The sequence below is a fragment of the Dromaius novaehollandiae genome, chromosome 10 (genome assembly GCF_036370855.1).
Source record: "Dromaius novaehollandiae isolate bDroNov1 chromosome 10, bDroNov1.hap1, whole genome shotgun sequence".
NCBI lineage: Eukaryota > Metazoa > Chordata > Aves > Casuariiformes > Dromaiidae > Dromaius > Dromaius novaehollandiae.
The window spans coordinates 7,219,544-7,280,491 of NC_088107.1; the positions used below are offsets into that span (position 1 = coordinate 7,219,544).

The following is a 60,948-nucleotide window of genomic DNA, read 5'->3' on the forward strand; positions in this document are numbered from 1 at the left end:
CTAAGTATCAACTTATTTTTAAATTGGCATTTGTGGAAAATTGACTCATTTAGCTGGTTTAATAGAGCAGGAAACCTACCGGACACAGGCAAGGGGATCCACAGAAAATTGCCATGTTAGCAAACCACCAACTCACATGCAATATGCTGCAGATGGTACCCTCTATTCTCCTCATACCACCAAAAAGTGGGACTAGGGGAAAACACACCATGAACCTGCCTTAGTTGTTACCAGGGTGTCTTTAGGTCTGTCAGAGGACAGTGTTATTGGATGCAAAAGGGCATTTTTCAGTATGTGTGCTCCCAGACAAGGACTAAGCAATGACTTTCCAAGAACTCGCACCATTTATTTTTCCACCTTTAAACTGAGCAACACACAGTTCTGTCCAACTCTGACACTGGGGCAGGCAGGCAGGAAAACCTAGTGACCTGATCTCAGGTCATTAGAGCAGACTTACCCACCTGGCAGACTCTCCTGCACAACATACACAAGCTCCCTCATGCTAACCAGAATCACTACCTTGTTTAATTTTTCAGACAAAATAGGACAGCAGATGGTCTCAGATGGAAAACGTTGCTTGCCCCTGGAATTACAGCTGTATCTCCCCTGACTGTTCTCCTCTCCCAATTAGAAGCAACTCTGCCTCCTGTCAGACAGGGGCTCATTTTGCCCACAGAGCCCACCCCATATTGGCTCCCATCTAAAAATAAAAGATTGCCTTTACTGAGCTGCTTATTGCTGCTTGCACTGGCAATAATTCTGTGGAAATTGGTTGTTGCCACTGTTGATGACCATTAGCATGCTGACCTGCTTTGACTTTGCCATCGTCTTTGAATATCAAATCAGTGATTAACGACTCCCAGTAATGACCCTGCCAGGAGAATCCCTATGATTCTCCAAGAAGGTACCTTCTGAACTGAATCATTACTGGAGCTTGTCATTTGTCAGCAGTTTAAAAGCTGACAAGTCAGCAGTGCACGCTTAGGGATGAGACTGTACTGGTTTCCTTGATGCTTCTCCCTTTTCTGTACTTTTTCTTTTCACTGGCAGATAAAATGTATGCACTTATGGCCAGGCTTGTTCAGTTAATAACATCTGGGAAAATAGAATGAAAAGAATTGTTCCTTACTTGCCCCCTTCTTACCATCTTTCCCAGATCATCTATTACTGGCTATCCTAGGCTGTTATTCAAAAGAACTCATTAAATCCAACATTTGTTGCTCCATTCTAGCTCAAAAAACAAAGCAATGCAGAGTGCCATTCCAATAAAAAAAACCCTCATTTTTACTGCTCGAAAAATATTGACAGATTAATTCTGACAGATTAGGCATCTATGTTGCACTTTATGTTGCATTAAATATCAACTGATTTCCTACAGCTGGCGTAAAGGTGCAGAATCACTGCAAGTTCTATATTGCATGGCAACATGCCAGCTGATCCAGATCAGATGTATTACTGACTGGTCCAACTTTCAAAGCCGGTACTAATGATATGAAACTACAGCTTCAGAAACTGGCAGGAGCCAGGCAAGACAGGCCTTTGATCTGCCTAGCTATCATCTTAACTGTTCATAGAGTAAGGTGGTAATGACCCAACAAAGCCTAGGCCACAGAACAGGATCAGAGGCAATACACCCACCCTAACAAAAATACCCAATCATAAGAGTCAGAAAGCAAATAATAGGAACCTGATATGTGAAAAAGAACTTGACAGTCTTCTTCAACCTTGTGTAAGTGGTTTGAATGCTATAACTTGCACTGAGCTGCCTACAAAAGAGATATAGGGGCAAGCAAAGGTGGCTTTATTCTCCCATCACTAGCAGCATGTAGTGAGTTCACCTTATGCCAGATCTAAGCAGAAATCACTGCTAAAGCAAAACAGCAGCTTTGCTCTCCTCCCGTAAGGGTGAACACAGCTTCAGCTGTACTGGTAACTGGGCACTAAAGTAAATCCTCAGTAGTGGTAAACCTTGATCTGGTCTGTTTTACAGGGACAGAAATGGCCCCAGTCTGAAGGGCTGGAGCGCACAGCCATGACATGGAAGATGATCTCGGGGTGCATCACACAAAGCAATGCTATTGTGTGTGAAGGAAGAACGTGAAAACCTCTGAAGCCTCGCTATAAATCTGTGCTTCTTGTCATTTAGAGCCATTTGTACCACATAGATTGACTTTCTGCTTTGCACTTCAGATACTTCCTGAGAGTGCTGGGATGAGAAAGCTGCCATGTTCAGAGCTATCAACATGGTCACAAAATCGATCTTTAAGAAAAATGTCATTTTTTCTCCTAATTTTCTTAAACTAAAATTTTGAACCGATACACTGATTTGCAAACCAGAGCTGCCAAGGAACAGCACGCATTTCTTCCTTGCTCACCCAAGTGATTTATTTCTATGCCACACATCTCCAAACAGCACAAGAACTTTTGGTCTAGTTTTAATATATACATTAAAATATCTATGTCTGCATTTCTACATGTATATAAAAGCAGGGGGACAGGGAAAGGGAAGTTTTTCAGAAGACCTAGCTACATAAGGCCAGCCAGAAGGCATTACTTCTCCCATATTTCTGAAAATAACTGGTGCACATTTGACTTCAAAGTAATAAACAGTACAGACATTTTCCAGCCATATTTATATCACTGTAGGGGGACTCAGTGAGAGACTGGGTTAATGAACTAGTTTTTCTCTTTGCTGCTTGTGCTCTGGATGAAACTGAAGCAGTACTACCAGAACAATCATCTGTTCCCAGGAGCAAATCACTGTCTTTCCACCTCCTCTTTTCTGCTGCTCTGGGAGGTTCAGGGAGGTTCATTCACATCAGCATTAGACTGCTGACATCTCACCATCTCACAGCTGTGATCCAGCTTGCTAGAGAGGGAGGAACTGGAGATGCACTGGTGGCTGGGCTTTCTGGCTCTGTGTGGTACATGGATACAGTCTGTCTCAAGTGTTTGAAGTAACTTCCTCCCAAATTTAGAGGTGCTTGGGTTGATGATACTAATTCATGCCCAGTTTATCGTGCTCTTAGGGATTCTTGTTGGGAGAATTCTTGTTGTTCTGATCACTCTCCTGTTTAAGCCTGAATGTATTCTGTTCTGTTTTGAGATTAACAGCATTATGCCTAAAGCCTCTAATGACTCACATTACTGCCTTTATGCATAAACTCCTAATTGGCCATTTGTCCCGTGGTTCCAGGTGCCAGACATCACACTGACATGGGCATCGCCCTATGACGGATCAGTCATATGTGACCCACCCATATGCACGATGCCTTGGCCTTCCTGAGGATGCTCAGTGGAGGTGACGTGGATGTGTTCAGGGTGTCCCAGACCTCCCAAGCAGAAATAAAGTGACACAGTGAATCACTTAGTCAGAGAGCTCATTCACAGAGAACAGACTCTGATCTCAAGTAAGATTCCTTTCTGAGGAATTTTCCACCAAACCACAGATCAGAGAGCACTAATTCAAACAAGGAGAAATAGAGCACCTTGCACAACAGACCTGTGAGTTTGACTGTGCCTTGTACTTTTTCCATCCTATATAAAGAATAATAGTAACATCAGTAAAGATGAATAAAGATGTGGTCAAGGTGGCAAAACACTAGACTGGAAATAAGGATCTCCCGAGAGCTATAAACTTCCTCAGTACTTACTTCTTCAGCAATCTCAAAAAAGTCACGTCACCATCCTGCCTCTGGTTTCCCTCATATAATACAGTTCACTAACACATGAGCAATCATAGCAATTCAGGTCATCTTGCAGGTGACTGTGAGCAATGCACCCTACTTTGCTGTCTCCTGAGACTGCCTATGTCAACTTCTGGGCAGTCAGTTTGAGAGCAAGAATCCCACAATGTGGTACATCTGAGACTTAATGTGAATTTATGGCAAAGGAGCAGCATCTTCCTCTGTAGTGCCAAAGCGTCACCCAAGCTGTCAGGAAGAAAGCACAGATTTTTCATAAGGTTTCTTTCCATATGTGTTTGCATGAGAGAATAAGTTCTACCCTTCTTGAAAAGAAGGTAGAAAATTATTTATATCCTGATCATTAAAGTTTTTTAAGTATTTTATCTAAAAGGAATAATTTTATCTATTCCTGAAATGCAGCTATTTCTTGCTTAGAACTTGGCCAGAGAGTTGAATGAAAATGCATCACATAATTCCTGCGAAGGGCAGAAACAGGTGAAGGGTCCATCCATCACCACATCAAAGCAGAGCTCCCCTCTTTGTTGTGCCCATGAATCAGACTCATTTTGTCCTCCTAACAGGTGGGTCCTACGCTGAAGGTGGCTGCATCATTTCTCCAGTCCTACTTTTAATGGCTGCAGCAAAACCAATCAAATTGATGTCATCACTAGCTTTAGAGACATTGACTAAGGATCTCCGGAGTGCGAAGAGGACAATACAACCTGGAAAGCCCTTCTTCCTTTCAGCCTGCCCTGTGCTTCCTCTCTTGCCTTGTTCTCCTTCTCCTCTTTATTAAGCAGCTTTTGTGAGCTTTCACCCATTCTCTCCAATAGTGAAAAAGTCCAAGTGAGTGAATCTCCTCCTCCTTTTTTTTCTTTTCTATCATCCTTTTTCAAAGTAGTGTTTGCAAGGGATCACAGGGCTTTCAGTGCGTTGGGGTCCCTGCCATGCTGCTTTGTTGGCTGCCCCAGCATTGTGCTTCCCAAGGCAGTGCAGGTGCAGCAGGGTTTTGTCTGGGTGTTAAACGCAGGATAATTAGCGGGAGGGAGGGGAATGGGGATTGCAGTGGCAGCATTCATTATACAGAGGCATTCAGGTTCCACAGGAATCTGAATGTGCCTGGTTAGTGCAATCTGAGTTTATTTCTGCCCCTGCTCCAACACAAGAAAGCCTTCAGGAGGCAGACTCACACCCTGGGTGGGTTCACTCAGCTCCTTTACACTTGTATTTGCCACTATCAGGGAATCATCTCTGAGGGGGAGAATAAATTGCAATCAGTTTTCCACAGAGCACCCACACCCTGGGAATTGTGAAATTGTGTATCTGCTCATGAAGCCAGGGAAAAGGCAGACAAAAAGTCCAATAAAAGAAACCCAAATAATTTTGGTGTAAAATACAGCCCTGGCATTGAAGGTTACCAAGTGAGGACCTGCCCTGACCTAAGCGGCTTTTCTCCACAAGCTCTCATGAAAATAAGTTTATAATCCACCATATATGCCGTTTATGTGGCACTCTGTCTGAATATTTATTTTGAAAGAAAAAAGTCCTAGCTTGGTTTCATTTGTCATTAAAAAGGAAAAATAAAAGGATTAAAGTAAACAAAAACAGAAGTGCCTTTTCCCAAACCAAGAGCAATTCCACCAAACAGCAGCAATCTTACGAATCCAAGTTTTGTGCTGGCTGTCAGCATGTGCTAGCCCCGAGGTATTTGGCACCAATACCATTCAGAGCAGCACCAGAACACACAACAAGTCAAACCAATCTCACTGGCCATTCAAACATATCTATAGCCCATGCCCATTATCCAGGTTGCAAGTGTCCATAAGCGGATAGAAAGAAAATGAGAGGTTGTTGGAAGTTTGTGATTATACTGCCCCTTGGGTCCTCCAACCTTGCATTTCCAGGGTGAAACAGTTTTTCCTTATTCACATCACCCATTTTTGATTGCAGCCAGTCAGAGTAAATTCCATGTCAATTTAGCAGTACTTTACATTTACTTTGGACTCACTTTGTACTGATGTGAATAACTGCATAAGTATCAGGGAATCAGAGGAGCAGAGGTGTGCAAGTAAAGCAAAATAAACCTTACAAAATCTGCAAAGGAACAGTTCCAAAAAGTCAAAAAAAAAAAAAAAAAGAAAGATCTACAGAAATTATCCATTTGCATTAAATCTGGGACTGGGTAAAAGTTGCTAAATAACTCTGCTGCAGTTAAGGTCAAAATTAAAAATCTCGTATTGTGTTTCCCCAGTCAAATGAAGGGTAATTTTGCAGCAACTGTGTCTGTGGGAGTTTTCCACAAAAGGTTTGAGGCAACATAAAATGTTCCTGGCAAAATTTTCAGCTGTGTGTCCCACAGACACTTAACTCTGTACTTAATTCAGGTTTAATAGGCTGCGATTATATTAAATAAATACCAGCTGAACTGATTATTTAATATATAGTTATAGCTGTTTAACAGCCATGCAATTGACTGTTACATCTCAATAAATGTATGTTTTCCACCAATCATCTAATATTCTATTTAACCATTTTTGTTTAACCCATAATTTTTCTTTGTAACTTTTGGACCTTTAAAGCACTGCTGGGGGTCACCCCATTCTGCTCTACTGGTCTTTCCAGTCCCCAATGCGATACGCTGAACAACTGTTGCGTTTCTCGCAATTTGTTGTAGACTTGTACCAGGTCAGGTCACACCATTCTGCTTCCCTCCATCTTTCCTTCCAGTTTCAGGTGGATAAAAAGTGCTACTTGTCAACCGCTCTCTGCCGGTGAAGCCACTGTGTTCTACCACCCTGGAGGTGACCTCCTCTCAGGAAGTTAGAGATCATTCTGCTCTCAACAGTCTGTAGGGAGCTTAAAGCTTCAAGAAGCTCTGGAAATGTGTAATCTGGATGTTATACATTAAAATCATAGTTCCTTGCCCATTGATTCTTTCTGTTCACCGACAGAGATTTCTGTTTTCGCCTTGCTATCAGTTTTCCTGCAGCTCCTTTGAAGACATTTACTCAGCTAGAAGGCATCTTTATCGCAGTGCTGTCAGACATCTGAAATGATCAGAAGATATATAAATAAAAAGTTGTTTCTAAAACCTGCATCTATTTGCAACTCAGTGAACTGAATAACAAGCTGTTATTAAAAGCACATTTGTTGAGATCTGACAACTGAATAACAGATACATAGAGTTTCTGCTGTATACTTGTTTAACCTAACTAATCACTTAACATTTCAAAAGACAGTATCAAAATAAAAATGATGCATACCAGTATTTAATTACTTTCTGGTGCTACTACAAACAAAACAGATTTTTAAGGAATAGATATCACAAAGGCTTTTGTCTGAGCATCTGCAGAAACTGTGAGCGGTGCCATTTCCTTGTATTTCCATGCTCCATCAGAAATTTCAGGGTGCACAGTAAATAACTGGTTATTTTTCTGATTTGTGTTCACCAGCATAAGGTTGGTGAGCCTGAAAATACAGAGGCCTTTTGAAAAGTGGCAGAAAAAAAGAAAAACGGGGTGTTTTTCATTATTTAGTGCTGTATACCTTTTCAGAATAAAAAAGATAAATCCCTCTACATTTCTAACTGATGTGAACTTCACTTTCCTACTCAGACCCCAGTCTACTGAAGCTGGTAGTTATAAATGCTCAGGAGGTGCTAAACACTTTCCAGGATTTAGCACTGCAGAACCCCATGGTAAGGAATAGCCAACTCTTTATCATATGTAGTCCCTTACTTAAAATGTCCTGGCATGATTTCTCAGGCAATACATCAGCTTGCTTTTGCCAATGCTCTAAAGCCCATCTATGTTCCATAAAAACATTTTTTCATATTCCATAGCCATGTGATGGCTTTATACACAAGTATGCATATGTGCATACAAAAAGAAAATGCAGATCTTGCATTTCTGAGAAATAGCTTTTTTTGCAAGTTACTAATCCAAAGAACAAGTAGAGAAGTCTTATCCTCATCCACCTAGCTTGTACTTTATTTGCTCTAAATTTTCCTGACACTGTCACAGCTCTGCACCATTCCATCATCTGGTAGAGGTATTAATTCACAATTTCCTGCATTATACAATCCCCTCTTCCTTTCCAGTTTTCTCACTCTAATGATGCTATAATAAAAAACAGAGGTAATAATGAAATTGGAAAATAGTGTAATTTCTAGCTGGCAAAGGGGGTTGCTGGAATAGTGTACAGCTCTGGAAACTACTTTGCTGTTAGCTTATTAGACAAATGTTTTGAACAGTCATTGCATGACTACCTGTGAACTGCCTCAAAAATTTGCCAGAGCAGTGTTGGTGGATCCCAAAAATAGCAGACATGGGACTGATTAGCTGATGGTCAAAGCCAGACAGGACGCTGAATCAACACAGGGAGTTACATTCAATATTGACAAAGAAATTCTCTCAAATAGATTTTTATGAAGTCAAGTTAAAACTGCTGTGTGCTCCAAAACAATAAAGATTTCAACATGAAGGGTTTGATTCTGCTCTCACCTGCTTAATCCTGCTGTAACTCCATTCACTGGTATTGCCTTATCACCTGGCACAGGCTCTGCTTCAGGGAAGTTAGTTCTGATTACACTGGAATAAACAGGATCTGAATCAGGACATTTAAATCAAGTTTTTAATGAGCACTTCTGATATAACACTTCTTTTCAGCACACCCACAGACACGCCTTCCCCCATATGCTCTTCCCCTTGGCTGATTTTCAACACTTCATTCATGCACCTGTGATGATTTATTATATAGATGCTTTTTCCCAAAAGAAGCTATTATGATACAGTTAAAGATACTGATCATCTGGTTAGCTTCAATTTCAAGAACTTCTAATACCCAAGGAAATGGCATTTCAAAAGCTAGCTGCTCTTGGGAAATGCAGTAATATTCCTCAAGCCTTACTTTTGGGCTGATTTTGTCTTTGAAATTATCGAGGCAATCTGAAATGCAGTGGATGTGTCTGAGCTCTGGGAAGAGGGCACCTCAAAGCTGCACAGATAATTATTACAGTATTTTCTGGATGTCCGTGAGAGCAGAGAAATTGGTGATTTAAAGAAAATCTGGGCATTTCGCACCCACTGCATCTGTCAGTATTCTCTGGCCATATGAAAGAGACAATACTTGATGCTTTTCTCAACTGAGCAGAAGAAATACCCTTTTACTCCTACCATACAGCCATAGAAACACATGTGAAGACAGAAATTCAGTCCCCAGGAATCAAGACATACTATGAAGATGGCTTCTTAGTGCATAAGCAGATAAAGAGGGAACAGGAATGCTTAGCGGGTGCTCATGCAGGGCAGACCGTGCTTATGTAGGAGGCTATCTCTGGCCTCAAGGAGCAGGGAGCAGTGTTTCAGTGCCTCCGCTTCATGCTCCTCACTCGACCCTCAAGCTGAACCCCTGAGCTCACTCATATTTTCCATTAGCCCTCCCCGTCCTCCCTCAGTTTCCTAGTTTTATGCCTGGCCATGGGAAGGCATCCAGCTTCAGGACTGGCCTGCCCCATCCTTCTGAGGGAATCCAGTGAAGACAGTGGGGGCTCCAGAGGAGTATTTAATTCTTCAGCTCTACACAGAACAGGACAGAAGTGTAGAAATGGGAGCATCTGTCTTATGGACCACAGCTAGGATCTCCATCACAGCAAAAGCTCCAGCTAGACCCACACCACTCCTAAGACAAGGGCAGGCAGAGAGGAACAGGGCATGAGAAAGCTCACATAAGCCTTGTGAGATCTCACACAAGCCTTGTGAGAGCTCACACTGAGCAGCCAGGCCTGTATCTTGTCCTGAAACAGAAAATCCATGTGTGGAAGAAAGTAAGAGAGAATAATTGTTGGACCCTTACAGTGTTCAGCTGTCTCTGCTGAAACAGGAGTCTGCAGCCAAGCTCTTCGGTCAGCATTACCTCGCTAAACTGCAATTAGAGAGTGCCTTTTGGGACAATAAACAGCACCAAGCCAATTGCGGTACAGCCCCTGGAGCAGTCTGATTTTAGTGTCTGGAGTATTTTAAAGTTCAGGAAGCACATACTTAACAGGGAGCAGCGTTGACACAGGTGATGCTGAACTCCAGCTGGGCAGGGAAGGAGGGGGATGGCCAGATGGATGGAGCAAGCCATGTTAGATGAACCCAAAGACACCGGATCCCTCATGGGTGAAAGAGCAATAAGAAATAAGAAGTGGCCAACTCTGATTTCCAGCTGGGGTAGGGGCTGAGCACATGGGGAGCAAGGGGATAATGTAGCTAATGTCAATGTAAGGAAAAGGAATGTTGTGCACTCCATTCCTTACAATAGAAAAAGGATATTGTATGAACCCTATTGTATGAATTTCCTTACCTGGCTGTTAGTGTTCTTTAAAGGTCTATGCACCTGCAGCACAGGCTGCAAGAGAGATTATTCCCTCTAACGGAAAGCAGATCCCAGACTACATGAGGTACTTGGTAGAGTGAAGAAAAGTGCAAGCCATTTGTCTTTGCTCTGAAGGGAATTTCATGCCATTGCTTCTGCTTTTTGATCCAATAGCTGTCAACTGAAATTGCCAGCGTTTCCAAGCATGACTGAGAAGGAAAAGGCAGTTGCTTGATACAGCACTATTCAAAACCTGCCCAAATGCATGATGGATACACTGTCTGAGTGTTTTGACCTTCAAGCACCACGCACACTCTGCTTTTCCATAATTTATACTCAGATATGATGGTTGTTTCATTTATTCAGGGTAGGTGGGAAGAGAGAAGTGTCTGTTGACTGATGGTATAGGTTGCATAATTTGCTTTTAATTTATATCTGTCCCCTCAGAAAGTGTTTAATGGGGAAATAAAATAGATCTAAAGATAAAACAATGGTTTTGGGGTGGGAGTGATGTACAGAACATACAGCAGCACACATGCATGAGCAGCACAAGTCAGCCTCTGCTAAATCCCTGTGCAGGTATTAGCAGTTCCTGTGGGCTTCATACTATCAGGTAATCTAAACAAGAATGCAGGTAGCCTAAGTGGTTAGAGTCAGACTAGAACTGGTTTTGGAGCAGATATCAGGAAACAGAAATCTAGGGTTGCACCAAGCCCCAAGCCTGGGCTACAGGCATACTCAGGAGTCATGCCAAGAGTCAAGGAACAAGAGGCAACAAAGGAATGCCAAACCAGGAGCAAGGTAAGAGCATGGTCAGGAGACAGGCTCAGTCACACCAGACCACAGTACAAGCTCCCTGGCTTCTTTGAGGGAATTTTGTACTATGAAGTAGTACGGTGTAGCTGGGCAGGTTGGCTGGCAGCAGAAACTAGGACAGGCACATCAGGAAGCAGAAGTCAGTCATTAGGATGAAGCCGTGAGGAGCAAGACCCAGGAGAACAGCTACAGCAAATGACACATTGCAAATAAGCAACAGCAACTGGTGGGATTGCCTAGTACCTCTGCAGTGAGGGGGATGGGCTAGTCCCAGTCCTTGAAGACTGGTCTGAAATTAGTTCTCTAGACAGTCTTTTCCAGACATTGATTAATAAAACAATCTCTGCTCTTCACAGGGTACTTTTCAGCTACGTAGCTTGTTGGGTTTCATTTACAGCTTCTTCTAGCCTATACTGCAAGAGTAGTTTGTTTTTACAGAGAGCGGCAGCCTGCATTAACCCTGAGATGTCGCAAGCTTTCTCTGCCTCTGCAGTCACACCTGACCTTTGCATCTGCAAAATGTTTCCCCTCTTTTAAAGTACTTACCAATAGATTTTGTCACAGACTTATTTAGCCATATGGTCTTTGCGTGCTTGGCCCTCTGGAAGCAGGCACATGTTATTTCCTTCCTCTGAACTTCTCGTTTCCATACACATCAGCAGCTAGCCTTCCTCTGCCCAGGTGAAGGGAATGCACACTGTACATGTGCCTTGTGTGGTCACCAGTTTGCATAGGCACATGAGTAATATTAAATTCAATCACAACGGTAAATGATCTCTGTGTCATTGTCCTTTCAGCATCCCTGTCTGCTCATCAGAGCACTGACTGCAAACAGGAAAAGTATCCAAATCTTCAGCCTGAGGTTCCTTTGTATTGCAGGAATGATCCGCTGGCTGTTTACTTTCTCTATAGCTGCTTTTTAACAGCAGTGACTAGCCTGTAAAGTTTGCTACATGGATTCAGAAGGGCCTTGTGTGCAAAACAACACTAGTGCATTTAACCCACCTTGATCCGCTCTTCTGCTATTTGAGCCTTCCCTTGACTCAAGATTCAGTTCACAAATAGTAGGAACTCTCTACCAGTTTGGCTGGCAGCAATGGTGGCACTTTTAGCAGATTATCATTCACACACTGGATTAGCTGGTCTTAATCCCAGTGAAGATGGAGGAGCCAATCTGGAGAAAGTCCCATGTAAACCAAACATTCATCCAGTTTGAGCCTGTGCTCCCATTATGACTCAGCTGGGATCTGAACTGGATCTGAACATTTATTTCTGGTGCAATAATAATCGGGGTAATCTTGATTTTCTCAAAGAGTCAGAGAGAAATACTCAAAACCAGTCCAGCAGAACTATCTTCCCTCCTCCTCACCTAACTCCATGTGTCTGAATCAGTGCTAACATGCAGCACCTTATCCCAAATAATTGCAGCAATATTGAGTGAAGAGGGAAAAGAAACAGGAAGCAAAACTGTGTGTACCGAGCTTATCACCTACGAGTATGAGAGACTTGTTCAAGACACCAGGAGAGACTTGCATCAAGACAAGAAAATGGCACAAGATCTATTAGAACAGGGAGCAACATCTCAGTCCCATACTGAAAGTACAAGGAACAGGGTAGAAAAAAAAAAAGAGAGGAACAAAGTAAATGAGGGTATAAAGAATGGGAAACACTGAGGCAGAAACTTTTGGATTGTGACCCAAAACTTACATGGTGAACCCAGAAAAATCTCAAATTGTGCTGCAAACTCTTCCACGTCTGCATATTGCGGGAGCCTTCTAGAAAAGCCCTAGAGAATTTAACAGGAAATTATCATTTCCTACAGGGTCTGTTGCTTTGGAGTTTGTCAGCAGGCAGGGGCTGACCATCCTATTGGGTCTGTAGTCAGATCATTCAGTATTCAGTTCATGGAGGTTCACAAAGCCTATAAAAACAGTCTTATTACCATTTTGATTCTTTTTTCTATGCTTTCTGCAGAAACTGCTCTCGTTCTGTCTCCTTTAAAATCTAGGGCTCCCTTTGGAAGCTGCAAGGAAGGTAAGTTTTCCAACCTAAATTCTTTGTGCTCAGCAGGCTTGGATATAATTCAGTTATGCATGCTGATCTAATAGAGTTTAGCAAAATGAAACCTCCAAAGCTTCCAAGAATCCCAGTTAGAAATACAAACTTTTAAACACCCCCACGTGTTCACCTGTGAGAAGAGTTCGACTTCTGCTGTCTGCAGGAAGGATTTTACAGGATTGCTGGTCACTCCTGGCTCCATCCCTCCATGGCAGGATGAGGAAGGAGCCCTGTTCCTTGCATATTCCCCCACTGCTTGTTGACGCTGTTCCATCAAGAAAACATGTCCAGCAAGGGAAAAAAAAAATCCATCCTGCTACTGGCATCTTTCTATACCTTTGATAACTAACTTTCTACCTTACTAGGAAGTACAGAGAGGTCATAGGCAGGGCTGAAGCTGAGCCTGAGAACAACAGAGAATTTGACCTCCAGAAAGTAAAAGCTATTTAGAAGTAAAACCAATGTGCAGATAATGCAGGTGACCTTTTCAGTACTAAGTACCTGGGCCTTGCCTTTAAGTAGAAGACTTACAGGTCTTAGGTTTTTCTCTTTATGTAAGTTTATTCTAAGAGTCTATAGATTTCAAATAGCAAAGGGCTCATACAAGAGACTTGAACCTCACAGAAATCGTTAGTTTTCTCTAGGAAACCCTTTTCCCAAGTACACATGGCCAGAAAGAGGTGGCATCCAGAATAGACATTTCTTCCACAAGCACCCCAGCCATCTGCATAAAGGTGCACCACAGCATCTATACCATCTGATAAAGAAACAGTAAAATCTAGGCCAGGATCAGCATCCATATGAATGCCGGTTAGTCCTGTGTGCCCATTCAGCAGGTGAACCAGCTCAGGACTGAAGTGCCCCATGGCTTTGGGATTGCTTGTGGAGTTGGGGAAACTACCTGCCAAAGCAGCTGAGCTCTCAAGTGCGAACCTTTACGTGCACACAGCTAGAGCAGCACACCCCAAGTGGGAAGCTTTCAGCAGAGCCTGCTAATGCTATCAAATGGAGGTGGGCTCTGAGAGAAAACAGGTGGCCCTAGGAGTCCAGGAGGATACTCGGACATTGATGACAAAACAAGTGATTTAAGTGGAGCTAACCAGGAGGTCAGACGAGATGATCTAATAACAGTTCCTCTTGGCCTTGTGCTCCATGGATCCTGACAGAGGGTCTCTAGATGTGAAAGACCACCACACTTTCAGGTTTGCTTCATATCTGAGTGGGCCTCAGAAGAGGTGTAAGCTGCACTCTGAGTAGGACAAGGTTGACATTCTGCACTTCCATTCAGTTATTCAAATCTAGCAAGTGTGGGGAAACCCTCAAACTTCTCCACCCTGGGAAAGCTCCTCTAGTTACCTAGAAACCCAGACTGAGTTTTATGAGCAGGAAATATGTTAGGAGGCATGTTTGCCTCATCTACTATAAAAGAAGTTATTTTCGCCTCTTCCCCACCTAGTAATTTCTTTAGTTTAGAACTATTTATGGCTTTAACCATTCTCTCTCTTCTTTGCAGCCTGGATTTCCAAGCCTCAGGAACATCCAAGCCCTTTCACATCCAGCTTTATGGTTTCACCTAAAGCAATCTGTACAAACTTCCACAGTATCTTCAGGGCTTTCTGTGAGTAAGTAACCCTTTATGTGGCTAATACCTCTGCATGCTGTCTTGAGCCCTCAGAGAAACCTACTTGGAGAGGGATTTTGCCTGCGGGCCAAGTGGCTGGGCAGGGGAAGAGCCCTACCAAACTTACTAGAATTAAATTTGGGACCATAATTGGACCTAATGAGTTTTTTGGTTCATTTACGATTGCCCTGTCCTTTTGTCCAGGATTTTGCTGAGCTTTCTTTGCAATGTACTTGCTGAATATTACAGAGGAAATAGCCAGCAGCCTTTGCATTATCCCTGTGCGCTAAGCAGGGCTTTCTCATTTTCTCTATCCTTTATGGTTTGCAGTAGTGATTTCCCAAAGTTAGTACACTGCCTTAACAAAGCAAAGGGGGCTCAGTAGCACACAGGGAGGCAAGTGTATTAGCCTTTTGCCTTTAGAGGCCGTGGTTCAAATGCTGGCTCAGCTTAGCAAAGATAATGAGTCTTATGGGCTCTAATCATCATCTTCGTGGTCAAGCACTGGCTGCCTCACAACACAACCAGGCCATCCCATATAAGGGAGCCTGGCTGTGCAGGATGAACATTTCCCACCATGCTCGCTCCCAGTGCACTGTTCTTGGCACCACACACCCCTGCATAGGGTGCCCACACCAAGTCACGGCTACCTGGAGCTCCAAGTCCAGCGACAGGACTGGTAGCTTCATGGCTACAGACTACTACATCCTTCGCAAGCATCGCAAATTTAAGTGGCATCTGAGGCGCAGTAGCATAAAGACGAAGGCAGGCTGGGCAACATTGTTTCCCCATTTATCCATATTCACTCAGGTTTGCTGATCTTTCTTTCTTCACTTCTCACTTTCTTTTCCAGTCTAACTGGACGAGCTTAACAATTTACTGATCCTTTTTCTCTCTCATTTTGTTTCCTTCTGGGATAGATGATGCAGTTAGAAGTACAGAAAAATGATAGTTAAGGTACAGTACAAAATGACTAGGATCATCACTTTTCTTTGGGGGAAGGCTCTGTTCTATGTGAAGCTGAGCTGGTAGGGGATTTATTTCTTCAATTATACTAGAAGGAACAAGAGGAAGAATTAAAAAACCCACAACCCAAAGTCATCTCAAGCTCTTTAGACTGATAGAGACAACACTAGTTTAGTGCTCAGAAATACATTTTTGCAGAGAGGAAAAGTTTTGATGGTTTATCCTTATATTTAACTGTGACCACCAGCTTTGAGTTTCTGCAATAGCCTTCCAGGAAAAGTATTGGGACAAAAATATGACTGTAGATGGAACTAGAGGAGGTTTTCTGTTTTTGTTTTTTAATTTTAGTATGTGACTTCCTTCAGGAGAGCTCAGGGGTTCTTTTTGGTTTGTTTCTCATTGTTTTAATCTAATATGTCATCTACTTAGGGATCTGGAGTAAATTGAAACTGTTCATATCTATAAGCCAGCAGTGTTCTGGTTTGGTTCAGACAGAACCAAAGCTGAGACGCTCTTCCCAAAGAGCTGATCTCTTGAAGAGGACATCTTGCAGGGACAGCAGATTCCCTGGCACTTCTGAGTTTTCCACTTCCAGACCTCAAGAAAAGTAGGTTCACATAGGTTTGATATATGGCAAGAGTAAAAGTTCAGATGTGAGTAGCTGCACCTAGGAAGGATGTGCAGGGAGGACAGCTGAGAGTGGGCTGCGTAAGTATGCTACCAGCTGGATTTGTTTCTTCACCCATTCTAGATATCAGATTCACCCACTGTCCACATGATCCATTCTCTCACTTGTGAGTTAGGCAGAGCCAATCATGCCATCTGAGGTGGAGCAAGCACCAGTAGGCCAACATGCCAAGTCCCAGCCCTCTAACACGTACCTCAGGAGGCATAGCAACTCCTAGAAGACCTTCACACCCCATGCTGAGCTCAGACCTTACTCAGGATGTTTACACTGTGGATGCTACTCAGCAGAACTGTGTATTGGATACAGACAACCCAGAGCCCACCAGTGTGAACAGAAAGACTTATGTTTTGAGGGTCCATGCGTTCAAACCCATTCAGTGTCTGTCCAAAAAGGCACCCTACCAGGGCTGGGCATGGGGAAGCAAGTTTTCACTGCCACTGCTCATGTCATGGCTGTTTTGCAGTGAGGCAGGGACCACCACAGCTGTCAAGCAGACACAATCCGTTAGTGCTATTTTCACTTTAGGTATTTCTTTTCCCTTCATGGAGGAAAAACAAATAGAAGGCCCTTTGCACCTGGTGAGGAACGGCTGTTTGTTTAGACAGCCAAATGAAGTCACTGCTGAGAAATGATGCCATCACACACCCTTTAATACTCACCTGCCAGAAACCATAATGAAGTGAAATGACCCATTGCCATCTGCAGCTGTCCGATATAATCAGGAATGCTTCTGCTACCACTTCCGTCTCTTATAACCATACAAAAGCCAGATTGTGTTTATCACTGTCATTTAGCAAGAAAATCTCCCTGGGACAAAAGGGTGGGGGGGGAGTATTGCCTATCTAATTTTCCTTGCAATTTGCACTGGCAACTTTGTAATGAATGCCACAGCACCTGATCCTACCCTGCTGTGGAGTCTGGCCAAGGACTTCACCAACCTCCAGTCCATACAGAAGGAGTTGCTTTAAAGAAGCTCCACGTTCTAATGCCACTCTGCTCCTCAGAAGACAAATGGGAAAATAAGCATTTTTTTTTTAATTTGCATTTTAAAACAAGGGCTTCTAATATCCAGACCATTAACTTAGCTATAAGGCTTTCACAGAGAAGCTTGTTACCCACTATGCATTTTGTTGTCATGAAGATATATTAAATACTATTAATTGCGATGCCTTGCTATTATGCTATTTGGAGACTCGCCACAAATCCACTTTCACTTTCAACCTGTATTATGCCGTGAACCTCGGAGGCATTTTAAACATCTCGTACAAAATTCATGAATGTGAAAATGAGCCTGTCTTTATTTCCATCATCTTGTAGGGCTGGAGAGCCTGCCTGAAACCCAACTCAGTTTCAGGGCAGATCCCTAGCAACTACTACATCTCAGTCCAAGCCACCAAGCCCCCACCTGAGCCCAGATGATTACCACACTTTATATGCACCTTCCTTCTAATGAATATAGACTTACGGACATCTCATGCATTATTTACCAAGGTGTGCTTATTATGACTGCAATGATTTAAGGCAGTTTGTTACAGGCACAGCACTGAGTGATTGCGATCAATAGAAGAAACAAGAACAAGCCAATTTGCATGGAACAACAATCATGGTCCTTAGAGGCTGTGCTTCCCCAATTAACCCTTCCCCCACCCTGCAACAAAAAAAGAAGTACACTTGTTAGTGACAGGGGCAAGTCGTTGGTGATCCTCATCTCCTGCACTCCCTACTGCAGTCTAGGATGAAGAGGCATTTGAAGGGGTTATGATACTTCTCCAGCTGTTTCTTGGGGTAGGATTCCTCATGCTGCCATAGCATCCCTCATTATAGCCATGTGCAAAGTACACATAAATATATGTCATGCATCCACCTCCAGGCCCCATATGCAGACACTCCATCTCTTCTCCCAGATATGGATCTAGAAACAGATGCATTTGCTACTAGCTGTGGAGATCCCAGGTTCAGTCCCTGGGAATGACCAAGGCAGCAGATACAAGACAATTACTGCAAACAAGTAGCTGGACACTGATCATTTCTGCAGGAAAGGCAGCAAGAGCTTTCTCAGTGGGAACCAGAAGGAGGAAGGGGAGATGTAGAGCAGCTTGCCACTTCCCAGGTTTAGAGGGCAGGAAGAAGCCCTGACTCTTTGCATTTGATACTTCCCGATATACGGAATTATGGCTCAGCATTTGCTGTGTGCCTGGGAACTGGACCAGATCTCTGAACCAGCCAGGGTGACATTGCTGTAATGTCCCAACAGAACAGTATGAGGTCTCAGATGCCAGAAACCTCACTCCTGTACTGTATGCAGCAGACAACTGTAACCCCTCATCCCGTCTGGGTAGGGTGGTCTAAACAGTGGTTTTAGGGGCAGCCCATGATGGACACTACTTTAGCTTTGTCCTGAAGCAAGTCTCGAGATGCCTTTGTCCATCAACAACACAACAGATCTCAGTTAGGTGCCTCACTTTTACACGGGAGCTTTGGATCGGACCCTGCACACAGGAAGCATATTCATTACTTCAAAGAGGAAGCAAACAGGATGTCTGGACAAAGCACCAAATAAAAGGCTAATGACACAAATGGATATTTAATACAATGACTTCCTCCGATTATCCTATAAGGAAACACTCCAAATGCTGTCCATTTTGTACATCCTGCATCACTGCTGGAGGGAATTTTCCACGCTGCACACCAGTAAGAGAGGGCCCTGCTCTTACCTGCCATCTACAGATGAGAAAGTGAGGTGTGCGCAGACTAAATGAACTGCCCGGGTCCCGCGACAGTCTGCCAAGTGGCAGGTGGGCCACCCAACCAGCAGAGCAGCCTTCCTCCCCCATTCAACATCCCCAGCATGTGGAGAAGGGCTACAGGATGCCACTGCAGTGGCTGTCCATGTTATAAAGCTATTCCTGGCGATATAGGGAGACTCGAGTTACATTTTCACCTCCTTCCTATCCTCCATCCACCACAGCCAGCGAAGTGCTAGGAGCTTTGGGCAATACAGGCATGGGGATGCTATTGCTTGCGGTCAAGTCCTCGGGCTGCGCCATAGATTGAGCCAGACTCAGGGCAGTTCTGTGCTGGGAGTCACTAAACAAACACATAGTTTCATAATCAAAATCTCTCTTTAAATTAAACCAAGACCAAGTTTCATTAGCACAGCACTTGTGCTGCGTGCTGCTGCTGATTTCTGTGGAGAGAAGACAACTGAACTCTTTTGCATTGTAGTAACAGGCAGGAAGAGACAAGGAGAGAGAGGAAAAGAAAAAAGTTTCCAGAGTTGTTGTGACCCTGACCTAATGACAGGGAACTGATGATTGCTTTGAGTTAAACTAAATCCAGCCCCACATAATTGGCCAAGAGGCCCCATTCATTTCTTACCGATGATCAGAAAACAGAAGGTATAGAGAGAATGAAGGGAAGGGAATTAAGATTCAGTTCTTTGTTGCTGGAAAGAGAAGCCTGAAAGACTTCTGTCCAGAAATGACTTTTGATTTCTCTTTGATTTTTAATGCTAAAAGTTCAGGTGAGAAATGTGTTATTAATGAATAGGAAGATAATGACATCATTAAAAACACAAAGCTGAATGATTAAGAAGTTTTTCAGCTTTAAACTCCTAGCTTTAAACTCCTAGGTTTTGTTAACAGTTATTTCATTCCAACACCTTGCAAGCACTTTGTTTATAAGAGGTCTTTGTTAATATTTTGATTAACTCAATAAACGTTATTAGGCAACCTGCTTCTCAACTGCCAAGGAAGACCTCCTAGCAAAATCAGAATAGAAAGCTTGGCAACGGTGAAGATTCCAAGATAGGGAAATAAGCAGAAGAAAATAAAGGAAATTCCCTCATAACCTGAGCAGTCTTTAACCATTTAAGTAAAATTAAATGCATAAATAAGAAGAAAACTAATCAAACAACAAATTTCATTACAGACTATTTCCAAGGCGCTGTCCTTCAAATAAGGGATAGCTATAGTCTGGGAGGGATAGAAATATTTTCCAATGCCTTTTCAAATCTTCTAGCAATTTACACACTACCATTTCTTGGAATAGTCCAAAATAAATAAACACCCAAACACAACCCATCTCCCTCCCTCACACACACACACACACACAACACAGCTTTATTTCCTAACAGCATCCCTGGGAGGAAACTTGTTTTCCTGATGCAATAAAGATAATTTTCACCAGTACAGCCACCACTTTACCACTAATCAAAACTCGGTATCTTTAGACATGGTGCTAGCTATTGTTACTGCTGTATCAGTGATGCAACAGCGATTTTCTACCCGTCTTGAGTTGTTCCAAGTGAAAGGGGCTCATTCAATTCCATCTTTGCTGCACAGCTGTTTTGGGGGGGAGCTAATTAGTGTTCCATTCTGGGCCAAGAAAAATAACTTTTAGGGATGAGATAAGACAGAACTTGATCCTACATTTACTGCTCCCACTGCAACAAAGGTCAGGCTATGGACCTTTGGGAGAACCTCACTGTCTCCCAGAACACAGGTGCCTCTGCAAAGACAACATGCCCCAGAGGGCTAATACTTCTCACTAATTCCTTTCCTGGAGTGGACCTAAGGAATTAATTAGGCTTATTCTTTGTTAGCTTGAAGTTCCCTACTGATTCCCACCAACTGCTGATACTAAGACATTACAGTTACTTGCAGTCAGCTTTCACAGTGGAACAAGACTCCCAGCAGCAATCTCAGCAGGCAGGGGTGAAGCCTATGGCCCCATTACCTCTCCAAGCAGACCAACACCAATAGAGAATTCAAGATACATGGTCAGAGACCAGCTTTGCTCAGAGTGGAGACCTTCTTCGCCCATGAGAATCCCAACCCCCACCACCTCTTCCAGCCTGAGTAAGAAATTCCTCTTCCTTGGTAAATGACCCATTTCAACAGGCAGCAGCTGATGTTCTTCCACTTATTAGCACCCACCTCCAGCTGCTGACTGCTCATGCAGCAGAGGAGGTTAAGTGTCACTGGAGTCTCCCAGCTTAGCAGCAAGATTGGACCTGCCCTTCTCCAGCTGCATCCGTTGTGCTTTTGGGGTTGGGCCAGGCTCAAGACAGAGGATCTGACAGGGTGGAAAAGGAAATTCTGCACATTCCTCATCCGTAGCCTACATGCCAAGTGAAATGCAACGTCGAGCAGCCAGACTGGAGCGCTTGTCTTGGGCTTCGGTCTAGCTGTAAAAATTGCAATGCATTTGAAGCAAAGTTGTTGAGCTGGGTCCAAATAAGCCAGGCTGCCCAGGGTTATGAAATCATTCGTCCTCCAGTACTAATGCAACAGGTGAAATGTTAGGAAGAGCATAAATCCAGGGATACACCCTTCAAAGACTGAATTCTGGCTCAAGAAAAACACCTGCCCTGAAATGTTGTGAGCATGTGATTTTAATTTTCTTTGACCTTTTTGTCTCTCCTTTGCCAGGCATAAAAATATCTCCCTCAGAAAAAATTCTGCTGGGAAATGATGGTCCTTTTTTCCCAAGTCCTTTTAAAAAGAAGAAAGTTGCTTGTCTTCCAAAAGTCTGCTGCTAAGAACAGGCAATAGCTAAACTGCCCATTTGGAAAAGTAGTCTGTTCTGCAGGGGGAATTCTGGTAATGCTCCTCCATTCTGATACTAGCTATATTCTAACAACACAGTTGTAACAAGACTGAAATGTAACAACAGGAGAATCCAAAATAAATTCAATGCAATCCTCATAACTAACAGTTAGACAATTCAGCTTTAGGTCCCCCCACCTCCTTCCTGATGCTGTATTATTAACTATAAAAATGGAAATCCCCCAAGAGCAGGGTCGTGGCTGCTAACCATGGTGTCCTAACAGACGCTGATGTGGATAGTTTCCCTGCCCCTTCATAGCCCTGTCTGCCTTCTGGGCTGTTTTGAGATTGTGCTCCTTCCCCACAACACCCACCAGCCTCTCATTTTAGCTCCTTTGTTTCATGGCCTAAAGCACTGTGGAGTTTGCTCACATGCCCCTGTTCCAGGTCACGTCCCCCCCAAACTGTCCTCCCAGGTGGGAATTTTAATCCCACAGCGTACCAGACCTTAAAAACTTTCAGGATGAGGGAGCTGGAGCCAACATCACTCAGGAAGGAAGATATAATATAACCTGTGCCTTCCCATCGTTCCCTGGCCCTGCAGCCAAGCAGTCGGTACCGCTGTGGCACATCCTGCTCAGGCACTCAAGAACCACATCCATTGCATTCCTCGTGCCGTCTGTGGTTGATAACTTGGGTGGGACATCATCTCTGGTCCAGGGCAGGCTGGAAAGAGCTTGTAGTCAGGTTTGAGTCCAGACAGTTCTGGCAAAGCTACCTCTGATTCAGCAACAACATTGGGTTTGAGAGACTGGCTTTTGAAAAATCGCCAGCTTAGCTAAAATCACTAAGGAAAAGAATACAGTTGGAGAGTGTGCCAAAAGCGAATGTGAAATAAACTGTTCAAAAGATTCCTGCAGGAAGCTGTCGGGCTGTATTGGCATTGTCCACACAATGTTTTCTTCACCACAAAAACAATGTTTCTGCCATTGCTACCGCTAGTTTCATTCTGCTGCTTGTAAAACAGCTCCTGTCTTTGTAAATCTGTTTCCTGAAAGGGGCTTATAACCATCCCATTTGCTTCATTCAGTGCAGGGCTCTCTTCAAATCATATGGCAGGTGAGCAACCCGAGTCCACTCTGTGGTCATCTCCTGTTGCTGCTAATGCAGATAAAGTGTTCACATCTGCTCTGAGGAAGGTGTAACGCTCTTTGGACACAAGCTGATCAACCCCAGCACTGCCACCATCGAGCAGCAGGGAGGAGGGTGGATTTGAGGGAGGAAAAGCCAAGAGGAGCAGTATCTGAGGCACCATCAGCAGGGGAGTCCCTACGAGCTGCCTCGTGCCCCTGCTGCGCCAGGCAGTCAGCACTCAGCTCAAGGTCACAGTCCCCCTGACCTCAGCCCCACAAGACCAACCTAAAATTCCTGGACACATATGACCAATAACATCTTTTGTTCTGCGGGTACAGTGGAAACCTCCCCAGTAAGGATAAAGCTTGCAGATGCAGGAGACTTGCTGAACTGATGCAGAGGTTGGACCTTCATTAATGCACATGGAATCACAAGACCAACAGCTTTTCTTCCACATTTCTTCCCAGGAAACATCTGTGGTTCAGAAATAGCCTTTCAGTAGAACTGCTGAGGGCAAACAACTGCACTCATTTTAAAACGGTTTGCAAATAAGACTACGATAACATGGACTGAACTGAATGTCCTAAGAAGGTTTTTCCAGTCCTATGTCCTATGCTCCTGTTCCTTTGACCTTGCTTTTCTAACATTAACACATACCACACATTTTTCAAAAAGCAAGCAGCAAAATGGGATATTTCACTGCATTTGATCTTCCCTGAGAGAGATGAGAACAGAAACTCCTAATGCATGTTTGTCCCATGACTATAGCACTGCTGAAAGATACCTGATACTTGGGATAAGAGCACTTGCAGGGGACAGAAAATCCTCTGTTCCAGTCAAAACTCCTCCATCCCACCCCAGCAATGGCTGCATATCCATAGCTGGTGAAGCAATTCCCAAATACAATCTATCTATCATAAACAGGTCCTTAGCAGGGCTCATTCATGATATCAAAACAAGCAGTGCTGTGATTCAAACGCCCTGAGCTGTGCAATGAGTGTCATGTTGGGCGTGGAAGTGGCCAGGTAGTTTGGGTGATGGCCAGCTAACACAGTGCTCTGTGTGCATGGGTCAAATCCCCTCCTCAGCAGAAACCCTTGTGCCTCTGTCTCAGAAAGAAGCTAGAAGGAGGCAACTCCTTGTATCTGTGTGAGCTTCCTAAGCCAGTTGTCTAGGAGAGCAGAAATCCTCTACAAAATAGAATGATTCATTATTTAGCCCAAATAAGCACAATCTAGATAAAGGGTGACACCTTAACCGGGAGGAGAAGAGTCGCGCAGCAGAAGTTCCCACCCTGGGGCTGGGGGCAGGTGGTGGCAGCAGCCGCCTGGGCTGTGCACAGGCTTGTCCTCCTTTCTGTCCTTTGACCTGCGCCTCCCCAGCAGCCATGTCAGGTTTGCTAGCATTTTGGCAGCCCATCTCCTGTTTCCATTAACCCCTGACAGAGGTGAGGATGAGCTGAGGACTGGACTGGCTGGGCTGCAGGGCTGGTGCTCAGCAAGGAAGGCAGCGAGCTGCGCTCAGGCAATGGCAAAAGGAGAAGTTGGGTCAACAGTTACTGACGGGGGAAGAATGGAGACAGAAACTTGATGTGTGCTTGCTGGTTTGCCTAGTTCTTAAGTGCTGCAGCTTTTGTCAGCCAAGGTGACACTGAAGAGTAAATACACTTGGGCTTTCCAGGGCACCCAATGCAAAGCAAAACAGAACAAGACGTGTTTGCCTCAGTGGTGAGATGAAAGTCATGGGGGCACTTGGGCCACGTCCCATGCAGCCGTGACCATCCCGAGTCAGAGAGACTCACGCCAACACTGTTGGTTACGGTGGTTACTGCTGGTTGCAGTTACAGTGCCCACAGGCCTGTCTTTTCCTCCAAAACAGCCCATATCCCCCCCCCCCCCCACTTCCCTCTCCAGCCACAAAAGCTGACACCATCAGCAGGGAACAGGTGGCTGCAAATGAGTCCTTTTCCTTTGATGTCCCCACCCCAAATTTCACTGAGCTCAGGGAGAGAGCTGCAGTGTTTATTACGACTCTGAAGTCTCTGGCTTTGCCCTCTGGGTGCGAATCGCCAAGTTCTGCCCCCTGCACATGTCCCTCTTGCAATCGTCCCAGCCCGGGTCCTACCGCGAGGCTCCTCCGGCCGGGCCCCCGCACAGCAGCTGTGCCCCTTTCGTCTGGGAGGCTGCTCAAACAACCCTGTTCCCATGGCTGGACAGACAGTGTCAAAGCTCGCCCTGCTCTGCCTTCGGGGGACGTGATCATTCAGTGTGGAGAAGAGACATTTTCAGAATTCCTCTACCAAGTCTAACCTTGGAAAAGAATAAAATACAAGGGACCTCTCCCGCCAGTGACACTGTGGAGAGTTCAGTGCTCCTAGACAACCCTGTCCTATGGCTGAAATGCAAGAGTTTAACACAAAAATAAAGGGAAAATGTCCTCTCACCATCTGAGATTTGAGATATGTGTACTTACAGAGTTTGAATTATCTCTTCTTTTTTCCTTTTTCTTTATGGAATTTATTGCTAGCACCGGAGAAGAAATTTCACCTTTGCAACACTGCCAACTGCAAAGCCTCAGGCCCTGGTTTGGGGAAAGCCTGTTCCCCATTTTTCAAGATAAACACTGACATTGAACCTAATGACAGGTTGCCATACGATTGTTCAGGGTGGACACACAGACAGACTAAATCTCACTCTGGCACATGCACGTTTCAGTCCAGCGGCAGTCAGTCAGCCTGCCTTGGCCATAGGTATGTTTGTCATTTGGGAACCTGAACAACAGAAAAGGGCACAGATTTACTGCTGTCCTTGCAAGCACATATTCAGCCTCCCCACCCTGTGGCTGTGAATTGCCAAATGCCACCAAGAGCAAATTGAAGATTAAAAAGACCCCACAATCCCTGCTATGTCCTGCTTTGCTGCGGGCGTTGAGGCTGAGAGCTCCCCGTCTCTTTGTCTCAGACCAGGACTTCAGCAGGTGGTGAGCCCCTCGTCGGAGCAGACATCAGCTTTCCCGGCTGCTCCGCAAGCATCGGGGTTGCTGATGAATATCCATCTAATTGGAATTAGGGATTCTCCAGACCAGCCCTCCAACTGGAGAAATTAGCTAGTTTATTCCAATAAAGATGCTAATATGGGGGGCTTTGCGAAAGGCGAGAAATTCCCATTGTCATTCAGAAGCAATTTGTAGTGGATTTGGAGCCTTTGAAAAGGTGATGTGCTGGTGGCTGGGTTTGGATAATACCCATCCCCGATATTCACAGCTGAGCATTCTTCTCCTCCATATGCCTCAGCGTTGCCCAATTTGTATTCTCATGGCGAGGAGGCGCTGGAGCGGAGCGGCGAGCGGCGGCGAGCCGAGAGGAGGGCGGCTGGCTCCCAGGGCCAGGGGCCCGTGACGCATCAGCCCCTGCTCCAGCCAGGGGTGACAGTGCTGCGGGGTGACACCGTGGCTGGCAGCGCTGAAAAAGTACTTTGGCGAAGAGGTTTTCTTAGCTGGCTTAAGCAAGCAGTATTAATCATTTTGTACTTCTTGAGGGTCTTTGGGTGATTTTGCTAGGCAGTCAGCCCTGCTCATCATGAAATCTCTCTGGTCACTGGGGGCATGCAGTGCTGGGAGGAAGAGATGGGTGAAGTATTTCATTCAGGCTGGCACACTGAATCAGCTGCGGTACCAGGTGTCTCATCTCCTATTTTGAGTCCTAACCATTGCTTTGCTTTGCTTTTCCAAGCTCCTGTTTGATCTGGTCAGTATGCAGTTTGGCAGCCCCATTACTCTTTCTTTCTAGATTTAAATCATCAGCTCTGAAAGTGATTGAGACTGAAGTTGGCACAATCTCTCCAGCTCAACACCAAAATCCCTACTTGAATTACATGTTTCCCTTGCCATTTCCCTTCAAATGTAGCTTTGGAAATGAAGACTACACAGGCATCAGACTGGTATCGCACACAAAGCACCCAACACAGACCAGATTATCTAGGGCTTAGGGTCTCCAAAAGGCTTGGCAGCTGATGCTTCACGAATCTTGTAGCCAGACTTGCCTCTAATGCATTGGTCTCTGCAGGAAACCTAATCAGCATGGTAGCAGTGAAGCACTTCCGCAAACTGCAACCTAAATTCACATAAAAACCAAATGCCTCCCCAAACTACTCTCTGCAGATTGCTCTAGGAGAGATAATGATATCAAAATCTTTCTCTAATCTAACAGCTGCCTGGAAATGGAGGCAGAGCTCTGAGCCACAGTGAGGGACCACTTTGGCTGAGGGGACATCCTCTTGTCACTGACCTTACATCCTTTGCTCTTTCCATCTTGTGATGTAAAGTTTAGCAGTGACAGCAGAAGCCTGGAGCAGAGCTGGCTGCTCCCCAGAAGACCAGATGTGTTTGACTCCTGTCCTGTCTCTGTAGCTTTATCTGTGTGCAACCTGGCACTGAATTTTATGTTTCCTGTGAATTGCAAAGCTTCATTGAATTGATGTAACTGACAGGGTTTGCTCTACTGTAAATGTTATGTTAAGGCTCCCTCAGCCAGGTATTTCAACATGTGCTTAATTTTAAACATGGGATAGCAGCACTGAACCCAAGGGACTGCTCCTAGGCTTACAGCAAATACTTGAGGTCAGATGGTTTAGAAACACTGGTGGGGGGAAGAATATTTCCATCTGCTCAGACTCCTCCTTTGCCTGTGGACCACTGCCCCATTCAGGAGAGGACACCCTGACCAGGTTGGAGCCCAGAAATGCTCGCTGTTCCGCCACGGAGATGAGCGCTGCCCTTGGCACTGATCGCCTCATTCCCAGAGGTGTGAAGGTCGATAGCCTTTTCCATGGCATTGCCACAGCTTTCATCATCAGTGAACTCTTTGCATGGCAGAATTATTATTCCTTGTTTAAGTTCTGTGTTGAACCTAAACATTTTCTCTAGCAACACCTGCAAGCATATTCTTGTTTCTCGGTTGCCATGCTGTGCATTTGCTTCTCAGGCTCCAGGTGAAACAGTATCATTTTTTGATGCTTAAAGCAGATGTAAGTTTAGAAGTTAGAGATAGAAGAATCTTAATAAGTGGCTGCAAAGGAAAAAGGGAGGCTTGGTCCTCAGCCAGGGCAGCTGATGCATCTGGGAGAGGTTGCTTGGACGTGTGGTTTGGCTTGCCATGGTCCCTCGTGTGACCAGAGCACAGGTGAGGATTGTCTGAGTAGGAGAGCAGTGTTGCCCGGCTCAACTTTACATACCGAAATAAGTTAAATTGAACTGTAAAAGCCCCTGAGTAGGGTTTACGGAATCTGTTTGTGATCACAAAGCACCACATAATTGTAACTGTATACTCCTTGCTTTCTTATCTTACTTGTAATGTTCATCTGAATTTTAATGAAAATGAGAAACAATGTTTCCCAGATATTTTGACCAGCTCTGAAGCAATGTTTTGAATTATATACCTGGAAAGAATAGCTCTATCAGCTGAATGCTTTTTTTTTAACCTGAAAGACAGAATTAAGATGCTGTTTTATTTTTTCTTTCCAGTTGGCTGCATTTCCTACGTGGGGCTCCGAACTGTGGAGCTCTTTCTTCTCCCTGGTCCTTGTATAATGTGGGGCCATGTTAGCTGCCTCCCAAATAAAACAGGGAAAGAACAGAAAGCAATCAATTTGACTGAAATGTCTCAAATAGGGAGGCCATGCCCAAGCCAAGGAAACTTGTAAAAGTCAGAACAGAGATGCAATAGCGTATGTTGAGTGCACCTCTGCACCACGGTGTCCACAAGGGGAAAGGAGAAAGGCTGCAACCTGAACAGAACCAGGACGTTCTCTCGGTGAAGTAACCCAGTACAGAAAAGTTTGCCCCACAAAAGACAGCCACCACCTGCTGTGGACATCAGCTCCCACTTCCTCACGAGGATATCATGGCACAGATGTAAGTAACTTTGTGGCACTTGGACTGTCTGTGAGGAAAAACACATCTCCGCTGCCCACCCTCCCAAGCCCTTCCTCCTCGTGATGATCACATCTCCCTGATGCATGCTTCAGATCTGCAGTTTAGGCTGTTGGGGACCACTTTCTGATGTAGTCCCTGATGCACCCGATGCAATGAAGGGGATGGAAGGAAGGATGGCTGCCAGGCAGACGGACCCCCAAAGGGATTCTGCAGCACCACTGTCAGCCACAGCAGCGCAGTTGGGTTGTCACCTCCTCTTTCCTGGTCCTTGTTCTGAATGGTGCCGTCATTCCTGCCTCCAGAATAAAACAGATGTGGGAGATGTTTCCACCAAAAGGAAAACCAGTTTCTACTGTTCTGTTTCTCTCTGCCTGTTGGAGAATCCTCCCTCCCTTTCAGGGCCCCTGTAGCTTTCCTTTGTGCCTGTTCTAGGATGAAAAGAGGTAGTCATTGATTGTATTAATAATTCAGAGCCTAATCTCATGGACGGGTGTTCACGGCCCATGAGGTGGCAATCTTTCATCTTGAGTTCAGGATCAGCCAGATCCTTTAGAGGTCAAGGAAGAGAGCTGCAGCATGGGACATGCCTCCAAAATAATAGGCTTAGGAGACTCGTGTGTGTGGATGGAAATGGCAGATGAACAGCCCTCATGCTCTGCACTCTCCATGGCCTGTGCAGCTTGAACCAGTAATGTCCACAGACCCCTGAAGGTGGCTTCCATTAACTTCCGCGAGTTCTGGAGTGATCCATGCTGCACTGCACAACCTGTCAGTTGCCCGGGTCGCCCGCACACCTTCTGCTCCTCAGGACAGCCACCTGCCTGCTGATGACGATCTTGCACTATCATCCCTCTTCTCCTGTGGCCAAGCTCCTCCTTTAACTGCCTACTCATTTGTGTAAGCTTAATCTCTTCTGGAAGGACAAAGTGTACAGGCACTATTTGCTTTGTTTGTTTCGTGGCCAAGCAGATCCTTGTGCGGGGAGAAGACCAAATTCATCTTTAACACAAATAGATGAAACTGGTCACGGGCACTAAATTGGGGATTCCCAGGGTAAGTAAAGAAAAGAGAAAACAAAACAATGTCTTTACTTTCCTCCTGGCTGTACTTTACACTGCAGGGCAAATTTATGCCATTGCTCTCAAAGCCAGTGCGAAAGGCCAGCAGTGCATTCTCCATCAAGTCCTTTTCTTCCACAGGTCTGCTTCCATCTGCTGCATCTAATGTAACGAAACGGCAGTTGTGTTTTGTTCGCACCCCCCGGGGCCAAGTGCACGCAGAGGGGAGCCCTCCGAGGTGTGCCTTTACACCTACTTTACACCTTGCTGGCTGTTTATGGCAGAGAAGGCAAGGTCAAAGACATGCACCTTGCACTTGGAACTGAAGGTGCCAACTCCTCGTGCGATGCCGAAGATTAACGGCGTGCTGATAAGGGCTAGGGGAAGTGGCCAGCGGAGACTTCTAAGCGTTCCCTTGGCAGGAGCTGTGCCTCGCTGTGGGGACTCGCTGCTCCAGCCAGCGCTCACTTTTCCCAGCAGGGAGTGAGCTCAGCACCAATTTGCTGCTGACATGATGCTCTGCCGCTGTTGTTACCAAGGCATTTTTAGTGCCCTGTGCATTAGCATTTTTTCTGTCTTGTGCTTTGTCTTCTCAGGGAAACAGTTCCACGGGATAACCAGGGAATATGTATTTGTGGCGGCAATTCCCCTCCCCTCGGCCCCGCCATGGTAACACAGGCCCCAAGTGTTCGGATTAGTAACGCTCCAGCATACAGTATTTTACAGCGTGGGACTCGAGCCCGTCCCACTGTGCACACCTGCAGAAAGGCCTGTGCTCGCGACCGCGTCCCCCCTTCCTCTTTGTCTGTTATATTCACTTGGGTCTTCTCTAACCCGTTGGTTTACCTTCTCTAAGCAGGGTTTCCATTTGATTTCCTGTCTGTACAGCATCCCAGGCCAGACAGAGGCAGCTCTGTCTATACTATCGTATCCAGACACTATAGTATTCAGAGCTGTAAACTGATTTGCAAATAATTATTACAGACAGATACTATTCTTTATATACCAGAAAACTTATCTGGTATACATCAAACTTCTCCCCGTCTTTTCTCTGCTCTTTCTTTACCGATTCATCCACAAATACATTGTTCCTTTGTCAGTACTATATAAGCACAGTATCCACATTTAAGAAAAAGACCCCTTTGATGTCAAGTTTTCTGTAGCAAGGCTGTTTAGATTTGTTATGATTAAATCACATCCATTTTCTAATTTGTACCTAACACACACACACACAGATCCCTCTTTAAGCCTTAAGCCCGAGCCGTAGAGGTGCATTTTGTCTTTGCTGCCAGCTTACTCAAGCTGCGGAGAGCCGCTGTGTGCTCTCTGCAAGTGTTGCCCCCTGCACCGCAAAGAAAGAAGAGAAAGAAGCACTTTGCAAAGGGCTGCTATCATGCGTGCGCTAAGGCGTACTGAGTGCGTTTGTGGCTCTGGGACTGCAGTAATTAATTGTGCGCCTGACACTCCAGCTCGCACGGCCTTGCACCCAGCGCCTTCCCACCGCAGCAGCAGAAGCGCAGGCACCCAAGCACCCACGCACGGGTGCCTCCCGCCGATGCCGGTCCGATGGGAGCTGGGTGCTCAGCTCCGGCTCACGCCGGGGGCTCAGGGCGGCTGCAGGGGGACCCCGGGCCGCCCCGCCCCGCAGCGGCTCCTCTCCCCTCGCCCCGCCGTGCCCGCGGAGGGGGGGCAGCCCCCGGCCCCCCCTGCCCTCCGTGCCCCCCGCTGCAGGTGGAGCATCCCCGCTCCCTGCGCGCCGAGGGGGCGGCGGGTGCCCGGCCGGTGCTGCGCCGCCCTCCCCCGCCGCAGCCGGCTCCCCGCGTCCCCGCCGGGGCGGAGGGAGGGATGCGGGGAGGGAGGGAGGGGACCTCCCTATCTGGCGCTATCGCCTCCGCCTGCCTCTCACATGCTCCGGGCGGGCGATGCGGCTCCCCGCGTCCCGCTGAGCGAGGCCGCGCTGCACCCCGCCGGCGCTGCCCTGCGCAGGGCAGGGGGGGCCGCCTGCGCGCCGGCCCTGGGCTCTTCCCCCCACCAACCATCCCTTTTTCTCTCCTTTTTCCTTCTTTTTTTTTTTTCCCCTCCCCTCCTGGAAAAGCAGCCGCCGCTCCCTGCGCTACCCCCCGCGGCGGGCTGGCGAGGCCGATGCGGCCGCTAAGGTAAGCGGGGCGCGGGGCTGCTGCGCGGCGCGGCGCGGCCGGGCCCGGGGGCGGCTCCGCGCGCCGCCGCGGGACCTGTTGAGGCTGCGGCTGCCATCTGCCTCCTCCCTTCCGGGGCGCCTCGGCGAGAAGCCCCGGCTCCCCCCGGCTGCTCTGCCCGCTGCCTCTGCGGCCGCCTTCGCGCTAGCCCCGCGTGCGTGCGTGGCTTTATCTACCCTCCCTTTGATGCTTCCGCTAAAAGCGCAACCTCCTGGGCTAAATCCGCTGAATTGCTTCCTTGCAAGGCCACGCATCCAAACTGAACCCCCCCCCTCCCCCCGCACCCCCAGCATTTTGCCCTTCCCCGTTGGAGAGCTCGTACCGGCGCCGAGCGCTATGACACGGCGCGGCCCGCTTGCGGGGATGCCCAGCTCTCCCCCCAGATCCCGTGGGCTCAGAGCCGGGGGGCTCCGCCGGCCCCAGGTGTGACAGCTGCGCGGCCGCGGGAGCCGCGGGGAGCCGCGCGGGCCGGCGCGTCGCTCGCGGCGGAGCAAGGCTCGGCTTTGCTGCCTTCCTCCCCAACGACCGGCTCCGTAAACAGCCCACTAACCTCAGCTAGGAGAAAAAAGGAGGAAGCGGTGCAAAGCGGCAGAATATCGCCCCGAGTCAGGACATTTCAGAGGCACCAGCCAGAATAACCCCTGTCGAGGCTTGCTTCCACTCAGGGACCCAAATATTATATATATTTAAGGAAACCGGGTTGTGTTTGCAAGACAGGTGCTTTTTGTTGTGGTGGTGGTTGTGAGGCAGGAGATGAAAGTTTGGTGTTGTTTTGATGTGATTCTTGATTGCTGCCTGTTGGAGTAATTGCATCGCAATTGCTCAGAGGTAGAATCAATTTCCCCAAATTGAGATTTTAATGAGAGCTTGCAAGCTGCTGTTATGTCATGTGGTTTAAGGCAGCGTTGGATTGCATTTATTTTATAAATTGGATACTTTTGCAAATGGTTTAGGGATAACAGCACCACCCAGCGGGAACGAGAGCCCCGAGCGGTACTTAATCCGCGGAGGAAGCACATGTGCCCGTCTGAAAGCTGCTCCCTGCTCAGAAACAGCTACCGCAGCAATCCAGTGTCATTTGCTGAAATACCTACGGAGGTGCTGGATGCGAGATTTGTGCTATTGCTTTTCCTCATAAGAAGGAATGTCTCTGTCCTAGGAGATATTCAGGAAAATGTTTAAAATCGGCTGATGATGCCGTCAGGGTCCTTAGCATTTTGTAACTCAATGTGCTCAAGACCTACATTTGCAAAAAATTGCTGGTTTTTTGGCAAGAGCCCTGTTACCTTGAAATGAGGAGACCTCGGAGATGTCCTCAGCTGACCTGTTCGGTTGGAGAGGGGGAGAATTAGGCAGCTATGTCTACACTTTTTCAAGACATGAGCAGTTTTTAAAAGCAGCAGAGAAAGATGAGGTTGTCCTACTGTCCTGCTACGCAAACTGGTTTCTGTCTCTGCTGACAAACACACAGGTCTCCGTGACTCTTCTGTGCTGTTTATTTTTTGGCAGTTCAGATTTATCTGTCCTTTCTGCTGAGCTGACATTTGGCCATTCGAACGTGCTCTTGGGCACTCCCGGCCCACGTGGTTTTTTAGATGGGAGGTGAGACATGAAGAAGATACACTAAAGAGATGTTGCTTAGTATTTACTCCTAAGAGGAAACTGGGCCAAGAAGACCAGCTCCTAGCAGAGAGCCAAATCCCCGGAGGAGGAGTCCCAGCCAGTCCTCCGCCCTGCAGGACAAGGGATGACTACAAGCTCCCTTGCGTGAGAGCCGAGCTCACGCCACAAGGCATTGCGAGCCAGCGAAAGGGGGGGGAAAGCAACGAATGCCACCAGTCAAAAAAGTTAACGTGATAAACTCTATTTGTCTGAAAATATCTCTGCTTGTCTCGCTTGCCGTCACAGGTGAGACTGGAGGTTTTCCACCACCCCGTCTTCCCTGCCCCTTGTTCAGCCTGGCCGGTTTTGAGCGTTTAGATGTGACTTTTGTGTCCGACTGTTTGGAGTGGGCACTGTAAAGAGATAACCCACAGCAGCTTCATTTAGGGAAGCTTTTAATCAGTCACCCTCTGCAGATGGAAAGTTGCAGGTCAAGAAAGCATTATTGTTTTTTTATTGTTGTTACAAAGCTGTATTTTATTATACCTTCGACCCAAGCGCCTCTCTTCAAGTAGCCAGACTGACGAGTCTAACGTTCACAGAGGCAGCTCTGGGCAGGTTCGTTACCTGAAACAGTGAACTGGCTTCTCTGCGCTTTGCTAGGCAGTAGTTGATCTGCCTTCAAAGCCCAGCTCCGTGCCATCACCTCCGCCTGCCCCATTAAGTTACTGCAAAAGTTATATGTACGGCACTAATGAGGCCCCTGACAGATGCTTTCTCTGCCCAGGCTGTGTTGTGGAGGAAGACAGGTTAGTAGGGAAGCTTTTTTCGACACTTTCTGAGCAGCTTCAAGGTGCACAACAACATACGGAAGCGTAAAGCTGGTATCTGACAGCTACGGGAGAGTTTCTGCTCATGCTGTCAGCAGGGAAAACTGTAAAGTGGTAAATAATAGAATGATGAGTAAAAGGAAGGTCTTAAAAATGAGCTGCAATGTTTTCCACTATCACAGATGTGAGGTGTGGCTCTCACTTGCAAAAAGATGAATGATTTTTTTTCTTCTTGTTTAGAATTTTTTTCTTTAATATGGAAATCTTTCAGAGCACAGGTGTTTGGTTTTTCTTCCATGAGCATTTTGGAATCACTTGTCAGACCTCCCTGGAGAATAATTTGGGGTTTTCTACTCCAAACAGCAAGTGTTTTTCCTTTCTTCCTTCTTTAAGGAGTGGTCTGCTTTTTGCTGCTTAAACCAAACACTAATATAAATCATTGCAGAACATTTTGGGATTATCTTCCTGCTCTGGCGATCATGGTTTATTCTGGCCGGGCCCTGACCAGAGTTCACCTAAACTCCGTCCTGAGGAACATCAAATACAGATGACCACTGTTAAAATCAGTTCTTCATTTTAGCAGCACCCCTTTGACAGGGCCTGCTTATGTTAGACTTTGCTTGAACATACAGTGAAAAAGGCGATCTCTTGCCAAATTTACAGCTGGACACAACAACTAAGCAAAACAGCAGAATAAGGAAGGTGCGGTGAGAGGGGAGCAATGTCAACAGCAAGGAACAAATATCTGCTAATCTGAGATCCAGTGTGCTACTTAGTATTTTCTAACCAGTTTTGAACTAGGCTCAGCAACCAGATAACTTTTTTCCCTGCAGTCTAGCATCCAGAATACTAAAAACGGACACCAACGTTATTCACTGATGGAAACTCCATAGCACAAAATGAATCAGAACAGGTGGTAGGCACGGCCTCTCTCATCTCAACTGGTTTGCCACCAACACCTAAGCACTGGGGTTCACAGGCATCTTTTGGTGTCTGTGGAGTGGTGATTATATTTTCAAGTTCCATCAGTAGCAATAGAAACGCCCAGGAATATTTAATATGGATAATTCATATGGATCTGATATAGGCTACAAGTTTGTATGGTCCTAGATGTTAAATGGCATTTTACGAGCCGATGCAGCCTTTGTGCATTGCTGTGAACATTCATGCCAGAGTTACTCCTCAAGGTTGATCCTCCATTCAGAAAAGTCAAGGAGTGTTTTGCCATGGACTTGCGTGGGAAGATAATTTTGCCCTCATAAACATTTCCTGAAGATCATACAGGGTTTTGCAAACATGTCTTAACTAAATTCCCCACCCCACTGCACAGTAGATAAGCGCTGCCTCATTTCTTACTGCGGGGACGCTGAGGCAGAGAAGGCAAAGTTGCTTTCTGAAGCTGTGTGAGATAGCTGCATGCAGAGTTGCCACGCAGAAAGTTCATGGGAGAGTCAGGAGTAGACCTAGGAGTCCTGACATCCATTCCTCTAACTACTAGTTACAGTCCTCAGAAATACCCATATTTACTATTTTAGCCGTATAATTATAGGTACTGAGTAATTCCATTAGGAAGGCTGTAAGGGGAGGTATCATCTATAAACCTTACTGTTCAAATTAGACATACTCACTAGCCTCACTGAAGCCCACAGCCATGCATGGTGTGACCCAGGGCGGAGAGGGTGCTGGGAAATATTCAGGAAAGTAAAGACAACCAGTCCCTGCTGAATTTCCCCCAGGATCTGTGCCCTTTCTGCACATCCTGCAAATACCTTGGAGAATTGTACCGGCTAACCCTGACCGATTTCTCCTTATTTGTCACCTAGAAACTCGGAGGCATGCCACCCCTCCGTAATGACATTAAACAAGAGGATCAATGTGTAAATGACAGAGGCTGATCCTTTGCCCCTTGAGCCAAGCGGCTGCACCCTGTAACCGCGCGCTCCCGCCGAGGTGTTTGCACGGAGCGGCGGGTGGTTTCCCACACATTGTTTGCAAAGAGCATCGGGCTCCTCCATGCTCAAAGGCGCTGCCTAAATGGAGGTGCCCGTCTGGGCTTTGAGAAGGGAAGAAGCAAGGGAAAAAGCAGCCAACGCTTCACTTTGTTCCACATTTAGCAGCCTAGACATCTCCCGTAGGCGAAGCAGAGATACTAATTTCACACCGCCTATGTTTTGGGGGGGTGATTTAAAGTCCAGGTCTTCGATTCAGCTAACCAGAAAGGTGAAGGTGATTTGTAAAACATGGGATGGGGAGCAGGATTTCAGAAACACACCTTATTGGGGGCCCTTCCCCGCTCTGCTGTTACGGTTTGGACACATCTGTTGTTTTCTCCAGTGAAATCCTCTGCTTTGATCAATGCCAAAAACAGCAGTCCCATTTGCAAGGCATGATGCAACTGAGCAAAATCGAGGAGAAATTTTTACAAACTGGAGCCAGTGTCATCAGATCATTGCTTTATGACAGCACAGTTTTGCCTAAACCAAAGGCAGAAGCTTCACAAGGGTCTTACTTAAAAAAAAAAAAGCTTTAACTGGATTCCAGTCTCACATTGCAATGTGCGAGTTTGCCGCCAAACAGCAATGCCAAAGTGGGGCTTTAGGTCAAACAAACCAGCCTCACAGCAGCTATTTAGCACCTGGATTTTAAAAGTTAGTAATTCAGCTGTTGTGTGAGTTAAAAAATAAATAGATCGTGCTATATGTCATCAGGCTGGGAAACAGCTGAAGTGAGATTTCTGAGACTGAAATGAAAGCAAAGCTTGCACTGCAGAAAGGCAAGGCGAGAGCAAGAGGAGGGTTTGGGGGTCTAAAACCGCTTTCCCTCATTCTCCCCCTGCCTGGACTCTTCCCAGCTCCTGGGTCCACTCCCTTCCCCCCAGGCTCCTTCCAGCTCCAGCTGCCTACACATCCCATCAGCGAGGATTTCTTCTTGGGTGGCAGCACAGCTGGCAGGGCTTGGACATATTTGCCCCTGTTTGATATCCCCCACAGAGAGGTGCTTGGGGTAGGCGTTTCTCCCATGCTGCCTTCGCTACAGGTCTGGATCCGGCCTGCCAGCTTTCATCTCTCACCCCGCTCGGCCCAGGCTGGCAGCTCTTCTGCAGCAAAACTGGCTTTACTGGACATCACCCGAGTCTAACGGTAGAGGGGTCAGGACCAAGACAGAGCTCCAATCAAGCAGAAAAGGCCGCAAGTTTTTTAGATCCCATATGGGTCCTGTATGGAAAAGTTTCATTTTAATTCCAGTTGCAGCCTGGACAAAACCCTGGTGTGCTGCCATTTGGAGGCAAAGGGGCTCAAACCCCACGAAGAGAACGAGATCAGTGATACCAGATCTGAGAATGTCTGCTCAGATATTCACGCCCCTCTCACCTTCCTCACCCCACCCTCCATGGGATGTTTGTTGTAGCTGAATCACAGAGTCAATCCACCGCAAGGAGGAGATCATAAAATCTTCTTGGAGACTTAAGCCATCATCTGTTCAAAAAGTATCCTTAAGGGTGTCTGTGAGGGGAAAGAGGAGAGAATTTCCGTGGACAACTAGAGGCAAAGTCAAGGAACATCTCCTAAGCTGTAGGAGGAAAGACCCTTTGTGAAGGAGTATTTACAGAGTTGGGAGAAAGGCCGGGTTAAAAAAGAAAAATCTTTTTTATTCTCTATATAAGATCCCCAAGAGAAAGGAGATGAAACTTTAGGATGGCAGGGGGACCCTCAATCAAAGGAGGGCTAATGATCTAAAACAGGGAAGTTAAAGCACATTAATTAAAGCATATTACACCCGTGGGCAGTCATTCAGAAATGAAGTTGTCTTAGTTCATCATGACTAAATCATCCTTCAAGGGAAATTTTAAAAGAGAGCTAAGCGCGCTGGTGTAGTGTTAAGGGGATGCTTTCCTTCTGGCTTGGCCTTTTCCTGAGTGGAGCAAACCTCTGGGACAGTGCGGCTGCAGCTCCAACCAGCCGTCCTTGTTTTTGCCGTGGCCTTGCTGGTGGCAGAAAATAGCAGTATTTTGAAGCCCAGCAGGCAAGTGCCAGTGTGCCCAGAGGTGCTGGTTCATTCACACCCCATGAGCAGGGAGGGGGTCCAGGGACGGCCATCTGGCCCAGAGGGTCCCTTGGGCTGCAGAAAGTGAGAGCCCCAGGACGCTGGTGCCAGTACAACCGGTGAGACCTCCCCATGGAGAGAGGGACAAACTGAATATCCAGAGCTACATGTGGGCTGGCGATGCCAACCAGGCTGTGACAGAGGTTTTGGCGAAGCCTTTACAATGCCTTCTTACACCAGGCTCGAGGAAGCACAGGTACCCGTTAGCCCTCCAGGCTGGTCCTTCAGCGGGCTAGCGGCTGGGTTCGGTGGTCCGGACAGCCGTTCCTGTCTCCAGGGACTGTCGGTCTAATGACTGCTACCTGTGAGACCTGCTGTTTGTGAGTCACCCGCGCTTACTTCGCGGCTGCCAGTGCGGGTGTGGGTGAACGACCTGGGACGCGTTGTGAAACGCTCCCACCTACGGCAGCGCGGGGCCGGCGCGGCGGAGCTGCTCGCGGGGGGCAGAGCGCGGGGCCGGCTGCCAGCAGCGCCCGCCCCGCAGCCCCGAGCGTGCTCGAGCCCCCCCGCCTCAGCTGCCCCCTCCGCGCTCCAGACCCGCGGCCCCTCTGCCCCTCAGGGACGCAAGTCCCCGGCGCTGGCAAGACCCAAAGCGCTCTGCCCATGTCCCACGCGCCGTTCGGGCCCCCACGGCCGCCGCCGTCGAGCCGCAGCGGCAGCACCGACCGCAGCCGGGGGCCGGGAGAGCCGCGGGGCCGCGTCCCCCCCCCGCCCCCGGGCCGGGCGCCGCAGGCTGCCGCCCCCCGGCCGCCCCCGCGCTGCGGCCCCGCGGCCCCGGGGGCGGCGAGAGCGGCGAGGGCGGCCTCGGAGGCGGGGAGGCGCCCGCGGAGGAGGAGGCGCCCGCGGAGGACGCCGGCATTGGAAGGCGGCCGGGATGATTGATGGTCGGGGCTGTTTTGTAATGGGAGGGGAAGGCGAGGAGGAGAAGGAGAAAAAGTCTGTGTAATCCTTCAGTGCAGAGGCCACCCGAGCCCGGGAGCTGGGGCCGCCTGTCCCTGCCCTGCACAGCGAGCGCGGCGCTCCGTGCAGCCATGTGGGGCTTTTGATTTTTTTTTTCCGTCTTCCTTTCAATTGATTTATTTTTTCCTTTTGTTTTTCTCTTCCTCTCTTCCCTTCTCCTTTTTTTTTTTCTTTTTAAACTCTTCTTCCAGGGAGAGGATAGTGGTTAAAGCTCGAGCTGGATGGATGGGTATGGGGAGAGGGGCAGGATCCACAGCCCTGGGACTTTTCCAAATCCTCCCTGTCTTTCTCTGCATCTTCCCTTCAGGTAAGACACGGCCTCTTGTTTTGAAGGTTTTTTTCCCCTCCCGTGTATTTCTCGCAGCCCTTGGATAGCAGCCTGTTACCCCTGTCTGTGGGCCTCTTTCTCTCTCCCTCTCTTTGCAGCAGCTTGCCACATGTCTAAAATAAGCAATAGGGGCTCCGTTTTGGTGTTCCCCCCCTTTCCCTCGCTTTTCTCCAAGCAGATGCGGCGGGGGGCGGAGGGGGGGTTGCCTTGACCTCATATTCTTTGTCTCCCCGGTGCGCACGAAAGGTGGAAATAAAAGCAAGCCCCGCATATAGGGCGGGCTGAGGATCGCTGCTGACAGCGGCCGTCAGGCAGGTCCCGTTGTCCTCCCTTTCCCGGGGGCGAAATGCCCGAGCGATGCCCCGGGGATGCCCGGGGGCCGCGTTGCCCCGCGGCGGTGTCGCGCGTGGGGGCCGCGGCCGCCGCACGCCTCCCCTCCGCCGGCGTCGCTGCCTTTGCTTTTCCCTTTTTTTCCTTTTTTTTCCCTTTTTTTCCCCCCCTTTTTTTTTTGCACCGCCTGCTTTGCACCATTGTTTAGCTGGAAAACTTGCACGAGCCGGGCTGGGAGCTGTTCTGCTGTCAGAGGGTATAAGCAAATGGCGAGATGGCAACCAAATGGTCCTGCGAGCATCTGCCGCCCCGGCCAAAACCCCTCGCCGCCCGCCCCCCTGCCCGCACACCCGCGCGGCCGCTCGCACCCATCGCTAATCTTGCTGCCCGATAACATTGCTGGGCCGGCCCCCCCGGCCGTCTCCCCCCGCCATCCTGTGCCCGGTTTGTTTGTATTGTGTCAGAAAAGGAGAGAATTTCAGAATTACAGCTGAAAACGCCATCTGTTTCCAATGAATCCCCCATAGTTTTTCACAATGTTTTTGGCAGATCTCTGCCTGCAAATTCCTTCAAGCCCTGAGTGCTTGTTTTTGTTGGGGGAGGGGAAACCAAGTCCACAGAGGCGGATTTGTTCCTTCCAAAACTCTCCAGTTTCTTTACCTCCTTTTTTTTTTCATTTGCAAGGGGGAAAAAAAAGAGGGAGAAAGTGTGTGTGTGTGTGTGGGGGGGGGGGGGGGGGGAAGAAAAGCCCTAACACTTAAATCTCCCGATTTATCTTTTTATTTTCACAAACCTTGCCTTTTTTTTTTCCCCTAAATTGCCTCCGCATTTCTTTTGCATAACTGTAGGTGAAGCAGTCTTGCACACACATGTAATAAATAAATAAATAAATGCCTTACGCCCTTCCTCCCCCTTCGCCCTCTTCGCCCAGACGTGGCGAGGGGAGCCTTTTCGGTGCCATTTGGGACCAAGGTGTCCCTCCGCTCTCCCTGCGCAGCGGTGGCTCCTCAGCACCCAGGCAGGCTGGATGCAGAGAAACCCATTTGTGGTTTTATTTGGGGTTTTTTTTCGTTGTTCTGGGGACTTTTGATCCGATCCAGTACATGCTGCTGAGCTCCCTTTATGGAGCGTTTTGAGTTGAAGTATTGAGGCTTTGAGATTTACGGTGCAAGAAAGAACTTGATACGGGCTCTGGTTGGCTGGTTCGTCCCACTCTGCCTTCAGCAGTCAAATAAGGTGCAGAGAACTGGCGAAACGAGGTGCTGCGGCACCGGCGGGCGCGGGGCACCGGCGGAGCACGGACTGCCCGGGCGGGCGGCTCGGCTCGTGGACCCGTGCCCCGGGCTGGGCCGCCTCCCACACCGCTGTGCCGCCCCGGGCCTTCGCCCGCTGCACGGACCCGGCTTTCGACGCCTTCGAGGCCGCGGCCGGCGGTGCCCCGCGGAGGCTGATAAAACACCACCTCCCAAACGTGTAAAGCAGCCGCCCGGGGTGCATTTCCAGCGCTGGGGGACACAGGGCACGGTGGTGGTGGGGGACCCGCTCCAGCGCCGGGTGTTGTCCGGGCAGGGATTAAAACGTAAACCTGGAAATATTTTGGCTGCCTTGTGTTGCTGCTTGCTGGAAGCCGGGCTCCGCTTGGAAGCGGGAGCGCTCTGCGACTGCCGGCAAGGCCACGCGGGGCTGAGAGGAAGCACCTTTTTTAATGCAGATGGGGTGGACACGCTTGTTTTCCTCCAAAATTGCCTTCTCCAGCTTCCAGACCCTTGGCTAGGAGGAAAGGGGGGATATTGAGAGCGACTGAGGGTTTACAGTGCCGGCGGCCCGAGGTTCCCGCCTCTGTGGCCTGCACAGCCAGCCGTGCACGTGAAAGCACTCGCGCAGCAGTGCTGCAGTGCCCTGACAGCTTCCTAACCTGGGCGCTCTGCTTGGTGTCTGCACCAACCTGCCGTCTCCGGAGACCCGGGCTGCAGCACCGGCTCCGGCCACAGCAACAATGAGTTTTGCGGTCTCTCTCTTCCGGGCATATTCCAGAAACCACCGCAGGCTTTGGCAGGGCCGCGCCAGGGGAAGGGGCTTTGGAGCAGCAGACGGGGATGCTGCGGTGATGGAGGGGCGCTCCGGCCTTTTTCTGTGCATCCCGGCAAATCTGGTCTCGATGCTGCAGGTTGTGCGGGCAGAGCCCTGCCTGGCTGCACACGGTACCAGGAGGGTGCTTCCAAGGGCAGCACTCCTGAAGGCCTTTAGAGAGCTTCATAACCTGCAATGGGCAACTGCCGGCATTAAAAGCAGAGCTCCATCACTGGGATATTTATTTCCTTGTCCCTGAGCTCTAAGAATAACCAGGCGTTCGATTGCAGCCCGCAGATTGCTCTGCACTCAAGTGCAGCCCGTCTCACTAAATCACTGCTCCGCCGGCTGAAATTCCTGCAGCGAGGGGCAGAATTGAATTATGTCCAACGGCAAAACCAGATGCCATCCCCTCGATGAAGTCATCGGGCCGCAGGAGCACGAGCCGGCTGCTGCGCACACGCAGCCCCGGCGCGCACCCACTGAGCAGCTCTGCCCCCGGGGGGGCATTTAACTGCAGGCAAGGAAAGCTCCCCCTGCGTAGAGAGGTCAGACAGAGCCCAGGCTTCCCTCGAGTCCCAGCATTTCCTTGTACCTCGCTCTCCTGTCCTTTCTGCACAGCTCTTGACTTTGGTCCCCAAAGCCCCCAATGATGCTTGACGGCGTTTCGGTTTCCTCGCCAGCTGCCTTTCTTCTGGCTGCGTGCCGCACTCCGGCCAGCCCTTTCTGAGGGCACAAGGGCCTGCGGTGGGACAGCCTTGAGGGCACAAAGCAGTGCGCATCTCCTCGCCGGGACGGACGAGGCCAGGAGACACGAGGCTTGAGCGGTCTTTCGGTTGTGTGACGTATTCTCTTAAAATTAAAACTTGAGCCCAGGGGTCCTAGCAATGAGATGTATTTAAAACTAAACGAACTTGTGGAAGTCTGTGGCTTTGACGGAGGGTCAGATATTGTCTCCTGCTTCCATGGGAGCTCCAGCCATGGGGAGCAAGGCTGGCATCTGCGGCAGAGTGCGAGGGTCTGTGTCGGGCGTGCACGAGGGTTGTTCTCCATAATTGACATTAGTGGTTCGGTCCCCGAATCCGGGACGGGAGGACTCCAGGTTGTCCTGCTCCCCACCCTGCGCTCAAATCAACGCCTCCAATTGAGCTGCCGCAATTTTTTTTGGCAGGCATTTTAATTGTATAAATTTGCCTCATCCAGATTTATGTGCTCCGGGCTTTTCTCCGTCTCCTTTTGTGTCTCATTTAGCTCGGCATTTGAAGGGCTGCGATTTCACAAGAGCACGGTCAGGATGATTATTCCTAGAGGGAATAACACACCTGTAAGCGTAAAGCACTTTTCCCTCCCCAGCCTCTGCCGCCTGCCTCGGCCGGGCGAGGAGGAGGAGGAGGAGGGCCCCGCCGCCGCACCTGGAGGGGCCCCAGGGCTGTGGGTGGCGGGTCCTGCCTTCAAATGCTTCGCCAAGGCAGCCTGGGAAAAAGGCTCCGGGGTGGAAAGTGTGATGCCTCCACTGGAAACCCAAAGTGCCAGGATCCGGGGCCGCCCGCCCCAAAGCCTTGCTGGGGGCCGCCCCGGACGGCGACCGCAGCATCCTCGTGCGTCGCCGGAGGCCGAGCGCGCTGCCTCGTGCGGGGCACGAGGAGGGAGGAGAGGCCACGCTGCTCCGCGGTTCTGCTCGCGGGTTAACGGCGTCGGCGCACCACTGGCTTCCCTCACTCCTCTTCCTCAGCTCTCGCACGCCTCCGCAGCACCGGCGGATCCCAGGAGTGAGTTTTAAGAGCAAAGCCGGGGTCAGTCAATGATTCCCGTCGCCACTTTGGCTGTACATGCCTTGTTCCTCCTTTCAGCCCGTCTCGCTTAACTTTCCAAACGTCCCCAGCGCTGGCTGCGCTTCTCGGAGCAGCATCGTCAGCGGTTCAGGGCTCCGGCTCGGCGCCGTGACGGGTGGTTGTCGCTCGCCCTGCGCGTCCCGGCCCCCTGGCAAGGGAACAGCAAGGTGGGCCCCGAGCGGCGATGCCGGCCCGCTGAGGCTGGCGGGGGGCTGCGGCGAGCCGTGGCCGCCTCTGCAAAGCATGCCGGGGCCGCGGTGAGCTGATGCGCAGGGCTGAAAGAGCTAAGTGACACGAGCAGTCGCGGGCTCTTCTGCAGCATCCACCGGTTCGCACTCTAGCCAGCCGAGACCCTGACGCTGCTTTTTTCCTGCCCGTGCTTACCCTGTGTCTCCGTGACACCAGGCAAGGAGAGATGGGGGGGGCCACGAGCCCCACGCCGAGGACACAGAGGAGTTGTCCATGGCAGGTCCTCCAGATGCTCTAGTGACTGATGCAGGTTGAAATGGGAAAACTCCCTCTGTGTCCCTCTTTTGACATAAAGAACTGGAGAAAGCCTTTCCCCGGCATCCTCTCGAGCAGGACAAGGACTGCGTTAAAAGAGAGAGGCTGCCCGGATTGACGCGTGCTCCCAGACGCACTGCCGTGCATCTAGAGTAACTCTATCAGCTGCCCTTCGCCCGGACTTAATGCATCTGCTGCTTTTGCCGGTGGAAGAGAGCACAAAATGCAGCCCAGGGGATGGCAGGTGGCCCCTCTGGGGTGAACCTCTCCACGCACACCCTTGCAAAATATGAGCTCCAGCGCTTTAAGAGAGTCAGGTTTATTTTTCCCCTTCGGTTCCCTCCTCCTGGTCCTCCTCCCCCCACTTCAGTGCAACTGAAACCTGATCTAATCCCTTTGCACATGGGTAATTTATTGGTCTATTGGGCTTTTCTTGATGGCAAATTGCATTGTCTTTCTTCCTGGGTTGAGGCTTTGGAGCAGTTTGCTGCATTCCTGCAGCTCTTTTCTCAGGGCTGATCTTTCACACCCCCTCTGAGCCCAGTCAAATCAGTTTTATTGGGCCTCTTTGTTATGCAAACAAGGCAATAATAATCAGGCTATTATTCTGCAAGATTGTGCTTGATTAACAGTTCAAAGGAGGTCGCTGGAGGAGCCCAGCGCTTGTCTTGGTGCACAAATCCTTTCACACTGCCTGGGTCAGATGGCCACTGGGCTCTTCCTCGCTGCATGGTTCCCTCGGCCTCCTCCTGCTGAAACGTAGCCGGCCCCCGCTCGGGAGACACCATCCATCAGCGCTGGTGGGGCTGCGGGGGCTGATTTCTCACTCCGCGCCGCAGAACCGGCAGTTACGGGCTTATTTCTCGCCGTGACGTGCCGAGATGCCAGTCGACCCATGCAAAACTTGCACCCGAAGTGTGCGTCTGCCGTAGCCCTGCTCTGCGGCGCCTGCCGCGCGCCCAGCCCGCACCCTGCACCCTGCCCTGTGCTCGCGGGGTGCCCGGGCACGCCAGCGCCGGCGCAGCGTGAACGCGTTGTGTTAGGTGTTAAAGCAGTGCGTTATTTATATGTTGCTATATATTTCGGCCAGCTCTTCCCTCCTGTGTTGAGTTGCATGTGCACGCGCACAAATTGTTCCTCCCGCTCCCACGACTTTCCTACCACTAACGCCGCTTTTCTCCTTTAAACTTCCCTGCTGCAACGGGGTTCGCTGCAGAACGGCAGTGCTGGAGGGGAAGGGGCAGCTGCAAAGGCTGATGTAATTAATCCACTCTATTTTTACTTCGGACTCCTGAAATCTTGGTCGAATGGATCCCATCAGGGAATTTTTCAGGGAGCAATATGACTTTCAACTCTTTTCCAGTCATTCTTGCGCTAGTGGTGACTGCTGTCCACCCAGGAGCTGAGCAGCCCAAATTTCCTTGAAGCTGGTTGAAGTTGCTGGTATTTAGCACCTCGGAGCATCGTGCCTTTCCTATTGAGATGTCAGCATAAATATGTTTATTTAAATTACTTAAATAAATATGTGTTTAGGAGCCTAAGTCTAGGTGCTCAGATCTGAGGCCAAAGGTAATTATATTTTACTGGGTTCTCAAAAAAGTCTTCTGCTGCGTGTGTAAGACTCGCACATCTACACTTCAATCTGTATATTTGGAAAGACACAGGATGATGTATTTGCATCACATGTGGATGATGAAATACTTTCCAGCCCGTTAGTAACCAAGAGGATATTAAACAACATCTTTTAGTAGTGAACATTTTAAAATTAACAAGTCTGGTTAACATGCACCCAAGAGTCTTAAAAGAATTGGCTGAGGGGATCTTTGGCTTACTGAAACTAATTTCCAGTAATTCTTATTACTAGAGAAATTACAGAGGAACAGAGGAATTGTTGATTCTGTGCTGGTTTTCTGAAAGAGCGTGATTTGGGTAAAAGTAATCCAGGTAACCTGACACCGGTCCCTGAGGAAAATAGGGTGCACCAATAAGGAATTATAAGGCTGGTAGTATATAATTAAAAGCAATCAACATAGCTGAAAAGTAAGTCTTGTCGCACAAACGTGATTTCATTCTGTGAGGTTAGCCTTCTGGCTGCTCAGCTCAGGTGCGCGCATGTAATACAGCTGAACGTTCAATTTAGCAGTGCGTAATACAAAAGTGTCAGAGTATCAGAGAGCTGAACGCACAAAATGGTCAGAGGGTTAAGAAGGTGGCGACTGTGCAGTGGGATGTTTTAAGTGAGGTTTCACGGAGAATGGAAGTAAACTTAATGCACTTCATCACTTGGTGAAACTGGTGCTGATAAATGCACAGCGCGAGCGGGTGGATCGGCAAGGGCTGCCAATGGCGAGGGCAGAGCAGGGAGAGCCGCGGCCACCGTATGCCCCAAGCGTGGCTTTAGCGTGGCCAAATGCCAACAGATGCGTGGCGGGAGGAGGCATGTGGCCCATGGGAGGTCGGCTGGATGAACGCTCTTGTGGAGATCTCGAGCTCTTGAGAAGGCTGTTGCAGAAAGAACAGCTTGGTGCAAGCACTCAGGCACAACACCACAACAAAAGGTGTGATCTCCAAGGGTGTAAAACAGGCGACCAGCGCTGGCAGGGCCCCTGTAGACTGTGGCCGCCCGTCCGGGTAGGGGATTTTGCAAAGGAGGCTGAAAAGCTGAAGGGGGGGAAGGGAGGCAGCAGCATTGATTGTAGGGCTGGGCAAACACCTTCCAGTGAGAACTTAAAAGTGCAAACCGTTTAGCTTATCTAAAGGATTGACAAGTGACTTGATTGCAGTGTGTAAATATCTTTGAGGGAAACATACTGGTTACTAACGGACTTTTTACTGCTTTGGAGAAAATCACTGGTTCTTTTTATGCCTTTACAATGAAGTCAGATAAAATCCGGTCAGAAGCAAGACACATGTTTTGTAAAGGTGATAAGTCCTCCAGTCTCCTGAAGGAAGCGGTGACTTTTCAGGGCGTACGTGGCTCGGGCTCGAGACGGCCGATTGGGATATGCACTGAAACAAACACAGGTCACCAGGTTAAACGCGGGGGCGATCGTCCGCTGGCCAGGCAAACGAATGCTTTCTCCTGGCTTTAGACTTTCCAAGCTGTTGGTCTCGAGAAGTCGGCGCAGGCAGTCGTGCATGGTGGCAGCTGCGGGCTGTGGGCAGTTTGCTTTCTTAGGCCTGTCCTAGCTGTGATGGGACCTGAGGTTGCTTGAAAGTGGAAGGTGAAGACAAGGAGGAGGCTGAGGGTGGCTGGACTGGCTGGAGGTGAAGCCACCAGCGTGAGATGCTGGTTTGTCCCCGGGACGAAGGGCCGTTTGCGGGCGATGGTGGCACCCAGGGCCACGCTTGCCACCCGGCTCCTGGGAGAGGCTCGCTGGCTTTGCATTGGAGTGGGGTTTGTTGCCGTGCTAAGTCATCCGCGGTCGAAAAACAGATCCATTGTAAGTAGATGGAAAATAGATTATGTGAAATTGAATAAACATAGTCCCCTGGCGCGGGCACAAATGAGCGTGTGCTGCGGTGCCAAAGCTGCTGCCAGAGGGGACGAGCGGCGAAGGAGCGGGTCCTGCTCACTGCCCTTCCCGGCCCGGAGCCCTTCCCGGCCCCAGCGGAGCTGCTGCGCCGTGCACGTGGCTCTCCGGGGCGAGTCACGCAGGTGTTCGCGTGAGCCCGGCCGGCGCACAATCGCCGCATTGAGCAGCTTGGCGCGGCCGGCGCGCAGAGAGCCAGCCTGTGCCAACAGATTACAGGAGCAAGGCCACGCGGCGCCCCGCCGGCGAAACCCGCGGGATTTCGCTCCCCGGGAAACGGGGCCGGCCTCGGCACCCGCCTCGGCGAGGGAGCGGTTAGGAGGGGACGGCAGCTCCCGCGAGCACGGAGAAAGGCGCTGGCGTTTTTCCGAACCCTTCGGAAAGCGATGGGGGAAGCGAGGGCGAGCGGCCGGGAACGGCATGTGCACACGGGCGCCCGCTCACGCACGGCCGCTCCGCGTGCTGCAACTTCGGCACCTGGCTTTTGAAATCTGGCCTTATATGGGGCCGTGAGCGAAACGGCGCAAGGGGACGTGTGCCAAAACCGGAGCGATAACATCTTTAAGAAGAACGCTCCCCCTTCAGGCCTAGGAAGGAAAGAGATGGGCTTTCCTGCCTTCATTTTTTTACGTTAGTACCTTATAAAGTCATGAGTTACCCACTGGCCAAGCGGCCGCGTGCTATGCTCAGCAGTGGGCTGCGTTCAGCGTTGAGTGCTAGCGATGGGTTTTGCAGAAGCAGCAGCCTGGAGGCTTGCTGCCCACTGTGTCCCCGTGTCCTTGACCTTCTCCGGGGTTATGCCGCAAAGACAAGTAGTTTGATGTCTCACCAGGAATGCTGTTGCTCGGAGGCAGCGGGAAAATCTTCCTCCCCAGCACAGAGCCCGCTCTGTCCAGAGCGAATGCTGCCCCAGCCCGAGGCGTACGTCTCCTGATCCAAGCAAATGAAGCGTGCTCTTAAAGAGCAATGTGGTACAGCTTTTTTCCTCCTAAAAACTCAAATCCTATAACACAACCATCAGGGCGTGCAACCTCAGAGCACCCTCGAGCTTTGTTTTAGGCGTAACTACTAAGAGAGCAAGGATCCCATTGCCTGATACCACAGTCATGAGACAGCCAGCAACAGTGGCGTTTGTGTTGCTTTTGCATGCTTCCTTGATGTCTTTCTTCCACCAGGAGGGTCTTGGAGAGTTCACGGAGTTGTGCTTATGCAGTTTGTCATCAGTGGGCGTGAGATGGCATTTCCTTATTTTCCAGCCCGGTGAACCCACACCCACACCTCAAGCGTCTCGCCCTGAAACGCTGCCTGCTCGCATGCCCCGTGCCAGCAAACGCGCTTGCTCCTATCGCTCCGACAGTGTTATCAATACCGGGGCAGGTGTGCGATAGCCCGTGCCGATGCGACCGTTCCTCAGAAGAGCCAGCTCAAGAAGCAACTTTACTTCACCCTCTCCGAGTTGTGGCACTGCTCTAGCCATAGTGTATTGGGACAGCTCCCTTTGGACATATATAATCCTCCCGGAGCCAGGGGGGACGTCAGGGAGCCGGGCTTTTCTGCTTGTTGGTTACAGGCCATTCACGTTGGTATCGCTCATGCAGGAGAAACGCGGAGCAGTGCACTGCCCTTGCAAATCGGCTGCCTGCGAAGGGAAGTCCACTGTTAAGCAGTGTGTCTTTGGCAGGAATCCCAATCTTGGGGCTGAAAGGGAGGCAGATGATGTAGTAAGCACTGTAAACTTGACCCGCAAACGTAGAAGGCCTGGCAGATATCAGAGCCCAGGTACCAGGTCAAAAACGGTTATCCAGTTACCTCTGGCTAACAACCAGTTAAAGAAGAACACAACGGCTTTGCACAGAGTTTCTTGCGGGATAAATTTGGACGCTGCCAGGACAAAACAAGCCCTACGTTCTCTGTGCTGTTGCTAGCATCTGAGTTTATTAAACACGAAATTTAAAACCGTGAAGAACCTGTCACCGTTTCCTATTTGCACTTCACTCCTTTTGGAAAGAGTGGCGACAGGCTGTTTCTTGAAGCAGAACTGCTTCATGTTTTATAGTCTTGTTCCCCCTTCCTGATTTTCCAGCACCGGCTATGTTTAGGTTTCCAGCACTACAAGGGAATGTTTAAAACTAAAACATACTGTTGTCCCTGAAACAATACTGGGGTTTGTAACTTTCTTTTTAAACAAATCTGAAATGATTTTGGCACAAATGCATTGCCAGCCTCCTGCTAAACAAACCCCGCGATGGGAATAATGAGTGTCCATCTGTGAGAGGCACCACAAAAGCATCTGGAAATGGTGGGGCTTTCTTTGCTGTTGTCACGTTTGGTGCCTGATCCCATCCAGTTTCCAAGCACTCGGAGGGGGTTGATTAAGAGGAGAGGAAGGAAAACACCATGAATTTTAAGTGGTGTGAGCCTGGGTTCACCCAGCAGGGCTCCGAACTGGCAGAGGCAGAGCGGCGGCTGCGTGAGGCTCAATGAAGACCATGTGCTTTCGCACAGCGGCTTTCAAGTCTGCTCCAGGGAAGCCACACTGCCCTGGGGAATAGGCATTGGGGGGGGGGGGGGGGGAAACCCCACTCTTGGCCCTGCTGGCACCCTGAGCACTTGCAGGATGCAGCCGCAGCGCCAGGGTACATCTTTGGGGAGACGCACGCAGAGCCATAAGCAGTCTGGCAAACCGGTTAGCAAAAGCTTCCCGGCTGGGGCAGCAAACCCTTCAGTGCAATAGCCACTGGGGAGCCCCGGAGAGTTACTGACCTGCCCAGCAGGCTCTGTGGAAAAGCAGTATTTTTCCAAGCTCCCAGGATCACTCCTGCCCTTTCAGTCTGGCATTTAGGCTGCAAGCGACATTTAAGCCCTTTGCAGGAGCATCAGTGCGTCAAGGCTGCACTGTGCAGTGTCTCGCCCTCGTAGGTCCCAGCACGCCAGGAGCCTGCGCCTTGCTGGTTGAGGGATCTCTGGCTTGCAGCTGATCTGTCACCTACACAGCCGAGGCCGGAGGCTGATTAGGGTTTTGCTTGTTTCTTTCCACACATTTCCCTTGGATACCCATATCTCTGCGCAGCTTTCCGAAGTGCGGAGGCTGGGGCACGGAGGTTGCCGCTGGGCACGCACCGTTCCTGGTGCTAATGAGGCCACGGGAGTGCCCGCTGCGTCGAGGAGCTCCTGACCTGGAGCCCTTATTCATCAAGCTGAGGGTGGCACCGTCTCTGGGATTTGTCAGACCAGCGTGGGGCTGCCTTGGTGGTGTCAGATCTACCAGATCAGGTGCTTCCCAGCACCTCTATGAAGAGCTCTCAGCTGTGCTTGTGAGAGGCACTGGTGCCGGCGCAGAGCCTGCTCGAACACATGCTGTACCTCTGTGCAGCACGGCGTGCCTGGAGCGCAGCAGCAGTGCCAGGGCTGGGCTTCCCCATGCTTGCGGATGGATAAAAGGGAGAGCACACATATTTTTGCTGTGGTAGAAGTCAGTCTGAACACAGTGCACAGTAATTCATGCAGGGTTTTTTTGGCAGCATACCGTTTTGAATGTCAAGCCTGCAAAAAGCATTAAAAATCCCATTGCATCTCCCCCCACATTAATGATCCTGCCTTATCCCAGCTAATGAATACGTCCCATTCTTCCCCATCCTGGTTTTCCCTTGGGAGGATTCATCTAAAGGCTGGATACTCTTTCCCTTCTTGGCTTAAAGTGGGGCAGATCTTGCTGATTTCTTTAGCTTTGATGCATGACATTTGGGTCATGTGAGAGGGTCATGTCTGGTGACTGAGGCCCCATCATGTGCTGGAGTCTATGTCATGAGCTTAGGTCAAGGGAAGAAGACATGGCTTTTTGCTGGGCCTAGGGCTGGATCCCCCATGTGCAGCGGAATACTAGCCAGGAGCAGGGTCCAAGTATTGATCACATTGTGTTTTCTCTTCCTTCCTCCTCTCCTTTCCTGCAGTGACGTCTCCATGCAAGATCCTCAAGTGCAACGCTGAGTTCTTGGCGGCCACGTCCGGCTCTCACCCCCCGGGCACGGAGGAGGCGCCCGAGTTCTGCATGGCGCTGCGCACCTACGCGCACTGCACCCGCCGCACGGCCCGCACCTGCAGGGGTGACCTGGCCTACCACTCCGCTGCTCATGGCATACACGATCTCATGATGCAGCACAACTGCTCTAAGGATGGCCCCACTTCCCAGCCCCGGCTCCGGACCTTGCCCCCTGGGGATAGCCAGGAGCGCTCCGACAGCCCCGAAATCTGCCACTACGAGAAGAGCTTTCACAAACACTCGGCCACCCCGAACTATACTCACTGTGGGCTCTTTGGGGACCCCCATCTCAGGACTTTCACAGATAGCTTCCAGACCTGCAAGGTACAAGGGGCTTGGCCGCTCATAGACAATAACTACCTGAACGTCCAAGTCACCAACACGCCGGTGCTGCCTGGCTCCACAGCCACTGCAACGAGCAAGGTGAGGCTCTGTGAGCAGAGGTGGTCAGGGAAGGAAGTGCTTTTGAATGGCCTTGCTTTCCACCATCCTTCTCTTCCACGGTTTGCACATCTCCTTGATGAAGACAAGATGGGGTGGGAACCCATCTGAATTTGTGAGTGGCCCTAAGTCTTGGACACCTGTCCTGACTGTCTCCCCTTCCTCCACTCCCAGCTTTGTTTTTCCTTTAAACAACCCGTGCTTTCTTCCTGAGGCCCCTTCATGGCTAGTAGGCTGAGATGGTGCAGTTCAGAGGACAGTCATGGCCAAAGGGGTGGAGGGCTCCCACCTGGGGGATGCTAGATAGCTGTGAACTGATAGACCAGGAATGAGGGCAGCAACTTCTGGGGGACGAACCCCAGTGCCATGTCTCGTTATCCTTTCTTTCCATGCAGAGGCCAAAAGGGGATCTTCCCTGCACTTGTTGTCTCCCACTGTCTCCCACTATCACCCGCTCTCACTGTCCCTGTCCCTTCCTGTCCCTGTTGTGCCACTCCTCTGCTGGGTGGTGGCTGCAGCCCTCTGAGTCCTTTAAAGCAGGAGAGCCCTGTCTGGGAGCAAAGCAGGCAAGAGAGTGCAACAGGGCAACACACGGAATGGCTTGTAGCCTGCTGCAGGTTGCTGGTGGTTTAAAAGAGATGTGGCTGCACCTTGGCTTTGGAGAGCAACATTTGGGGAGAAAAGCCTCAGCTCCCGTACAGGCAGATACAGTCATTGCCAGCACAGGGACAGTGATGACTGTTGGCAGCCTTGGCCCATTACCTAACATCTCCCACAGGCCCAACACTGCTCTGTAGTACCATTACAGCTGTAACTAGTACTACACCCCTCAGATGTGCTGTTAATAAGCCCAGGCTGCCAGGATTTGGCTTCAGGGCATGCACATCAGCTGGGGCAGTGTGAGAGGCTGGGCTTCCCTGCCAGGCCCTTGTTCTGTGATGGAGTTTTGCATCTTACCTAGAAATGCTGTGAAACAGGGTGCCCCAAAATATCCTGGCAGCCATGAGGTCCAAGGACAAATTCAGAGCGACTCTTTTCAGCTCTAGGTGTGACCTTCTCAGCTCGAGGTGGGACTAGCATTTTGGTTTTGACTAGCATATAGTCCGTAAGGAATACTTAATGTAGCTCTCAACGTCTTTTCATCTTTGAAATGACATTAAAACCTGCTGAAGCCTTGCAAGGAAGTCTAGTTTGAGAGAGGTGGGGGCCTGAGGATCCCAGAGACCAGGGATTTCTACGTTAGATGTCAGGATGACCACTATTTTATGTGAGTCTCTTTCCCCCTTATCTGCCTCACAGGCTTGTGGTGAGGAGGGGTTAGTCATGGGATCTTCAGCATGAGCTATATAAAGAATTACTGGGCAATTCTTTGGCTAGAGGACCATGTGCTGTCGGAAAGGACAGGAGCTTCTTGGTCTGTGGGGCTCTTTGTGGTTTTGCACAACAGTCTCTGATCTACCCTTTTAATTTCCAGCAAGAGGCAGGCCTGGACCTCAGAGAAAGTAGCAGAAGGACAATTCAAGTGACAGGTCAAGTGACAGTGCAGCCTGAAAGCCAGGGGAAATTGGTGTCTCAGGAAATGGCTGAGGTGGAGATATGTGGGCTGCTGCAGGGCTGGGAGTATCTGGGACCTTGGGAGAGGAGTGTAGGGAAGAATGACATCTCCACAGCCCTGCACACAGCTGCTCTGGGCCCCTTGCCAGGGCATTGGGAGCAGAGGTGGTGGGAGCAACCAGCATGTTCAGCCCAGTCCTAGGGGAGTCTCGTTTTTTCACTTTATATCCAGCCTTTGGGCATGGCTGCCACGTGGCTGTTGGACTGTGGAGCTCACAGCTTACACGTGAACACTGGCGCTATCTCTTGTCTGGCCCTGCCCCTCTCACAGAGCTCCAGCCCGCCTCATTCTGTCCCTTCTTGTGGGTCCACATGCAGGGAGGGGTGTCCCTTTTCTACTCTCCCTCAGGGAAAGAGGTGCAAAAGGAAGAACAAACTTGTTCTCCCCTCCAAGCAAACTCTACTCTTCCTCTTCTTCATCTAGCCTTCCCCCAGCACAGCCTGCAAGCCAAGTGAGGGAAGAACAAGTGCAGTGAGGTCCCCCACTCCTGGAAGTGACCCAAGTTTGAGCCCAGGTTGCGGGTGGGGAGTTGTCTTGGGCTCAGCCTTTGCCAGCATCCCTCAACAGGGAGGTGTCCCCATTTGAGTGGAACAAATGCATATCTGCGTGGTTAAGATGGAGCATGGCATCTCCTCAGGTCTAGAGGAACAGACCCTGTTTGTCTGCGAGCGGGCTGGGGAAGGGAGGAGGCCAGGCCCTTCAGGTCTAAATGCCATGGGAGCCAATACACAATCTTCACCACCTCCAGGAGAGTCAGGACTCGTCTTCCCTGCCAGCTGCCAGGCCCTGGAGGCGAGACGGTCATATGTGCACAGGCATGCCATGACAAGCTTGTAATTCATGCTACTCCACACAAGCCCCAGCTACAAGAGAGCTCTTATACTAGGCCAGGAGATAAGAGCTCAGATTCAGACTGTAGGTTTAGGTTCAATCCTGCCTCTGGTTCTTGCCTCTGTGCAGCTTGCCTGCATGGTGTCCTTGCTTCTGTGCTGAGACGAGATGATCTTGTTTGGGTGCCTAGAAGTTGGGGCTACATCTTAGGAGGAACTCCCTGCCATCAGCTGAAGCCCCTGCTCCTGAAGGATCTGAGCAGACTGTTTCTCCACTCCCATACTCCTTCCTGTGGTGGCTGTATATTCCTTGAGTTGTTAGCACTGGTTGTAACTCTGTTCCTTTCTTCCCTCCTCCAAAGCTCACCATCATTTTCAAGAGCTTCCAGGAGTGCGTGGACCAGAAAGTGTACCAGGCAGAGATGGATGAGCTGCCTGCTGCCTTTGCCGACGGCTCCAAGAACGGTGGAGACAAACATGGAGCCAACAGCCTGAAGATCACCGAGAAGGTCTCGGGCCAGCACATTGAGATCCAGGCGAAGTACATTGGCACCACCATCGTGGTGAGACAGGTGGGCCGGTACCTCACCTTTGCCGCACGCATGCCGGAGGAGGTGGTGAATGCCGTGGAGGATAGGGACAATCAGGGCCTCTACCTGTGTCTCCGCGGTTGCCCGCTCAACCAACAGATTGACTTCCAGACCTTCCGCTCTGCTCAGGCCACAGAGGGCCGCACTCGTAGGAAGGGGCCCAGCCTCCCCGCCTCCCCCGAGGCCTTCACGTATGAAACAGCCACAGCCAAGTGCAGGGAAAAGCTGCCCGTAGAGGACCTCTACTTCCAGTCCTGCGTCTTCGACCTCCTCACCACAGGGGATGTCAACTTCATGCTGGCTGCTTATTACGCTTTTGAGGACGTGAAGATGCTTCACTCCAACAAAGACAAACTGCACCTCTATGAAAGGACACGGGACCTAGCCCCTGGCAACGCAGCTCCCTCAGGGCGTCCTCGGGCTCTCCCTGCCCTCTGGGCAGCACTGCTGTGTTTGAGTCAGTGTTGGTCAGTGTTGTAGATGTTTACTCCCACATGCCGCATCGGGAAAGGGGAGCAGGAAGGGATGACGCGACGGCGGTGCTGGACAATGAGAGGTTGGATAGCGGATCCAGCTGGGAGCTAAAGGATCGTCCTCAAATCTCAGCCCCTCTCTTCAGTGCTAGCCCTTCCCCTTCCCAGTTCTTGCCTGGGAGGAATGTGCTGCCCCCGGGACTGGTTAGGAGTTTTTGCTGGACCATACCTCATGTGGTGCTTCCTCGCTTCCTCACCTCCTCCTCCTCCTCCTCCCAGTAGTATGGATGTCGGGGAGCTCCTGCCTCCTCTTAGTGCTCCCTTGTGGTACTGAAAATGCTCGTGGTGACTGTGATGTTGGCGTTTGTGACTGTGGCTTTGTGTTAGGGGAGCTGTGCCTGCGAGGAGGCAGGACGGGGCTGGGCTTTCCACTCGCCGGGTGCTGCACTCCAGTTTTCCTGCTGTGCTGTTAAAGCGCTCAGCCCCTTCCGCAGCCCGTTTTGCAAACCCGGCTCTCGATGTAACATTGCTCCTTTGCAAGCACTGATGCAAAGCGGCAGATAGGGGCAGGACAGCAGGCAGCAGAGAGAAACAGCGCTTTGCCGGGGCTGGACTGTCCTGCTCTGGCGGCCGGCGGGCGCGAGGCAGCTTCTGGGCGCAGGGGGGATGCGCTCAAGACCTGGCTGGTGTTTGCTGTGGTTCGAAGGGCGTCTCCTATTTTAGCCTGTTCACTTGGCTGATTTGCTCAGTAGGTTTTGTTCCTGGCTGCCTAGTGTCTGTGCCCAGACCCACTGAGGACTCTTGATTGCGACAGGAGAAACCTGGCCAGTATTCAAGCGGTTTCTTTTAACTTTCGCCCAGCACTGGAGCAGTTCCTTGTGCTGTTTGCTCTTTGCTCCCCTACAACGGGCAGCAGGGAGGCTGGTCAGAGGGGAGACCTGATCTGCAGGTCTCCCGAGCCCCATGCCGATGGCGGGGCCGGTACCCCCTCCCAAGCACTCGCAAGGGAAGCCCACGAGCCAGCTGGGCCCCGGGAGCAGAGCAGAAGCTTCGCTCCCTGTTTGTTTGCTGCTAGGTCTCTAGTGCTGCTCCTCTCCTAGTCCTGGGGCCTGACTTGCTACCCCATTTCAGAGCAGTTGCACCTTAAGCCCTGCTGGGCTTGAATCTGAAATGAGGCAATGTTAGAAATCCAGCCAGGAGACAGGATGCAGCAGAGGACCCCCCCCTCCCCCCCCCAAAAAAGCCCCCAAATGTCCATTTCCTGGCTCGAAACCATCAATAATCTCCTTCCCCCCACACACAGTGTAGGCTGCCCATCTCTTCCCCATGCTCCCCCGTGGTTCACCTCAACACTCACTGAACAAACAGCACGACCACCGCTGGTCTGCATCTTGGAGACCTCTTTATGGATTTCCCCTCCTTTCCTCAGTGGGAAATTCCCAGAAATCAGCCCCAAACCATGCGTCATTCGTGGGGGCAGCTCCTGTTCTCGAGGGTGGTCTCTGGGCATGATGAGACAAGCTATCACCAAAAGAGGGGGGACAGGCTACACATTTGGCAGTCTGAACTGGTGCCAAGAGGCAGCCTGATGTAAATACTCAACGTGACTATTCAGTATGTCCTAACAGCTCTAGAGCTCCGTTTGTAAAGCAGCAGAGAAATGCAAAGTTGTGTCAATGGATGTAATTTATATTGTCTCTTAAATATATATAGAGCCCTGGCATTGATCTCGTGTGACTGTACAGATGAAGAGATGTAATTGGTTTTTAAATGTTTAAGGAAAGAAAAGAAACAAAAAGATGTGTTTACTACTTTGCTCCTTGCTTTGTTTGCTGATGCCCCAGGTATTCTGTTTAGGGAGATTTTAAAATAAGGATATCACAGTTTGGAGGCACTGAGGAGACCAGCCACTGGATCGTGGCACTGGATGGTTTAATGCTGCACTGGGCAACAACTTCCCAATGCACTAATCGCTTAGCTGAGGGCAGGCCTTTTTGTTTCCTTTCCTAAATAAAGAGCCAAGCTTTTGTCTCCCCTAGAAATTGGAGATGCAAGTTTTGAAAGCCAAAATTTGTCACTGGATAAAAGGAGACATTTGCTTCTCGCCCTGTCACCCCGTAGATAACCCCGCTAGGCGAAGCATCCCTCTGAGGAGACGGCCCTTCTCCAAAGCGGGCTGAGCCAGGCGGCAGCGTACTAGTGGGTCAGTACTTCCCATACAACCTCTGCTTCCTAAGCAGCAGTCACGCTAAGGCATGTCATGCTGTGGTTTTGGGCTGATTTCCAGCCCAGAAAGTCTACCATTATCTCACAGCCCAGTGCCCCTCTCCAGGTGAGCGCTTCAGTGGTGGTCAGCTGTAGTACAACGGTTGGGGTATCCCTATTTTAAAAGCAAACAGTGAAGCACTTTATTTGAGTTGTGTTTGACCCAGTCCTGGTTAAAGGTGAAGTGTGGCCAAGACAGACCTGATACTTGGAAACAACAACAACGAAAAAAATACATAGGCAAGGGGGAGGGGGGTGTTACGAGAAGAAGGTTCCCCACCTCCTCCCTGCGTTCAGACCCACAGGAGTGTCACTGCATGTATATACTGTAAATTATTTATTGAGAGAAATGCAAGTAAAGTTTGAGGGTTTTTGACAATAAATTAGTGGGTCTCTTTTGTTCCCTGTGTGTTGTATTATGCTGTCTGTCATTGAGGATGTGAAGGCTCTATCACCTTCTCTGTGTTATCGCTAAAGCGGCTGTCTACGCTCTGCAACCCATGGACCCTTGGCTGCTTGTCTCTGCCCTGAAGTCTCATCGTGAGAATTGCAGTCTGGGGTTTTATTTTATCTACAGCCAAATGAGGAAAATGAAAAGAAGGGTGTGGGAGGAGGCAAATGCAGCTAATGAGCCCTCAGAACTGAGCTTGGAAAGAAAGACAACCTGCAGCAACACTGCACAAGATGGTTGAGCCTCCTCCCTCCCTCCCTCCCCCCCAAGGTGGAGCAGTGCAGATCCCGGCTGCCTTGTGCACTGCTCTCCAGAGCCACCTCACTCCGGGCCCTGGCAGCACCGGCCCCGGGGACTGAGCACCTTCGGTTCAAACTCACCTCTTGGCCCAAACTGGGTCTGTTACAGCCCTCTAAAGAGGGAAATCAAAACTACTTTTTTCTCCACACTCATTTTCCTTTTTTAAAAAGCTCAAGGACTGTGTACCCCAGCAGCTGGGGCCAGGAGGCTGTTAAGGCCAAACAAGACATCAGTATGGACAGAAGACACGCTGTTTTGACAAATTCAGGCAGAGACATATGAGAGCAAACCCAGAGCCCCCCAAGGCTCAGCCACTGTGCAGCACCCCAGCACCATGCCCAGGCTGCTCCCCGAGCAGGCCCCACTCCCTCACCTGTAACAGGGACCTCTATTTTAACAGAGCACCGCAGCACTCCACTGTCGGCAGGCAGAGCTGGGGTGGGCAGAAGCCCTAGCACGGTGCCTGTGCCCCATCCCACCCTGCACCACCCAGGGCCCCACACACCCCTCAGAGGGGACCGCCAGCCCTTCCTCGCAGGACAGGCCTGACACAAGGATGTAGCTCAGGGCCTCCCAGCTGCTCCGCAGCAGAGAAACCACCCTGGCTCCTAGCAATGAGCCCAGCAAAGAGGAGAGAGCACCAGCCCCTTGGCACCGGCACATTGCTTGTTTACAGCCCAAATCACCACGCAGCCTCCCTACCCTTCAGCTCCAGAGACAGAAACACAGCCTGCTCCACTTCAGCAACCCTAAACAGCATGGTATAAGTTTCAGAAAGAGAGCATCCAACTTTGATAAGAGCATTGGAACAAACCCCACCCCAAGCACCACACACTCCCCACAGCTCTGCTCTTTATCCCTTGCTGCCCCAACCCCATTAGCACCTCACTAGCCCCTGCCCACCCGTGCAGGTGCTGCGGGCCCTCTCCCCGGCCTCGCAGGGGCCGCGTGGCCAGCCGTGCCGCCGTGCTGTGCTCTGGTGCCCGCTCGCAAGAGCCAAATCTGCAGAGTCACTGCAAAGCTGCAGGGCCAGCAGAGGAGCCTGGGGTTTGCCTGCCCCTGCTAGCCCGGAGGAGGTCACCGGCAGCCTCCCGCCTGCTCGCTGGTGCCCGGGGTGACGAGCGGAGGCGAGAGCACACCTGCGCTTCCCGGTGAGGCCCGGTCTTGAGCCAGCCAGGCGCGCTGAGCCGAGGGCACGGTGCACCGAGCTGCCGTAGCTGCTCACTACTGTCGGGAGACGCTTGGTGCCATTGCAAGGGGATGCTGAACCTGCTGGGCGAGCGGGACGCTACCGTCTTGGCCAACGCAGAGGGCCTTGCAGCTTCCCCGGGAGGCGTGCAGGAGCGCCACGTTGGACCACAGACAGCCCCGGTCGAGCGGGGACGGCCAGGGCTGCCGGCTGGCATGCGGTGGCTCTTCGCACCCGGGTGTCTGGGACTCGGCAGGACTGCACACTACGGTTCACCAAAAAACGGCTTTTTGCTGGGAACTGGCTGCCCTCTAGAGGGTCAGCTCTGGCATGGCGTCAACTGAAAAGCGGGGTCTTCTCGGCCACCTCGTTGCCTGCAAGAGGCAGGGCTGGGGGGGCTCCCGCCCTCGGTGGCTTCGTCCTCACCTTGGGGGCGACGGGCCCCCTCGCTGCGCCCGGCCAACGGCAGCAAGCTGGACGGGGCCACGCCAGTGCTGTCCTTGCGGAGGGGACGCTCCTGGCCATGCTCACGCGGTGCAGAGCGGGACCGCCTGGACCTGCTCGCCTGGAGGATGTGATAGGTTGCTTCAGGCCAAGGGATAA

The 60,948-nt window shown here is 49.8% G+C and overlaps 1 protein-coding gene and 1 long non-coding RNA gene across 3 annotated transcripts; one reads left to right on the top strand and one right to left on the bottom strand.

Moving 5' to 3' along the window:
- Positions 1-5,186: 5,186 nt before the first annotated feature.
- On the bottom strand, positions 5,187-32,714 carry LOC112985629 (uncharacterized). The gene is made up of 3 exons (XR_003259788.2): positions 32,610-32,714; positions 8,189-8,275; positions 5,187-6,733 (listed from the first exon to the last, which is right to left on the bottom strand). It is a non-coding gene; the product is annotated as an uncharacterized LOC112985629 (long non-coding RNA).
- On the top strand, positions 31,789-58,812 carry RGMA (repulsive guidance molecule BMP co-receptor a). Of its 2 annotated transcripts, XM_064517196.1 has the most exons (4): positions 31,789-32,020; positions 39,747-39,862; positions 52,103-52,614; positions 55,440-58,812. In XM_064517196.1, the coding sequence occupies exons 1-4, from the start codon at positions 32,007-32,009 to the stop codon at positions 56,145-56,147; spliced, it is 1,350 nt and encodes a 449-aa protein (XP_064373266.1). In that variant the 5' UTR covers positions 31,789-32,006; the 3' UTR covers positions 56,148-58,812. The 2 variants fall into 2 exon arrangements, with proteins under 2 accessions (XP_064373266.1, XP_064373267.1); XM_064517197.1 differs by lacking the exon at positions 39,747-39,862.
- The last annotated feature ends 2,136 nt before the right edge of the window (positions 58,813-60,948 follow it).

Bases quoted from the DNA above. Each gene is read 5' to 3' on its own strand.
- RGMA (XM_064517196.1), top strand. The intron at 39,863-52,102 runs GTAAGACACGGC...CCTTTCCTGCAG, and splicing joins TCTCTGCATCTTCCCTTCAG to TGACGTCTCCATGCAAGATC. The intron at 52,615-55,439 runs GTGAGGCTCTGT...CCTCCTCCAAAG, and splicing joins CAGCCACTGCAACGAGCAAG to CTCACCATCATTTTCAAGAG.